The sequence below is a fragment of the Stigmatopora argus genome, chromosome 3 (assembly GCF_051989625.1).
Source record: "Stigmatopora argus isolate UIUO_Sarg chromosome 3, RoL_Sarg_1.0, whole genome shotgun sequence".
Taxonomy (NCBI): Eukaryota; Metazoa; Chordata; class Actinopteri; order Syngnathiformes; family Syngnathidae; genus Stigmatopora; species Stigmatopora argus.
Window position 1 is genome coordinate 9,437,378 of NC_135389.1, and position 60,948 is coordinate 9,498,325.

The following is a 60,948-nucleotide window of genomic DNA, read 5'->3' on the forward strand; positions in this document are numbered from 1 at the left end:
CGTAATTCTTATAACATTACTCGAAATAACATCAAAACAAAAGACGCTTGAATGTTTAGGGGGTTAAAAAATTCCATGAAAGAGCAATTTGCAGCAATAGAAGTGTGAGGTCACCAGAGGTCGGAGGTCAGGATGCGCAAGGATGTAGCCGTTGTTGGTGATGAGGAAGGCATAGCCGTGAGCGCCCAGCTGAGGAAAACAAAGGCAGGATCGCCAACGACATCATGACGATGACGTAGATGGCGAGGATGACTGACCATGTATCGGGGTGCGAGCTTCATGACCTCCGAAAGAGGAATGTCGGTGCCCACCACGCCCAGCAGGATCCCGTGCGACAACTGCACACATGTTTACATGTAAAGAATCAGAAAAAGTCCCAGCAATATGGATTTTTTTTTTAATGATAGCAGTATGTAAACCAGAGCTGCAGGGAATTTTACCATTAATGTTTATTTTATGTTTTCATTTATTTTAGTGTAATTTGAGAGGCCAATTGTTACTTTAAGCCCTAACACACAATGAAATGTGAATTTAGAAACCTAACATGTCTTGAATCCTTGACTGAAGGTACTCGGACGATTCGTCCATTCGGCAAACTGTCCGTCGGCGAAACGTCCCTCGGCGAAACGTCTTTCGGCGAATCGTCCGGTCACATTGACTGAATGAACTTAATTTTTATCTATTAAGGTTTTGGGGCTAGGTTAAGGTTGAGGTTAAAAAACATGGTTATTGGTTTAAATTAGGGCTTAAGATGGGGTCCTATTTCAAAAGCCTCATTTTAAACTGTAACCGTATCTTTATTCTTCTTAAAATCCTTAACCACAGGTGTCAAATTCAAGGCCCGGGGGCGAGATCTGGCAAGTAAATCATGTGCATCTACTGTGTTTCTTGTAAAAGCTTGATCATTTATCTATGAAAACCATCTGTTTTAAAATGTAAAGACTAAAAGAGAAGAATGAGAGCTTATTAAATAGTTCAATTTGAATTAAATTAATGACAAATGATTTTCCCCTATTTTTCATTTAAAAAAAACCCAAAGATAAAAAGACAATATATATTAAGTATTTTGGGCCCAGCAGCCCTATTTGGCAGACATAATGGCCCTTTGAAGGAAACCATAAGTACAATGCAGCCAATGACAAAGGAAAATTCCCTAAATCCTAGTTGCCTTAAACGTGAAGATCACAATCATTTGTTTGAACGTGTGTAATCATAGAAAAAAGAAAATACTTTGGAGTTTGTTTTTTGACTGACCGTCTCCTTCTTTTTGCTGAAAACGGGCATCGCGACTGACGTCATCAGCAGCAGACTTTGCGCTTTGGTGTTAAACAGCTGATGCAAAACAACAAAAAAGCACAACAACATGTCAACATTCGGGAGAACAGCAACATTTTGCTGTTGGGTGTTGTGTCAATTTGATGAATGAAATTTTGAAAGTCGTGGTTTAATAAAGCTTGTGAAACGCCCTCATATGGAAGAGCAAACAAGACAAAACCATTGGGAGATTGGGACTTGCTAATTTACTTAAAAAACATTTAATGTTTTACCTCCTTGGTGTTGGGAAGCTGACGGAGGGAAGGGCCACAGAATGACGACGATGATAAAAATGAAGATGAAATAAGACATGATGGAGCTGAAGAGGAACAGGACAAGGACCGCGGGTGCGAGCGCCCTTCGAGGGGCTCACCACAGTATCCATGTAGGCTTCGGTCCAGATGATGTCGTGATCGTGGTTGATGACCATCGGACGACTTAACACGTGCAGATACTCCATCACGTTCTCCTGCACGTCGGCCAGAGTGGACACGTGTGTGTAGTAGCCTGGAATCACACACACCATTAATAATTCATGAAGCACATAAGTAAATACAGAGTGATGTACCACCTTTATTGTTGCATGCAATCCATTTTGTGTTTTGGGCAAAGGTCATCTCTCTTCCAATCAAATATGTGAAGACGCGCACCTAAAGACAATACATAGTCCTAATCTTCAAAATGCTAAAAATAAATGTCAAAGGATTCTGTATGTCAAATTTCGGATCAGCGTTGCGCTCACCCTGCGGTCAGGCCAGTTGAACTCCTCAAAGACGGACTCAAAATCCTCCATAGCGCCGTCTGTGATCAACATGATGGCCTGGTTGCACATACTGCCCTGACCTTTGACACGCGCCTGTCAAGAGTCAAGAACATGCACATTTATCGTCTTCGTGCGTGAGATAAAAAACAACCCACCTATCCACACTCTTCCCACCTCATTAAGGATCTTGAAAGATTCTTTCATTGCGTGTTTGATCTTTGCTTCCCCTTTCACATGAAGCTCATCCACCAGCATCTTGAAATGCTGACACGCGCACACACACACACATTGTGACAAAAAAATCTATGAGCTCATGCGTGACAACAATGACATCACATTACATATTTTTTCAGGATCATGTGTTCAAGGTTTTCTGGGTTTGTTGTGCATATTTGTAACTGCATTCTTGTAACTACGTTTGTCTTTGTCTTGGTGTGTGTGTTTGAATTCTACCTTCATTTATTTGTTTGTCTTTTACATGTATGCGTGTTTATGTGTGTCAGAGTACTTGTGTTTAAATGTTTTTATTGCATGTTACCTCCCTGTTGTCCAGGTCAGCTTGGACAAGAGTTCCTTTGAAGCACGGCTCCACATAGCGCACATAATCTGTGTACTACACGATTGTAAAAGTTATGGGTGAATGAATTGGGTATGATAAAAACCCCCGTCTGTGTATCTCACAGCAATGACGTTGACGAAGTCATTTTCGCCCAGTGTGTCGAGAATGGTGTTGATGGTGTGTTTGGCGATGGTCATCTTCAAGCCCTTCATGCTGCCGCTGATGTCCACCATGATGATGATGTCCTTGGGTGACGTGGCTGCTTGGATGTACCTGATGCAGATGAACGGCATACAACAAGCCTGCTATTTCTTAAAAAAAAAATCAATGGCATAGTTTCTTGACAATATAAGGAAGCAAAGCACTAATTCTTTCCAAATTAAAACTTCTCAACTAACTTTGAGGAGTCTCCTTGACTAGCACTAGATGACTACAGTCGATCACGTAAAGTAACAACCTAACCCATCCGAATATTGTATTGTTGGGAGGAGAGGAATAAAAAGTCACCAATTTCGGTTCCGGCAGTCAAATGCCGCCACGCCGTTGCTGTCTGGAGTCCATTTGATACCTGAAATCCAGACCAGATTCTTAAAGTGGAGCACATATTATATCATCAAACACACGCGAGTAAGTGTTGTTTTAAATAAAATAATACACTTTGATTACAGTTTTCCCAGTAAAAAAAACATAAAATATATTTTTATATTATTTATGTTTTTTTTACTGGGAAAATGCACTAAGGTTTCACTGAGCGGACGTGTGAGTGTATAAGAGTTTGTATGTACATGAGTTGTCCCCTTAGGAAGGGACGTCAGTCAGGGTCTTAACAAGTTCTCCAACAAAACACAATAAAAGTATGGGAAATTTGGAGCTTTTCTTTATCTTAATAATTAATAGGGCATTAAGTATGACTAAATAATAATTTGCAGTTTGTATTTAGGGAATTTGAGCAACAATTTAAATGGTAATTATCAATGACCTTCCGGGCGACCAAAAGACCGGCGACCAAACGACTGAGTACCATGTAGAGGTACCACTGTATACTATACACACAAACGCAAGCATGCACACACACTAAAATATTCATCCACCCCTGGTATAGGGGATTGCATATAGAGGCCACTACCAAATGGGTGTCTCCTTACCAGGGTAGATTCTAAAAAAGCCAGTTGAACTGCCAAAGAATTGCCAGGTGAGTGTCGGGTCTTTCTGGAAGTTTGCCATGAAGACGTCATTGAGGGCTTCCGAGTTGTAGATGGCATTCAAGATGTTCGGGTCTGGAGGAAAGAGATGGTGAGCGTTGAAAATGCAAGGCAAAAATTATGGCAGAACCTTCTATTCAGCAAGCATAAGCTCTGACCTTTGTTGTAGACGTTAGTGGGCACCTGGATGGTGCTCTGTTGGATATTGACAGGCATCTTGTTGAAGTGCTCGTTCTCCTCCAGGGCAAACTCCCCACCCAGCTCCACAGAGTTACCGTCCTCATCCACTGTGTTAATCAGCATCGAGTTGTAGTAGTCAAACTGCCACATAAAAACGCACCCACACATGCATTTATGTGCGCTCGGACACATATAAGTGATGTTGAATCAATAAGAGTTAAAAACAAAAACATTTAAAAAGAGGAAACAGAAATAAAATCACAAATAAATGGATGAAAAGTCATACAATTGGTTATTTGAATCATGATAGGAAGTTTATAGCCCTGATTTAAAGAAGCTAACTTTGTGAGCAAGCCACAGATCTTAAGGTACCATATTTTCACGACTATAAGGCGCACATAAAAGTCTTAAATTTTCTCCAAAATAGACAGGGCGCCTTATAATCCAGTGCCCTTTATATATGGACCAATACTAAAAATGTTATCACGATAAGATAAAATAAATCAGTCGATAGGGTACACCATCCTCTACAGCTCTCACAACTACGGCAAACAGCCCCCGACTCTACTATTTGTCCTGTAGAAAAAGTACTGCGCAGTGACTGCTGGGATATATAGTTCTTTTGTCAATACACACAGGATGACGGCGAACACACTAATTTGGCATTTCGGCTGTATTTACAAAAGAAATCCTGCCGCTAGATGTTGGCGTCAACAGAGCATTCAAAGCTAGACTGCGAACTATATAATATATATATATATATATATATATATATATATATATATATTATATAGTTCGCAGTCTAGCTTATATATATATATATATATATATATATATATATATATATATATATATATATATATATATATATATATATATATATATATATATATATATATATATATATATATACACACATATACATATACGTACATCAGTGGCGGTCGGTGCATTTTCTCGTAGCGCCTACAATGTATCAATCCAACAATGGGGTAAAATCCACTTCCTAGCAGCAGTTCATGATTAAATACAAATACTGGAGCTTTTCAGACATTAAAACCAGGCTAGGGGGGCGATTTTCCCGGGAAAAGACAGCGATGAACGTCAATGGCGTACGGGCAAACATTGCCCGAAAATGGGGTAAAATCCAGCCGAAAACAGCATTTATTGATTAAATACAAATACTGGAGCTTTTTAGACATCAGAACCGGGCCCGGAGTATCATTTCCCCGGTAAAAAGACAGCAATGAACGTCGATACGTCCATACGTGAAATGACAAAAAATGCACTAAAATTAGGTAAAATCCACTTCCTAGCAGCATTTATTGATTGAATACAAATACTGGAGCTTTTGAGACATTACAACCAGGCCAGGGGGGTGATTTCCTCGGGAAAAGACAGCGATGGACGTCAATGGTGAAACGGCAAAAATTAAACTGGGGTAAAATCCACATCCTTGCAGCATTTAGTGATTAAATACAAACACTGGAGCTTAAATACAAACACTGGAGCTTTTCAGATATCAGAACCGGGCCCACAATTGAAATATTATTTAGGAATATAGCCATATTATACTCACCAAAAATTATTTTTAACTGTACATAATATCCATCCTCTTATCTTTATTCCTTCTTTTCTATCACCATCGAAGCTAATGATGAAAGTCGAGCCTGTCCTGTCACATTTCCGGCATTGTGGGTGGAGTTTGCGATCTCTTGGCCCACCTACTAGCCATTCATAGTTGGTGAAAGCAATGACGTATCCCAGCCAGCAAAATGCTAACGCCTATGAAAAATCATTGTGGGGTTGCCAACTCGAAATCTGAATCAAAAAATGATTCCAGATGATTTAAGGGTTCCAGATGCTTCATTGTGGTCAGCCAAATAGCATGCGTTTTGGTCCAAGGGTATTTAGTGTTTTATAGACCAGCAGTAACATTTTGCCTATCGTTTGACTGACAAGAAGTCAGTGTAATGATTTCATGGAGTGTAATATGGTCCAGAGTAACAAAATAGAAAATTAAACTCCAGAAATTACAGTATAAGGAATATTACTTTTTAAAAATGACTATTGTCTGTGGCATGTATTTGATAATTAGCAATTTTTTTTTGTTTAAAAAAAAGATTCTTCATTGTAATTCAAAGGTCAGGATCTAAAGAAATGCTAGAAATTGCTTAGGTTACCCACGCATATATGGATATAAAAGAAAGTTTCTGTTCTCATTATAAATGATATATCAGAGGGAGTGTTGGAACACATGCACCCACCTCTAAGGAAGTATTGAAATCATGGTAGAGGTCGGCGTCTTCTTCTGATTCAGCCAACCTCTGATGAGAAAAAAATCATCACAAAATAAAATCCCTTTGGTGTGCTTTTGTTTTGTCTCAAACTTAGCAGGATTGATTTGACCGGATGGAAAAAAAGTCATAAGTGGCCAAGTTCAGTGATTCATTGATAGTCATGTAATATCGTGAATGATTACTCTATAAATTATTTAAAAAATAATAATAATAATAAAAATACCTTAACAGACTTCATTTTGCTTCCCAGCATGCGTTCAATCTTCTCAGAATAATCCTTGACAAGATCGTCTCCAGCAAGGTCATACATCTGGATGATGGGCTCCACATCCTTCAGTTTCTGAAGCCATACACACCAAGACACACACTGCACTATTAGCTGAGGTGCTTAGAAGCATGGCACTAAACAAAGCACAGTAATGCAGTTTAGTTAGGTTATTTGTGTCACAAGTGATTTGTGTCACTTATTTTGAGCTTGTGGATTTTCCCCAATTAGATTTGATCTGAAGTCGGCCAAGTCAGACGTCACAGTGACCTCCAGTCACTTTCTCCAAATCAGAAAATGCCAATGTTGCGTAGAAAAACAAGCTGTACCTTCTGAAGAAGAAGAGATCCTGAATATTTGGTGGACAGATCTCGAAGTTGCGACGAAATGATCGATGCCCACTGCTGAACACTATGACACAACGACACAAGAAAAAAATATACTCAACAAGTGACAACATTACAAAACTGTTGCATATTTTTGCAGCAGTAGACATGCAAATGCGAAAATCAGTTTGGATATTTATTGAAACATTTTAGAAAATACTGTGGTGTGTTTCGAACTTCAATATAATAGTATGTATATAGATTGGCCATACGTCCTGCAGTATGCAGGAATAATGTATAATTTAAAATACCTTGTCCTGAATCCTGAGCAGCCTCAAACAGGACACTTATCTGTCCTCCCGTCTTAAATTGGAACTGAACATGACATAGTCCAGCATGTTTGTGAGGTTTTCCTGCATTAAGAGCAGCTAGACGCAGGCAAGTTAAAAGCACTTCGGAGAGTGCTTCTTCCCCTTAATTTCCAGAATTCCCTGCAAAATGATCTGCAGATTGCATTCTAAAGCCATTCCACAGCATTGTGGGAAATGCACTTTACTGCAACATTCTCAATGCCTTTGTTGGGCATTATCTAACTGTACAACCAATCGAGGACAGATCATTGATGTAAAAAAATGCATTCTGGCTAGCGACATTATACAATAATGGCAAGTAGTATTGTATCGCAACACTTTAAAACACTCTGCAGCCAAGTTGCGAGTGAGCTGAGAGGCCAGATATTCTAGTTGGAGCGCGCTAACACAGATTAACCAGATTATCGGGTTGAGTGGACAAGATGGCAGAGGGACAAGAATATGTGGAACAGTTGGCGCCTCCCAAATCCTGGCCACTGACCTAACCGGCCAGCAAGGGGTGGAGCCTCACTTCCTCCTGCCAATGATTTGCAGCCACAATAGGAATCAGGCCTTAAAATTCAAATTGAAGCAGTTTGTCTATGTAACAATTATAGCCCTCGTGATACATCCATTACTATGATAACGACTCTTAAAAAGTATGCTTTTTCTGGTATGTTAATTGACAAAGAATGACATGCAATCGAGATTCCAGGTAAAATTTCTCGTCAGTCACTTTGATTATCAATGATGGAATTAAAGGGCAAATAATGCTTTTATTTATTGATAGTTGAAATGCCAAAATCTAGTTTACAATAATTGTAGTTTAATCATCCGCAGTGTGCATGTGTGTGTGTAACTGTCTCTGTGTGTCTGTTCATTCTCTATGGACTCTAAAATGGCTTAGGCAATTTATCTGAAAATTTACACAGTTATGCTTTCAGCGTCTGTGGAGGTCACGGAATTGGTTTTGTATCAAAAAATTTCCGACAACTACCGAAAAACAATTCAAAAAAAAAAATGGGTTTCCCAAAAAATGGTCCGATTCACACCAAATCACACACATTCGCAATCTGTCGTCAGGGGTGTCAATCCAGAGTTTCAACATCATGAGTGTCTTAACGGCAAAGAAAACCGATAAAATATAAAAACCAATACGGTACGATTGCGACTACTGGATTTCAACAAAAATCGGCAGGGTTTTGAATCTGGTCGTTCAGAAGGTCCATGCCACGTTTCAGTTTTTTTTTGACAGAGCCACAATTCGACAATCAATAACACTTCAAACCAGTATTTCCCGAAAACGCTGATTTCAGAAAAAATAAGTTCAGCGTGCAGTGAAGAGGAAGGACGACTTGGGGCAAAACTTAGCAGCGTTTTTTTTTTTTACCCCACGCTCAAACTATTCATTGGCATACCATGGATACAAAGAAAAAACAAGCAACAACAACCACGGTTGGATCTCGACTTCTTCGAAAACCCACTTCCCTGATTCACCCTAACAGATTGCCTCCAGCCTTACAACACAGGGTGCGCAGAAGTACTGTTAGTATGCAGTGAAAAGGAAGTGCGCTTCCCATTAAAACATAACGACCTGCGCAAAGTGAAACCGCACGTGGCCACGCCATGCGCACATAGGGAAATTTGAACTGTATTGATTGGCGTCTTACGCACCTACTTTGACCCCACACACACATGAACGAGCACTGCTCCAAAGCCTTACTCAAGGCCCAGCAATGCTGGGCTCTTCTGCTTGTTTAATATAATTTTAAAGATTGATCTTGGGCGGCCCGGTGGTAGAGTGGTTTAGCGCGTCAGCCTCACATTAGAAGACGTGGGTTCAAATCCAGCTCGGTCCACCTGTGTGGAGCAGTTGCATGTTCTCCACGGGCCTGCGTGGGGTTTCTCCCGGTACTCCAGCTTCCTCCAACATTCCAAAACATGCATGTTAGGCTGATTGGACACTCTAAATTGCCCCTAGGTATGAGTGTGAGCGTGAATGGTTGTTTGTCCCCTTGTGCCCTGCGACTGGCTGGCCACCAATTCAGGGTAACCCCCGCCTTTGGCCTGAAGTCAGCTGGGATAGGCTCCAGCACCCCCCGCAACCCTTGTGAGGATAAAGCGGTTCAGAAATTGAGATGGGATGAGAAGATTGATAGGGCTAATTTTTCAGTATCCTATTTTCTCACAAGATCGGATACGATCCAGCGTGTTTCAAGTACCGTTGAGCTTTTTGACTGCAGTACATTAAATCCCTTTGCAAACTTGTCTTTTGAGTGGGACAATTTCTCTCTGGTAACATCGCGTAAACAGTATTTCTTGAGGAGGTACTAGCAAGGTTCACTTTAATACTAATAATATTATTTGTCATATAATGGTTACATTATTTTGGATTTTTTTTTACTGGATGAAAAAATCTGGCACCGGAACAGCAAATTGGCAAAACATTTCTTGAAAAAAAATCAGATCTGAAGTAAAAATAAAATAAAAAAATAGGTGTCCCAAGTGTCTGTAGGTTACGAGCTAGCTAGTCGAGGGCATGTGCACCGAGCATCCATGAGCCTGTTTGTGTACTAGGGCTCACTGGCCGTTGCTTTTCAATTAGATTATTATTAATCAATAAAAAAAGTATTTGTTAATAACAAAAATCTTGATGTTGGTTATAATTCACAAGATGGACTTTTGACTGCTAATCAATTTACATTTTGTGCCCCTGAATGTTCTACTTGAATTACCTAAGATTTAATGTTAGTGATTATTGTACTTTTTATAATTACATCACACCCAAATGAAGCATACTTCATTCAGGATTTTAATTAATGTGGTCACATGGAGATTTAGATCAGAAAGTTATAATCTGTTTTATTAATTTACAAAAGGTTTAAAATTTATTTCTTCAGCAGAAGGAAAACTATTACCCAGATTCAAACTATTTTATGCTTGTTTATCCACAATAGTGTTAGACTTTGATCCATCCAAGTAAAATTAAAATTTAGATCAGAACCTGAATCAGGTTGAATTAATAATTTATTGCATAGCTGTAACTCATGGCTTAATTCAGACAGTAGAACAACATAGATCATTAGAATAAAACTTAACGAGTTTGTACTTATATATTTAATCCGTAGTTGGAATTTCATTCTTTACAGTTGAAAAACAAAGATCTTTGTAAAAACCCATTTACACCTGCTTTTTCATTTTCAAAGCATGAAGCTCTTCTTCAGAGCCAACGTGACAATATTGGGACCATAGCAAAGGTGAGGCTGTTTCTTTAAGTTCACACTGGCAAGATGAGAAGAAATTGCTGCAGATCAAAATCAGTTTGAACTGGTTTCATTCATTCATTTTCCATGGCTGTCTTCCAGGGTTGTAGGTGTTTTGGAACCAATCCCAGCTCGCTACGGTCAGTAGGTGGGGTTCACCTGAATTGGTTGCAGGCCAAATTGCAAGGCACCATGAGACCGACAACGTAAAATTTGACAATTCCAATGAATTCTACTTCACACCCAGTTTGAAACAATTTGACTTATTCACTGTCAAAACAAGGACCACTAGAAATAAACCGGTTTAAAACTGCGGAGTGGACTTACGTCTCTGGTGGTATTTTCATCTGAGCATGAACACTGGCCCACAAGAAAAACAATCCCAAAACTCTGCGCATTTTAGACCCTCTTTCCATCCTGACTATCGGGATTTGTCAGGATGACTTAGGACTGATGAGGCCTCCTCACGTGGGATCCAGGATGAACACCAGCTTGTTGCTCTTCATCAAGTTTCTGCTTCTTCTAGTTCCTCATGAAAGGACCTCACAATAAAGAGCTTGAGTACCCCTTCTTGCAAGTCTCCCCTTGCTGTTCCTTTCTCTTCGGAGTTCCTTCAGGTTTGGCCAGATTCCTCCTCATAGCATCAGCATACAGTTGTGTGAGCTTCCGGCATCCCACTGTGAATTTTGCTGCCGCTCACCCAATTTGCGACATAATCCACTTGGATTAAAAAGACCTCTTCAGCAGCGGGAAACCAGCAATGGGGCAGGCGGGACCAGAAGGGTTTGCAGGACGTCATTGGACAGACGCTCCGTTTCATCTAAGAGGATTATGCGCACACTAGTATACATATGTGCATGCGCGCACACATGCAAACACCGCCCCAGACATACACACATTTTTTGTATGCATAAGGGTTTGGTTTTATGAAGAGACAGACACATCCACACACAACGACCAATTAGAAGAAAAGTACAAAATAGTGTTTTGTTTGGATACGGGCACACACAAACACCTGCATTTTGTAAATGGAGAGGATTTTCAGGGATTTTTTTTATCGAACAATGACAGTACTAAAAGCACTTGACATTACGTTCACACACCAGTAGGCAGTGCTGCTACTATGCAAGACTTAGGGTTGAGGGTCTTGTCTGAGTCTTCAAGATACCCCCTAAGGCAGTGGTTCCCAAACTATCTTACCTGACGCCCCCCTTCTTGCTTCCAGTAGACCCGCACGCCCCCCTCCCACTTCCTCTTTTGCTCATGTGAACGTATTTTATTTTTTTGCATTCATTTCTTAGCATTGTTCAGGAAAACAGATCTCTCTTAATCGAAAACGGGTTGGACCGTTGGAGTGACTGCTATAATCATATTTTGCATGTATTTAATGGCAGATATTTCTTTGATTTTATTATTCTTATAATCTATTTAAACATTTTTTTAGCAGATGACTTCACGCCCCCCTTGAATTCTCTTTACGCCTCCCTAGGGGGGCACGCCCCCCAGTTTGGGAACCACTGCCCTAAGGCAAGGAAGGGGGCTCCTTGTCATCTCATCAAGGAACCTACCAAGGTTGTTCGCATCTAAAGAGTCGGGCTCACTCTAGAATTCATGTGCCTTTACAAATCACTTTATTCTTTAGGCATGAAAGGATTTCTTTTACCTCCTGAATTGAGGCTATGCATGTTCTCCCTGAGCCTGTGTGGGTTTTCTCTGGGTACTCCGGTTTCCTCCCACATCCCAAAAACATGCATGGTAGCCTGGTTGAATACTAAATTGTCCCGAAGTATGGTTGTCTCACTGTGCCCTGCGATTGGCTGGCAACCAATTCATGGTGTGCCCCACCTTCTTCCCAGGGTTGGCTGGAATTTGCTCCAGCAACCCTTGAGAGGATGAGTGGTATGGATAATGAATGTATAATCTTCCCCTTTAAATCTTATGTTAATCTATAACCATAAAACAATAATCACCTGAAGTCAATCATGATCATAAAAAGAATGAGATAAAATGAAGAAATTACCCAATGTTAGTCCCAACCAAGTCCTTGTTAGCAGGGGCCAACGCATTCGCATAAAAAAAAAGGAAACCCCATGAGGAAAAAACAAAAAATCACTATCTTTAAAAGATGTGGTTATTCCCAATACACTAGTTAAAAAAACACACTAATCTGCGGAAAACTAGGATTGGTGATAATTGTACCTGTTGTAGCAACTGTGCCCCACCAGACAACTTTTTTTTAAATATACAAACACATTGTTTAACAACGTCCTCAATTTCAGGTGTCAGTAGAAACAATGGAAATTATAGTACCCAAAATCATCTCACCTGCATGGATGAACGCATTCAAAATTGATATGTCTAGTATAAAATGAAGCTGTTGTTAATGACATTACACGGACCACAACGCCATCTAGTGGATAAAAGTAAAATCACAGCTGTCAATTTAATGTCACATTGACCCACTTGCTGTGCCGTAATAATCATACTAAGCTGCTGACAAAATTTTCCAATGGAAAGAAATTCTGCTCACGATTATGACAGTATGTAGTGCCATATTTTTTCACACCACATGAGAGAAAGTGAAAAGTAAAGCATGTACAAATGCTGATTGTCGCCCTAAAGTAGGTTACACTTAATATCTAACAACACAAACACAGCCCTAGCCCCTCCCACTATTTATTGTGGTCATTGGAATTAGTATTTTAGCTAAATATTTATAGTTTCAAGATTTAACATTCATTCATTTCTTTTCTGAACCGCTTTATCCTCACTGGGGTCGCGGGGGGTGCTGGTGCCCATCCCAGCTGACTTCGGGCCAGAGGCGGGGGGACACCCTGTATCGGTGGACAGCCGATAGCTGGGCACAAGGCGACGGACAACCATTCACGCTCACACTCATACCTAGGGGGAATTTAGAGTGTCCAATCAGCCTACCATGCATGTCTTTAGAATGTGGGAAGAAACAAGTGTACCCAGAGGAAACCCACGCAGACCCAGGGAGAGCATGCAAACTCCACACAGGTGGACCGACCTGGATTTGAACACAGGTCCCCAGAGCTGTGAGGCCAACTTGCTACCCACTCTAACCGCCGGGCTGCCCAAGATCTAACATTTAAAACTAAAATTTAGGCTTTAGATTTACATTAATGATTTAAATTAAATATGTAGTTCTGAATTTAAACATTTAAGTCCAAAACATATTATTTAGAAATACATATAAATGGGGGGCGAGCCGGTGGTGCGAGTGGTTAGCGTGTCGGCCTCACAGCTCTGGGGTCCTGAGTTCAAATCTAGGTCACATGTACTTGCGTGGAGCTTGCATGTTCTCCCCAGGACTGAGTGGGTTTCCTATGAGTACTCCGGTTTCCTCCCACATTACAAAAACATGCATGGTAGGCTGATTGGACACTAAATTGCCCCCTAGTAGGAGTGTGAGTGTGCATGGTTGTCCGTCTCCTAGTGCCCTGCGATCGGCTGGCCACCCGATTCAGGGTGTCCCCCGCCTCTGGCCCGGAGTCAGCTGGGTTAGGCTCCTGCACCCCCCGTGACCCTAATGAAGATAAAGCGGTTCAGAAAATGAGATGAGACATATAAATGGAAAATACTGTGGCAAAGGGGGGGACTCAAATTTTCACACCATATTTTAAACACGGTGTGGCGCTATATGTGACAAAACGTTGCCCTCCTTTTCTTTATATGCATCTGCACAAACGATCCAATGAAAGTTGCAACCAAAAAATAAGAAAGTCAAGCAAACAAAGTCATCTAAAATGCGAACATCAACACTAAAAATGTTTGCTCTGACTTTGGCTCTCGATGCCAAACTTTCTCACTTACTACCTACAAGATTTATGGCAATAGTACTCACTCTTGAATGATGTCCATGAAACTGGAGATTGCGGACAGAAGGTAGTAGTTAAACATGACAAGCAAATGTTTTTGTTGTGTTTTGTTTGTTCCCTTTATGCATAAATGTATTAGGTTAGATGATATCTAAACTGCTAAACAGAGCATTTTGACTGCAATAACATCCATGTGCGCTGGAAATCGACTTGACCAATGAGGGCGCATTCTCCATAAAACCAGCTCACACGTGATCAACTGGGTGCGGAATATAAAAACGACCTCCTCTTTTTCAAGACTCAAGTTTGAAAAAAGACTTTTGAACACAAAATTCCAATTTTATACTCAAAATAATGACAGTACATCTAAAAACAAATGATTATAACCATGAGTGTATTCTAGAGAAAAAGCATGTTATTTTGCGTCATTTAAATCATGCAAAAACGGTCTAAATATGTAACCTAAAGTGCAAACACATATGTAAATGAATGGCTTTTGGTTTTTGAAATGTAAATTAATCACTCGCCTGTGATAAAATAACACATTTGCCATAACTGCATCAAGTCACTTCTGCACCTAGGATGACCTAATCTAGACTAATTTCTCATCTTGTACTTGCACTGTAACCCCACAGGCTGCTAACCATTTTAGTCACTTTTTGTACCTGACTAATTTGATGTTGACTACTTACTATGTTGACAAAGGCGTTCAATTCAATTCAATGAGTCTTCACCTTCACTCATAATAAATGTGACTTCTGAACAACACAAAGTAAATTTGAAAATAGATTTCACCTTCAATTGTCTTTTTTCTTATATTTCAATCCCCAGGTTTGATAAATTACCCTGCCATTCTCATTGCTGTTAGTATGAAATAAAATGAACGTCTCTGCCAGCTAAAGTTCATGTTTATATGTAGAATTCTGTAATGAAGTTGAATGTCATTAAAAAAGACATATTTTGCTGCAGATTCCTTTATTTATTAGTGAGATTCCCCGGAATGTTGCCAATAACAATGAAGAAGGAGAAGAAAAATTAAAGGCAGGAAGTAAAGGATCCTACCGAAGTTTTATATGGTATCATTTATGATATGGGGAATCCATTTCTTCAAAAAGCATTGTGAGATTATAGCAGTAATCACCACATATGCACTTCTTTGATGCAAACGTAGGTGAGCAATTCCGTGCAATCAGCATCTGCCCAAGTGCCAGCTAGAAGAAATACATAGTTAAATGTAACGGTAATTTATCCGCGGCTAATTTGACTAAAAAATGGTTACTTACTACTGTCAACCATCTCAATACAGTTCCCATTGCCATCTGGCTGACCACTACCGAATGCTTCGAAATCTTCAAGCGTTCCATCAGACCAAATGAAGTTATCATCGTCCTTAAGTTTTTTCAAAGAAGACAAATTGGATATTAGTGAATATTTTTATACTCCTGTTGGGTGCTGTGTCATAAAACATGTTCATTTCCCATTTTTGGAGATTGCCTTTTTGATTTTTTCTGTGCTCTTAGTGTGTATGGAAATTGACGCTTTGGGGGAACCCAGCCTGAGTGGGAGGGGGAAGAAATTGCGTTGATTATCAACAACATGGCCGGTAATGAATGAATTAACAAAATGTTCCTTTTTTTTAAATGTGCAATATCTTCTCTGTGCACCAAATATTTCATATATCGTTTTATGTAGTTTAATATAACGAAAAATGAATTGGAAATTTGTTATAAAAAATATTTATTGAAAGCATACTTGGTTGTGTTATGGACCTACGCCACTGTTATTTGGTTCTAGAGGTAGTTGGAAACCCAAATTATTTCCAAGGTTGTTTTAATGGCGAAAAGTTGAAGAATGAACAAATTGAAAGATTGTATCTTAAAGATAAATGAAATATCTACTTCTTACATAGAAATGTTTTACCATGCAATATGTGATGTATGTGCATGTGCACAGTTGTGTTTTTTTCTCTTACAGTAATTGCATCATGGAGTCCAATCCAAGAAGTATCAAGCTCAACAACAGAAGTACCAAGTTGAATCAATTCACGAACGAAAACATTTTCCACTTCACTGTGGATGGACACCAGATTCCCACCAAGAATGTTGCAGACATCCTGTTGGTGAATAAAAAAATAAATACAAATCAAATTTGATAAGGTTCCCTGGTGTATTGCAAGACTTCCAAACCTCTGCATCAGCAAAACACCTCTTCTCTATTTGGTAGATGTAACAGTTGCAGTCCAGGCGAGTCCAGCCTTTAGGACAGTTATTGTCTGCAACACAATCGTTTTCATAGGGACAAAAGCACACATACTGATATCAAATCTGATGCTTTTAAAAGGTTATTAAAATTGCTCTACACACCTTTTTTATCAGTCGGACGCCGAGCAAACTGTGAAGTAGAAAGGAAAATATTCTTTCTTTCAAATAGTAATCTCATTGATCTCATTGGTGCTTGTAAGACATAGAAGTTCATTTATTGTATAAGTAAGCAGTAAATATCTAACTATCATCCCATCTGGATCGACATATTGATTCATTAAGCCTGATCACGTCGAAATTGATCAAAGTGCAATTCATCTTTAAGCTAGGCTTTTTTTGTTAAATATAATGATGGCCCATGAAATGTCTGACATCTCGGGGGTGCTGGAGCCTATTCCAGGTGACTCCGGGCAAGAGGCGGGGGACACCCTGAATCGGTGGCCAGCCAATCGCAGGGCACAAGGAGACAAACAACCAATCACGCTCACACTCATACCTAGGGGCAATTTAGAGTGTCCATGCATGTTTTTGGAATGTGGGAGGAAATCAGAGCATCCGGAGGAAACCCACGCAGGGCCGGGGAGAACATGCAACCTCCACACAGATGGACATGACCTAGATTTGAACCCAGGACCCCAGAGCCATGAGGCCAACGCACTAACCACTCGCACCACCGGGCCATCATGTCTGACATTTCAAATCGAAATTGTAACAAACATGCAATAGCTTAATTTTTTTTTGTCTTCGTAGTATTGTATCATATCAAATCTAACGAAAGCCTTTGAATCAGATTGAAATGTAGCGAGTCGTAGCAAATTCACTAATACCGGTAAATATCTATTCCATGCCCAAGCAATATATACTGTGCTGTCGTGAAATTGGGAATTTCCCCTTTTTCATGTGTTGGGATTTGAACTTACAGTTTGGGTTAGGAGTCCACTGACCACGCAAAGCAGCAACAACGAAGGAAGAGAAAATGCCATCTGTAGAATTACAGAAAAAATAAATTTCATTTTAGGAGTACATTTAAACAGAATTTGAAAAGAAGGCTGTAGATTTACCTTCGCATCCGTAGTCTTACCGTATTTGCCCATGTGTCGATGACAGCCAATCCTTATATACAATGTAAAGCTGTGGAATGTTGCTGATCAACAATGCCATTAAAAAATTTAATGCAATGCCAATAAATAGTTTGGGCCTTGGCTAAAAGACGCCGCTATGTTTTTCCCCAATTCGTCCTTCTGCTTCACTGCCCGCTTGCCTTATTTTTTTCTGAAAACAGCGTTTTCGGGAAATACTGGTTTGAAGTGTTATTGATTGTCGAATTGTGGCTCTGTCAAAAAAAAAATCTAAATTGTGAAACTTGGCATGGACCTTCTGAACGGCCAGATTCAAAACCCTCCCAATTGTTGTTGAAATCCAGCAGACAGTTTAGTTGCAATCGGAGCGTATTGTTTTTTTATTTTATCGATTTTCTTTGCTGTTAAGAGACCCATGATATTGAAACTCCGGATTAACCCCCTTGACAGCAGATTGCGAACGTGTGTCGAATTCAGTTCAGCCGTTTAAGAGTCCATAGGGATCGAACAGATACACACACACTTATACTTTGATTAGGTTGTCAAGCAATCTTTTCTTTGACAGTTACGTGCGTTGACATAAATGCCTCGGTTTGCGATATGTGATTCGTTGGCATTGGTAACCATTCACAAATTGTTTGATTATTTTCCCATTGCACTTGTTCACAAAGAAATGAACCTTGTCCCATCTTTGCTGGTAAAAAGACTGAGAAATTATGAGAAGCCCCTTTAAGCCTCCTTACCTATAATATCCATGACACATGGCACCCATTTTATTTGCAATTAGCTTGTTCACTAGTAAGATGATGCAAATTCTACTCAGGAAAGTCAGAATCCAGCAGGGATTGAACCCACAATCTTTAAATTGTGAGATGTTAAAATTGCCCTATATAAATAACAATAGTAATAGTAGCCTATTGGCTAATGTTTGTTGCACCCACCCTGATAATTTGAAAGCATTACATATCTAACACCATTACACAAATTAGTCAACGTCAATAGTCAACAGGTCAACTTCAATGACAAAATATAGCTTCATATTTTTATTTATTAATCCAGGTATTTTTCTTTATATGTATTTATTTTTTGAATTATATATTTTTTTCATTTTGGCACTCCTGTCTTTCTTTGTTCCCACTTAATTTTAATTGGCATTGTGTAACACAGGCTGCCACTGTCCTTTCTAAAATATGTGCGTCCAAAAACTTGACACCCAACAATTAAAGATGGTTCCGATTCTGGAAACGCCTGTTAATAAACAAAATAAATTTACATTCCAACATAATTATATGATTTGAAAGTTTGGGTGTGCTACTGAGCCTAGAGTTATGTGTTTGAATGCAGGGCGGAGTGAGCAGTGATGGATCCACGTGGAAGGAAGTTGGCGCACAAGGGTATGGGGACAAAACGAGAAAAAAATGCAAAGTAACAACTAAGGCAAAACCAAACTTAAGGGGGGGAAAGGGCAGCACAGGACACGATGAGTCATACCCGTACACTAGACATACACAGAAAATAAACAGACATTCGGACAAGGGGCAGGCGCTGATGAATGGTTCAAATAGACAGAGGTTGACAAGAGAATCAGGAAAAGGTGGGTGACACGAGAGGCAGGGATTGGCTGAGACAGAGGGTAGATCACAACAGGTGAAACTCATGGGACAAAAAAAAAATCAAAAGCCTTTATTGTCATCATACACAGCTGCGTATAACTAAATGGGTGGTGCTACTCCACAAAGTGCGTTGTCCCAGTAATAAAAACATAAATAAGTAATATAAAATATAAAAAGTCACATCCTGGAAAGGTAAATTCTAAAATATTGCAGTCTAAGATATTGCACATTGTTATTGCACACCCCGAAGTTATTGCACAGAAGGGATTGTGTGTCGTGCTAACGCAAGTTCAGAGTCCTGATGGCTGAGGGAAAAAACTGTCTCTAAGTCTATTTGTCCGTGCTTTGTGAGACCTTTAGCGTCTGCCAGAGGGCAGCGGATGGAACAGGTTGTGACCAGGGTGGTATGGGTCACAACAATGTTCCCGGCTCTGCTGAGGTAGCGAGGGCTGGTAATGTCATCCAGTGAGGGCAGAGAGCAGCCGATGATCTTCTGGGCGGTGTTGATCACTCGCAGCATAGCTTTTCTGTCTGCTGCCGTGCTTCCAGCGTACCACACTGTAATGCAGTATGCCAGGATGCTCTCCACAGTGGCTCTATAGAAGGTTACCAGTGTCCAAGTTGATCCTCCTGAGTAACCTCAGGAAATGGAGTCGTTTCTGGGCCTTCTTCACCACCGCCGTGGTGTTGGTAGACCAGGAGAGCTTGTCCATGACGTGGACCCCCAGGAATTTGAAGGACTGGACCCAGTCTACGCATACTCCATTTAAGAGGAGGGGGCCAGATCTGTGCTGCGATTGCGAAAGTCCAGGATTATTTCTTTAGTTGTCGTGGTGTTTAGTGTGAGATTGTTCACCAAACACCATGAAGACAGTTTGTTGACTTCATCTCTGTAGGCAGACTCATCCCACCCTGAGATGATTCGGACCACAGTGGTGTCATCGGCAAATTTGATGATGGAGTTAGAGTGGTGGGTTGGTGTACAGTCGTATGTGTACAGGGAGTATAGAAGAGGACTCAGTACCCAGCCTTGAGGGGAGCCAGTGCTCAGTGTAATAGAGGAAGAGAGGTGCGGACCAAGTCTAACAGTTTGTGGACGGTTGGTTAAGAAGTTTTAATCCAGCAGCAAATGGAAGCGGATAGTCCAAGGTGGGAGAGTCACACAGAGGGAAAAAGCCAATAATAATAATAAAAAACCCAAATAACACGCCAAAAGAACCCAAACCTAATCTATTGGGAGAAGAAAGACTTATTAAATAATTCCAAATTGTCTGTTAGCTTGTTTTCATTGCTTTCCCCCTTGTTGCACTGCTTCCAGATGTGTGCTTTCATATTGAAGCATTCAACCAATCACATTTCAGCCATTATTTGTTGCCAGTGTCAGAAATCGGCCTCAAGGCCTTCACAATCAGTTCTGCAGGCTCTGCTGCTGCATTAAACAAGTGTCAATAAGACTGTTGCTTTAACCAATCAGAATTCGATTTGGTGACACCAAGGCCTTCTCGCGGGCGTAGGGATATGTCATTGCCTTCTCGCAGTCGTAGGGAAACGTCATCGCTTTCACCAACTCTGATTGGCTAGTGATAGAGTAGGCGGACCAAAGCCAAAGTGAGCCAGCCAGAGATCGCAAACTCCACCCACAATGGCCGACGAGGGAAAACAAATGGATTTGGTTAGAGATTTGCTCACAAAGCCATTTTCCAGACGCACTTTTCCAGAAAAAAATGGACATCATTAAGAAAGGGCGGTCAACTCCGAAGCTAGCAAGCCTGTTATAGGGTATGCCCGCCACTTTCAGTTCACTAACTACGAGCGCTACTCCTGGCTCACGGGCTCCGAGGAACACTGCAAATTGTATTGCTGGGAGTGCTTGTTATTTGCCACCGATCGACATGGTGTTTGGAGCAACAGTGGATTTGCTAATTTGACTTGTTTAACTAAAGCAGCAACGGGGAGGGGAGCCAGTGCTCAGTGTAATGGAGGAAGAGAGGTGCGGACCAAGTCTAACAGTTTGTGGACGGTTGGTTAAGAAGTTTTAATCCAGCAGCAAATGGAAGAGAATAGTCCAAGGTGGGAGAGTCACACAGAGTGAAAAAGCCAATAATAATAATAAAAAACCCAAATAACACGCCAAAAGAACCCAAACCTAATCTACTAGGAGAAGAAAGAGCTTAGACATTACATCAAAATACAGGATAGCTTTGTCTCTTCATAATTGATGAAATCTGTTTGAATGAGAAGCCAAAAGTCTTAAGCAATCAAGAAAAATAATAGTTTAAAATAATAATTTAATGAAAACAATACTCTGTTTCTCATCTTCATTGGAAATATGTTTATCTAACGCACCCACAAAATTCTCGCTTTTCCCGTCTTTCCTGTCTTGCTCTTGTACTTTTTTCTCAAGACAAGGTGAGGCAAATTCTTTTGTGTAGTGCAAAAAGAAAAACAACAAGGTAATTAAGAGTGCTTTAAATATTACTTACATCAGTGGTGTGCCGTCAGGGCCTTCAAGGCCTTCTCTGCTGGTCTAAGAAATATCTGAATCATATATTATATTTGTTCCATCAAGACTTATTAAATAATTCCAAATTGTCTGTTAGCTTGCTTTCATTGCTTTCCCCCTTGTTGCACTGCTTCCAGATGTGTGCTTTCATATTGAAGCATTCAACCAATCACATTTCAGCCATTATTTGTTGCCAGGGTCAAAAATCTGCCTCAAGGCCTTCACAATCAGTTCTGCAGGCTCTGCTGCATTAAACAAGCGTCAATAAGACTGTTGCTTTAACCAATCAGAATTCAATTTGGTGACACCAAGGCCTTCTCGCAGGCGTAGGAATACGTCTTTGCCTTCTCGCAGTCGTAGGGAAACGTCATCGCTTTTTACCAACTATGATTGGCTCGTGATAGAGTAGGCGGACCAAAGCCAAAGTGAGCCAGCCAGGGATCACAAACTCCACCTACAATGGCCGACGAGGGAAAACAAATGGATTTGGTTGCAGATTTGCTCACAAAGCCATTTTCCAGACGCACATTAGTGGATTTGACAGTGACCACCGTGTCCACTGCTTCTGTTGAAATGACATTTTCTGCCCGAAACAGAATCAAAACTTATGCCAGAAATACAACAGGACAGACTCGACTGTCAGCATTAGCTTTGATGGCGATAGAAAAGAACTTCTTGACGCACGTGTAATCTGTACCACAGAGTAATTGAAATCTTCTTGAGAAAAGAAAGGAGGATGCATTTTGTGTATAAATAAAAATAATTTTTGATGAGTAAAATATGACTATTTTCCTAAATAGTATTTCAATTTTTTAGGTCATTATTGATTCTTTTTTATATGTGTCACAGCTGTAGCTGCATTAAAGGTTTTATAGCCATAAAATACTTATTGAGGGTTGGATTGATTCACACAGCACTACTGAAGGCCCAAGTGTGAAATGCTAGCTAAAGAGTAGCTTTACGGTGTAAAGGTCATTGGCCCACATAAATTACTCTCAACTTTCACCACTTCACGGCTTTAACATTCGCGGCTACAGTACTTTGCGTTTTTCATGTTTAGTATCCAAATCCAAATTGTTCATAAAAGTGTCAAAATTCACACTGAAACTTGCAAGTGAAAGACAGCAGGTGAAAAATTGTGGAAGTCAGTACCCGGCAACTGATGAGGACCTCGTCAAAACAATGCCATCAGGGAGTGAGGAAGAAGAGGCAGCGGACAACGACAAGGATGAGGACTTGGACTAAAGGTCCCAAAAAACAGTTTTTTTGCTTTTGTTTTTTTTTTGCCTCCCAACTTGTCACGTTTGAACGAGAGGCAACGAGAGGCTAGCTCATCAGGGCTGGTTGGATTGGTGTTAGGGTCATCAGTTGTGAGGTGGCTGATCAGCCCCTTTGGATGAGATTCAGGGAAGCCAAGCAAAGGTAACAAATCGTGACAATTGAGTGACGATCTTCAAAGACTGAAACTAACTCTCTGTCACGTTTTGTTGGGGTTTTGTGTGGATGTGTGTGTTTTTCCCTGTGTGTGCTGTCCAGGTGATTGTGTGCGTTTCGCCCCCTTTTCTGATGTGGCCAGGTGTGTGTGACTGGTAATCGGCCCCTGTTTATGTATTTAAACCCCTGTGTCTGACATGCCTGTGTAGGGGTATTACCAAGTGTCTTTTGTTGCCCCATTCATGTAAGTCATGTTTTGCCTCTTTGTCAGTGTTCGTCCTCCCCGTTCAGTTTTGATTTTGATAACTTTGTCCCGGTCATTGTACTGACCATTTTGCATTCAAATCCTGAGTTGTTCATCAGCACCTCCTGCTTCTCGCATCCTGGGTTCTACTTTGCTGCGCACCCGAGGTGGTCATGACATTCTCATCATTTTGCCAGTGGTCGTACGTGTGTCCCCGTTGTCTTTCTAGATGCATGGGTGGATAAGAATTTGTGAGTGTGTATGTCAGCTGTCATTCTGAGTTTAACAGAGAACAATAGTACTTACATTGAGAAGTTTGGCCAGCATGGCCTGCTATGGAGTGGAAAGGAGGCATTAAGGGGTAGGGGGTGAAGGCCTAAAGGGCGGTAGGGTATACAAGTGGGCTGCTTTTTGTGTTAGAGACCCTGCAGCTGTTGTGTGGCACGCTCCAGACGTGAAGAGAAGCAGCGGCCAGCTCACGTCACTGACAAACACACCACTAAGGACCACTCTGTCAACGGTGTGCATCTGGGGAAGCAGGGTTAGCCAGCTGTTTCCAACTCTGATGTTCTCGACTGCAGCATCCTGTTTGACAGTTGTCAATCATTGCTCCATCCATCGATCCAACGAGTCAATGCTTCATCCAACCATTTACACATGAATTGAAGACAAAAGACACTCAGTATAACTCAAAGAAGTGTGATAGCATCGGCATGGAGACGTCAGAAGCACGTGTGGCTTGGCTGTAAAACTTCCAAGGACTTGTTGTTAAATGTGGAGGTCTGCAATGGTCACCTGACTTTTGAGAAGAGAAGCAAGGAGTAGACCCAAAGAAGGAAGGGAAGGCGCAAACAAAATTTACAGTGGTACCTCTGCTTACAAATGCTTCTACATACAAAAATATTCAGGTTATGAAAAGCTTTGATGGGAATCCCTTTGTTGAAAATACACCAGGCAGGCAGACAAAATGTGAAATTAATGGGCAATCACAATGAAAAGCAAGGGAAAAAAACACAAGAGCCCAAACAAGGACCTGGCAAAACACACACACACACACACACACACACACACACACACACACACACACACACACACACACACACACACACACACACACACACACACACACACACACACACACACACACATACACACACACACACACACACACACACAAACATAACAAAATCCCTACCAGACCTGTTTCTGAGTCTAATGTATGCAGTTTATTAGTAGTTGTTTTTTGTGCAATTGTGTGGGTCTGCCTATGCAACTGACTGTGTGTGCATATGCTTGTGTGCTTGAGTGTATCTCTGAGTATACGTGTCTACGTTTTTTGTAGGTGTGTGTGTGTGTGTGTGTGTGTGTGTGTGTGTGTGAGTACACGTGCATATACTTGTGTGTTCTATATGTGTACACATGTGCATGTCAGCTGTCATTTCATCATGTTTCCCTTCACACTTCTTCCATTGCTCATCAAGCAGCATCAGGAAGGCCTCACTTCCCAGCACGCCTTTCTGTCCCCCTCCAACGACCTCCCCAGAGTTCTCATTTAGTCTCTTTGAAATCCTGGGATCGAGTGTCCAGTGAGTGCAAGCTAGGCACCGCTATGTTGCTGAGTCGGTGGATTTATCACAGAGCATGTTCACACTTCCTCACCGTACCAATTAATATGCCTGACTGCTCCTTTTTTCTGGTGTTTTCCTGCTATTTCTATTGGCGCTTTAGATACCTAGCCATAGCCCATATCATTCCTCTTTTTTTCCCACATATCTAATTGCACATGGCATTTGTCAAATGTACACTATTGTACTGCACCATTAAAAAGTTCTTCACACATATTCATGCACTTTGCAGTCTTTCTGTACATTATTCAAAAAATGTGTGGGTGCTATGAGAGATATGAACTAGGAATACCTTACGTTTCATTTCTCTGCCCGACAACATGACAAAAGATCACTAGAATGGGTCTCACATTCCAACTTCAAATTGCCAACGTTTCAGCTGAGTGGACCAATCGCACTTCGTCACAGTGTGTGACGGGGTGGCTGATAGGTGACTAAAAATACTTGTCGAGGACCTTATGGAAGCTCAGCTGAAACCAGCAAAACAAACACGGGTGGGAGGTCTGGAAATTTCATACCCTGGTTGAACCACTTATACCACTCAGCATACCCCTCCACAAAACCCCTGACTGGGAGCATGGAATGGGAAGATGCTGGCAGAAGTGTGCAATAAGATTCTCCATCAAATAAAATCCAATTTGATGTGAAAGTTTGATAATTGACCAAGTTAAGTGGTCATTAGTTGAGTCACTGTTTTCTTCTTTTTTTAACCGGAATTACTCAAAGTAAATTAGCACCCTTTCACTTAGATCTATAGTGAATAGCAAGTGACTTCTTCTTCTCTTGAGCAAATATAAATTCAACCTATAGATCTTTTCACAATTAACCTGCAATGATTTTAAGAAGTGGACAAGTACCCCTCCAGTGTAGAGGAAGTCAGCATTTTTTTGATGATGAAGATAAAGCAGGATAAGGAGTGGCCATCTTGGAATTAGTTGTTCTGCAGCTTCTTCTTCTCTTTCAACACATGTGCACTGGCTCTTCCATGTGTTTGGGGATCCCTCTTCCCCTGAGGACCCCCCACACATCCTGGCTGACTGCCTGGATGGGGTAGAAGGGGCTATTATGGTCGATAGGCGCCTTTTAACTCACCAGCATCACACTCTGTGCGGGAGTGGAAAATATGATTAGCAGGGGCACTTTAACAAAATCCATAGAGAAAAGCTCTCTATGGAAGAGTGTGACAGAGACGCATAAATATTTGCTGGCGCGAGCGAGCAAAAAAGTGCAACTGCAACTGGGCAGCGTATAGCTGACAACAGGTGTTGCAGTTTACGTGCTGAAAGCCAAAGCTCCCAGTCTCCTCTTCCATGTCGACAAATGCACAAAAGAGGGGACTTGAGAGCACGCTTTCGCCCATGTGGATCTTGCGTCAGCACAGGAAACATTTAACATTAGGGCTGTAATGAACCCATTGAACCTGATGTGTCAAACCAGTCCTCAAAGGGCCGCAGTGGGTGTAGGTTTTCATTCCAACTCAACAAGAGGATACCTTTTGCGTAAGTGTAATCAGTTAATTAAAGTCAGGTGCTACTTATTTTAGAAGACACCTGATTGGTTAAAATGTTGGCACTGGATCAGTTGGAACAAAGACCAGGACCCACTGCGGCCCTTGGCGAAATCGGTTTGACACCTCTGCTTTGAACCATTGTATGTTCAGTTCGGTATTCGTTTGTTCTTTTGGTTACCATTTAATTCTCGGCCAAATAGAGAACCATAAGTGACTCTCCTAGACCTTCTTTTGATATGTCAATATTTCCTGTAAATTTAATTAAAACTTGATTCTGTCTTCTGTTCTTTGTGTTTATTGTCTTTTTATGATTTCTTTCAAATTTTTCACTGGATAATTTTCTTTCTACAGATGTGACATACACACAAAAAGTCAGAAGTTTGCATCTAACTTCTCGTGCTTCAGTTGGACTGAAGGAATGGTGTTTTCAACAGACAGCCAACTGCGAGTGCATTAACTGGCACATGAATATGACCCCCCCCCCCCCCCCCCCCCCACACACACACACACACACACTGTGTGGTTTCTCATTGGTCTACTGTGTCGTCACAGAGACAACAGCTGTCTCTAGGATGAAGAAGCTACTTTGAGGGTGCCAGCCAGTCTGCAGGCCTGCAACTAGAGCGTCCCACAGGAGACCCTAACACACACATACATATACACGCACACACGAGCATAAACATGCATGCACACAAGCACATTCACGAAGGCTAAAAAAAATGTGCATATGGAGAAAGAGAGAAAACTACACACAAAAATGTACATACAAGCACATGCGCACAGTAACACATGCTAAACCATCTCCTCATGCTCTTATGAATGTGCATATTGAGGGCTGCATGATGATTGACAGGTGGGACAGGTGGGTCGTTTGTGTCTATGCGTATATGTGCGTCCCACCTGTTTACATGTGCATGCACACACACACACATAACAGTATGTGCAGTTTGCTATCCCCCTATGACCTGTGACCCTGTGACCAACTTCTCATCCCCATGGGCACGGTTAAATAAAAAAACGGTACTGCCCATGCACTCCACAAGACCCCCACGTACTCTCATCACACACAGCGACTGCGACTCAGCCAAAAACAACAATACAAGTACCTAAGTGAAACATCTAACCTTTCACCTTTGAGCCCACCTTTAAGAGGTAGTAGTATTTATTTTTTACTAAATGTTCTTGTAAATATGTTTTTGACTGTTGCCCAAGTACTGATGTGATACATTGGGTTCATCTCATATTCATCTCAAGATATATCAGCGGTTCCTTAATTTAAGTCCTCTTTGATCGCTAGATTTAAATGGACACATTTATTCCACTTAAAAGTGGAGATATTAAACGATTATAAAATTATTGAAAGACCTGATGTAGAAAAATGGGAAATAAACGCAAAATTTTGGTGATGAATAAAGTAGGAATGGACAGACTGTTTTGTTGACGCCTCATCTTTTTACTATTTCCGGAATATTTAATCAGTCTGTGCATGTCCAAATAATTTGTTGTTTCTGAAAGTGTCGCCTGAGTCTTCATTAAAATAGTCACGCAGGGGCGTCAAACCGGTCCTCAAAGGGCCGCAGTGGGTACAGGTTTTCATTCCAACTCAACAAGAGGATACCTTTTGCAAGTGTAATCAGTTAATTAAAGTCAGGTGCTACTTATTTTAGAAGACACCTGATTGGTTAAAATGTCGGCACTGGTTCGGTTGGAACAAAGACCAGGACCCACTGCGGCCCTCGGCGGAATCGGTTTGACACATGTGATAGTGCACCCCATCCTATCATAATTTTAGAAGTTTTGTGCGTAACAAAAATGTACCCACTGTGTTAAAGAGCGAGTAGGGGGTAATATTGCAAAAAAAAAATGCCTTGAGATAACACTTCCTGGCCATAATATGGTAACACGAATACACAAATTTCAATTGCAATGTGTATTTCTTTATGTCATGTCTCTGCATGCTTTTCTGTGGGTTGGTCAGACACTCGTCAGTGTGAGGGCCATCTGTGTCTCCGTGTGTGAGTGAACATTTGCTGTATCGGTGGCAGGTGCAAATTAGGGTGATCACTGTTGCAACAGTGACCATCAGAAAAAACAACACATGCGATGTGTGCAGACCACTCACACACACCCCTACACATGCACACACAGAACTCCACACACAATTCTGGACTGACAGTTTCAATGTTATCTACCTGTAATTTTGAACAAATACGTTCCTTTGCTAAACTATAATGTGAGCCGCACAAAAGCAAATAATATAATTCTTGTGTGTGTGTGTTGTGACATTTATCAGTTATTTTATTGTATTCATTTCCTCTTTTTTTGCTTATTTTGTATGATTGTATGCATGTGTGTGTTTGCGTATATGTACGTACTGGGTGTGGATATGTAAATTTTCATGGTGCTTAAACAGGTTTGCATATGAATAAGTGTAGTGCAAACGTGTGTGTTTCTGTCTCTTGTTTGTACACATGAGCTTGTGTTGTTATTGTCTGCAGGTTTTCATTTGTGCTCATTTGGTGTCAACGTTGGGCTTTTCCCTAGAAAAAAAGGTACAAAACATAATCGAAGATTGTTCTCTAGGATAGTACATTTAGTTGTGTAATGGTAAAGATTAATGTGTGCGTGAATTCTGTGAGGCTGTGTGCATTAAAGTGTGGCTTGGTGTACGAATTTGTATGACCACAAATACCTGTATCCATTTACTGTAAATTAATTTGTGTATATATGAGTCATGGTTTTTGCCTGGGTGTATGTTGCTGTGTGTTTGAAAGTGTGTTAGTGTGTGCGCGTGTAGTTATTTGTTGCAAAATGTGTAACCTGAGCTGTTGTTACCCCCATTGGTGGGCATGTCTTTGCGGTGTGCGGGTGCCAGCTAAAATCTGTGAAATTGTGAGTGTCACGAAAACCCAACGACAGGGTTTGCGTAGTCGTGCGTAGCGCCGCGTGTTAGCTGTTGGCACGCATGCTGCTATGTAAGCCGATACGTGTGCATGCTTGCTTGGAGGGGGCAGGCCAATGCGAGCAGGTGCCGAGGCAAGCGAAACGATAGAGTTGGCGCTCCCAGCCAATGAACAGCCTTTTTAGCAGAGTTGGGCATCGGGTGTGCGCCCTGCACTGTGCAAACAAGATGTTGTCAACACAAGTAAGTTTGAGAGAAGGTCAGTTCACAACACTGCTTTCCAAACATTTTCAGTTATGCAGTGATTGAAGAAATGCAATAATTAGGAATGGGCAAATGAATGAATGAACACATACACGCATGAATGAATACATAAAGGAATGTATTTATTGCGGAAGTGCTGCATTAATCATATACTCAATCAAAATACCTAGCACATGAACGAATTATGAGATAAATTAGATAGTAAAATAAAGATGCTTGAATAAATAAATGAATACATTTGTTCATATTTTCATGTCGCATCAATGTGAGGTCAGTGTAAATGAATCAATACTAGAATAGACAAAAGTATTCTGGTATTTATGTGAAGGTGTGTATGCCTAGATTTTGACAACATTAGTTAATCCATTAATAGTTATAAAAATCAATTAACCCAAATATTTGCTTGTATGATACATAGGTTATAGTAATTTCTCAACTCAAAAAGTGATCACTTCCTCAAAATACAAATAAAAATTAATCTTCAAAACGAGAGAAAGCGACAGCGTAAACGTGAACTTGCAATACTACATCTTGGCGACATCACTCAACGGTGGACATGGTGTCCTTCACACCCTTCTCTGAACTTTGACGCCGGTCCTACAGATTGACCTCTCCTCCTCGTCATCCAAATGGCATAGGCATGTTTTGATGAGGTTCTTGAAGGATTGATGAAGGGATGTGGTCTCTCATTGACAAGGTCTTTGAGGATAAGGGGTACTGGAGCAGCGGATGGGGGTGTGGGGGTATCAATTCCCTTGAAGGGAAGCAAACCAAAGTCAAGTGTAAACCTTTTTTTTCATTTTCCTTGTCTTGTCTAACTGCTTAGACCAGGGGTGTCAGACTCGGGTTGGTTCGCGGGCCGCGTTAACGTCAACTCGATTTCATGTGGGCCGGACCATTTTAGATATAATATTTAGATTTTTTTTATATAAATGGATTAAAAGAACTGGATTAAAAGCCCTGAATATTCAGTTTTTTTATAGATATAAAACAATGTTTATTTTAGCTTTTTTAAATATATTTTTAGATTTTACAAAATGATTTTTGAACTAAAAACACAGAAAAAATGGATTAAAAAATTACAATTATTGATTTAAAAGGGGGAAAATCAGGAAGTTTAATATACATCTATACTCTTCATTTTAATTTGATCCTAAAACAGAAAGTCGGCACTCATGATTTACTTTCCCGGGCCACACAAAATGATGCGGCGGGCCAGATTTGGCCCCCGGGCCGCCACTTTGACACATGTGGCTTAGACAAAGAGAATGACAATCTGAGTGTCTTTGCGAGCTGAATGGTTTCAACCTGACACTTTGGATTTTATAGAATAATGAGAGAAGAAAAAGCACAATTAACCCGGTAAACAACTTTAACACTGACTAGATCCATCTATTGATCGATCAATGTGATCGATCTGGTTTATCTGTCTGCCTCTAAAATTTGAATTATTTATACATTAGGTGACTACATATATTAATACACGTGTATTCACGAATGAATGCTTCACTTAACGAAATAAATGCTGTACATGAATAAAATTACACAAATCCTTAACTAATACATGTTTATCTGTTGGGGCGAAAATGTTATCTAACATGCAACTTTTCCTCCAAAAGTCTCGTCACTTGGTTGTCGTAGACAGGAGAAAAGTGGGGTCCACAGCTGGCCTTTGGCTTTGAAACACGAGATGGCCACAGGCTCTGCTAGGCAGAGTGATGTGGGCAAGTAAGTGGTGGAAGAAAACAACGAGAACTGACTTTGACTCCACAATTGTGGCCACTGAGGGACATATTTCTTCCTGATTATGATGCCAACACAAAATTTATTCCACTCTGGAATTCCTATCCACAGTTTTTATTAGGCTCCAGGGTACACAACTGGTCAGCGCACCTGTCTCCCAGTTCAGAGGTGGGGAGTTCAAATCCAGGCTCTGGACCTCCCGGTTAAAGTTTGCATGTGTGGAATTTCTTTAGGTACTGCAACTTCCTCCCAAGTTACAAAACATGCAGGGATTGAATAATTGTTAATTGCCAATATGTGTGAATATGACTCTATCTTACGATCGCGCCGAGACGTCGTGGCGCGATCGGAGGGATTTGGACCCAGTAGCGGGGAAGCAGGAGGGGACGAGGCGAATTGTGCTCATGGTAATAACTTTAATGACTCAAAAAGCCTTACAAAATAACAAGGACTTGTACATCCCAAAACAAAACCGCAACATGGAGAACAGTACCTTTGCAGCGATGTATGCAGTATCACGCAGTACAATCCGACAATGAATACCAATTCAGTCGTGTTTAAATACACACATCCGGAAGTAATCATGAATCACTCGCAGGGACAAACGAGCTGCTCCTGCAAAATGGTATGTGCAAAATGAGTGGCTAGCGAACAGTTCGGGATGTACATTGCCTTCAGCCCAAAGTTCTATTAAAGAAGTGCTCATGGAGATGGCATAGTATGAATGGGCTTTTAAGTTTATGTTAGAATTTTTTTTAGCATTTGAGGAGTGTATTCTTCTGCAATTATTATTCTGGCTATGATAAGAAGCTTGTTGAGGCTTTTCAAGATAGCTTTGATTTTGCATCAGCAAGTCCAAAATAAATCATCCCTCCCTCCCTCAATTTCAAGAGGCACCAGAGGTTAGCCCCTCTCAATCCCCCTCTCCCCTTCATTATCCTGTGCAGATGTTGGTTGGTGGGCAGCGAGTGCACGTCTCAAATGTCAGCCATCTAAATGATATCAAAACTCGGCCGGGAAGCGCTAAGCCCGTCTGAGCTCTCGTGTTCCCGGGCGACGTGAGGCGTTCACGGACATCGCGTGGACGGGAGGAAAAGGAAAGCGATCCCGGACGGGACTTAAGTGGAGGATGTGATGCTAAGAACTTTAAGGAGACATAATCCCGGCCATCTGGACCCGCCCATTGTTTAATATTGATGTTGTTATCTCTTATGGGACGGTGGGGGCATGTCAGATCATGGGAAGGGGCTTCTACATTTGTTTTGCTTTCATTTGCAGCTGGATCCTTTTCAGACGGATGGGGTTGACCAGTCTGTCTGGGACAGCGAGGCCTTCCTCGTGGGCCGAGGCACGCTCTCTGGTATCGACGGATAATAATGAGTGGCATTTAATGTTGGTTAAATGAAATAGAGTGTCAAGACCAAAGCAACAAGAGTAAAAAAAAAATCCCATATGTAAGGCGTCTCAAGAACAATTGGCATCATGATCTGTGAACCATTCTGTCCAATTACTAGCTCCATTTCCATTTCAATTTTTACATGTTGCAAAAAACCCCTTCCATCGCTGGTTCTGCAATAACATGTCGAGAATGTTTGGCATATCTTTTGTTTAACTTAGCTGACTCAGACATCTTAAGTTTTCAACTGGGAGGATCGCCTGACATTTACAAAGGGGGTGATTACCTTGAATATTTTTTCGGAACTATAGACAATCATCAGCTAGAAACTGCATTTTCTTTACTTATCTTATATGATATTTGATATTGAACAATGCTAAATACTTTTCACTGCACCATACTGTATATCCCATGCACGGTATGTACATTACGTAATATGTATTAGGATATCCTGCTTCTACAGTGTGCATTTGCATTTAACAGGTACAGTGTGCACATTTTAGTTCCTGGTATTTAAGATAGGGTTATGCAATGTTCCCGACAGACGTAAAAATATGCTCAGTCAGGGTGTGAAGTCCCTTCTCCTGCGTCAGTGTAAGCCTATGGCATAACTATCCATGGGTAACCATGATGAGGTCATGCATTCTGATTGATGTTACAATGGAAATACCAAGGTCTGTGAATACAATGCAAATATTCCCATTGTTTATGAAAGAATGGTTGTAGTATTATATTTCCATAAAAAAATAAGCATATCAATCACTCATTCATTTTCTGGAGCGCTTATCCTCACAAAGGGTCATGGGGGGTGCTGGACCCTATTCCAGCTAAATACGGGCACTAGGCAGGGGACACCCTGTATCAGTGGCCAGCCAATCGCAGGGCACAAGGAGACAAACAACCATTCACAGTCACACTTGTATCTAGAGCCAATTTAGAGTGTTCAACCAGCCAACTCTGCATGTTTTTGAGATGTGGCAGGAGACCGGAAAACCGGAGAAAAGCCACGCAAGCCCAGGAAGAACACTCCACACAGCGAAGACTGACCTTTGATCGAACCCTCGACCCCAGAACTATGAGGCCGACGCGCTAACCTCTTGACCTCTGGGCAGCTTATTAAGCGTATCAGACAACCATGCATAAATCAAAGGTAGAATAGGGAAATAGATCTCCCCCCAAAAAATTAATGTCTTGTTTATTGAATTCAAGATTGATTGAATGAATAAAGTTATGGACTATTTCTGAATGAAGGAATCAATTGCATGTATTCGCCATAATTGTATGTGCTTTCAAATGATTTCTTAATTATTTATTTTCTTTTTTGTTTGATGAGAAGTTTTTATTGCTTTTTAATTCCCTAAATATTAGGTTTGGAATGAATTAATTAACAATTATTAATTATCAACGGGAGTGAAATAATTAATTGTTGTGCTAAGTTACTTGATTCCTCTTGCTTTGTATTGATTTTTTAATGTGTAGCATTAAGATTCAACTGAGGCTTATCACTGTGACTCATCAAGATAATTAATTGATTACTAATCACTGCATTTTCCCTGAATGAGAGAACGACTTTAATGTCTTACCAAATTACTGTGCAAGATTTTGGATGACTGAATCACGTGTTATTTTTGAATGAATGTCTCACTTATGACGAGTGCCGGTAAGTATCATTTACAGTATGCGTGAATGAATGTATTCCATCATTCATCTCATCCGATCATATTCGTGTGTTTTTTTTAACTACAGAGGAGGAGGGCGATTGAAATGTTACCAAGATGCATTGGTGGAAACGCCAACTTCTAAATTTTCAACAGACTTTGTTTTTGAGTTACAAATGTAGCCAATATTTTTTAAGTATATGACATTAATGATATGAACAATACATGTAATTTGTTGTTACAACTAGCAAAGGGGAAAAAAGGGGAGTCTTGTAAAAGGCCGAGTATAGAGATAATCTAGTAAGTTCCCACTACAACAACACCCGATGCCCCGTCATTCCGAGCCATTGCCCAGTGGCGTGATAGATGACTTTATGCCACTATTTTGGGACGGGTGGCGCTACGTGACCTTTCCGGTGGAATTTCTCATCTGACCATTTAATGCATCTGAGAGCTGGTTAGGACGCTTTGGAACATTCTGGATTCTTTCTCCTGGCTGGGAGCTCTCTTTTCGCTGCTCTTTGATGGGTGAATAGTTTATTGGCCTAAGAAATTTATACTTGTATACTGTCTTACATGAAATAAAAATAAACCTTTTGGTTTTTGGTCCAGTTAGAATGAATGATATATAAAATTTTGTTAACAAGAGAAAGAGTTTCAAAAGAAAAACTAGCCATTCAATTTTGCTATGCTTTCACATGCCACACTAGGATCCTTGACCCAGTTCTCCTGACGGTAGTGTCTTTAAAAATTATTTCACCCTGTGTGTATTTGCAAACAATCATTTTCATAAGTTTTGTATCGAGTAATGGCAGAATTGCCTTTCCCCCATGTTGCCTAGGTGCTCCTTTCTAAGTGGTGCCTTATATGCTCAAAACCTGCTCTAAAACCGGTCCCAATTTGTGATCAAGTAGGCAGTTGCCTTTTACAAGCGACTCTGGTCGCAATGTTTGTATTAAGGAAAACCAAAAGTGGAGCCTGTGCAAAACAGCGTTGTGATTAGCCTCTAGTTGTTCACATTTTCTGCTCAGGTGTCCCTTTTTTTCCATTCTCAACATTTGTTCATACAGCTGAACTTGAGCACACAATTTCTCAATTCTTCCAGCAGTGGACAGCTGCAGCGTCAATTACACACATGCAAAGCTTCACTTCAGGGGGATTATGCGCCAAGCTATAGCCTTGGCTTGTGTGTGGGGAGTGTGTGCTTGCGTTTGTAAGAGAAGAGAGCAATGTCTGTCTGTCATGATGATTAGCTGTATATTTGGAAGAATGCAAGATAATACTAGCATGGCAGACAGAATGAGAGAGAGAGGGAGAATATGTGTATGAATTACAGAATGCTATTATTGGGGTGAGAGAGTTAAGTGTCAGAGAATGTGTAAATTTGCAAGAAAGAGTGTGTGCGTGAAGCCATATTGGAATAAGTGACACGTTTTCTAAAATTTGCGGTTACCGGCCAGTACAAGTAGACAGCAGCTGTATAATGATGACGACTCACCGGATTGGGTTTTGGTTCTAATTCTGAGTGCACATCAATTTCTTTTGTCATCGTCATTCAAAACCACTCATCACTTATCATTGTTTTTCTTTTTCAGTCGACTATCTTGTACTTCCTGACTGCTCTATGGGTTGTTTAAATGAAACGATTCTTGCAGTCATAGTGTTTTTTTTAAATATATGGCACGAGTCATTATTAACTAACACTCTTATTATTTCTTAATAAATGTATACATAGCTAATAGCCTAAACTATATGTAGAAAACACGAAGTTATTTGAACAGGACGGTAACCGTAACCAGAACATATCACATTTAAACACTCAAAATGGAAATGTATCATGTTAAAACCATATACTTATTTTCTTGTAAATTAAAACTTATCACAATTATTTTGAGTCTTAACATTAATCATATCATTACAACACGCAACCTTTTTCGTTCACTCATTGTTCACATTGCTTTTCCTCGAGAGAGTGACAGGGGTGCTGGAGCATATCCTGTCTTGACTATGAAGAAAATGTGGGTACACCCATAGACTGTAAAGAATAACTTACTACACATAGTGCAAGTGATGTCATTTACAATGTACACCTGCTCCCATTTGAACCGCACTTTCTGATACAATGGATAAAAATTCCAAAAGATCCTGGAAATGCTTGGGTCTTTCCTGACCCACCATTTTTTAGAGGTACCTTAGGACCTAACGATTGTGGATCAATCAGTTGTTGTGAAGTATCATGTCACCATACAGTACAAGTTCAATGTTTCAACCAAAGTTTAAACAAGTTTATTTAGATGATGAAATCCACCATTTTAGAATAAAGATGAATGTAAATTACCTCAAAACCAGACAAACACTTCCACGATGAGAGGTTGGGCCACCCTCCAGCATTGTTCTGTCCTTTTGAATTGGTCATCCCTTCCGGAATGTTCTCATCTAGAAAAATGTGTTGACACTTTCATGATCACAAAGGTCCAAAGTGATGTCAACACTGTCCAACTGAACAAAATGTCAGTCTGTGAGGACCACCAGGATAAGAACATAATTAGGAGACAGTGGGGCTGTTCAGCTGTCGCCCAGAAGGGGTTTTATAAGTGTTTTTTTGTATTTATTATTTGGCAATGTAGGATTCAGTGTCTTGCTCAAGGAGACATCAACAGTGTCGGCATTCATTTATTCCATGACAATAGGGTCTTTGGTCAAACCCCCTGAGTACTTGTTATGTAATGATCTTGATGCAAGGTAAATCAATGCACTGCTTTGAGGTTTGCTAATGTTCTCAAGGACCTCACTGAGGTGACAACCTGCCCCCTAATTAAACTCCCAGACCTGGTTGGACCAGTCCACCCTGTTTGTTGTTGCTACCCAATGAGACACCCAAGAAGATACACAATGAGGCATGTGGAGAGACAACTAAATAGACACGCAGTAAAACTGTCAGATTGTAGAACTATATAACCGTTTTATAAGGGTTTAATGACCATCAAAATGAATGAGGTAAAAATGACAATAATGGAAGTCTTCTTGTGTGAGTGATTGTCTAAGACTTGATAAAAGTGAAATTCATTGCGCGATTGCCAATCTGGGACAATGTCTAATTCCAAAACTTTTGTTTAAACAAAATTGAACACCCATTTATAGTTATTCTTGCTAGTGCAGACATACAGATATTTTTTTTAGGTTTGGCCTTGTATTGTCTCCCTGCATAGAAACCATTGTTAAGTAAATTACGATCCACTGCAGAGGCAGTATTGAACAAAATGGAACCCCCTCAGCCCCCCAAAAGATTATTGAAATTTAAAGAATGCTTCTGTTTGTCATTCTACAAATGCAGTATCAATCATCCCAGCATGCGGAAGATTTAGGGCTTCAAATAAACTTTGCCTGTCTTGATTGCGACATATTTTTACCATGTGAATGCAAAGAATGATGATTGATAAATTGATTTTTAATTTACTAAATGAACATAATACAGAATATAGTCAACAAAAGTGATTCAAAAGGCATGCCAGCATTTTCTATGTGAACATGAAATATTGTGTGCAACTTGTGGGGAAGACCAAGAAGATTGTGTTGACTCAGACCGAAGAGACTCATCACCTGCAGGTTCAAAGGTTACAGACCACACAAGGGCCCACAACCACTACATGATCACATGAAAACACAGACATACACACACACACCCTCAACCCTACACACACCAGAGAACCCCGTGTAACCCGAGTCTCATTAATGTGCAAAGGTTTAACTCTCATGTCCTCATCACCATCACCACGTTAACTGCTTGATAACAAACACACAGAGCAGACTACACATTCATCTTGGTGTAACACATGCACCCTTCCATCTCCACGCACCACACAGTACTCACACGACACCGACACGCATACACAGTACTCACATAGACATGAACAAAAATGCATACACACAAAAACATGCATGTATAGACCCATTCACACGCACGACGCCATTGCGCTTTCCTTGCATATTACAAAAGAGTGAAGCCCCAATTGTATCTATTCTATATAAGTATCTTAAAAGTGGCCGGGTGTGGGTTAGGGTGGCATTCCAAAGCCCAAAGGCATTCTGAGTCATGAGACACGCATGACATGACTAACTCATTAAAGTTCTTAACCTGTGTCAGGTGTCAACATTCCCAAAAAAGTAAACACATGAATGTTACGTTGATCATCATCACGCAATAAGCAAATTGTTCAACATGTGTGTGTGTGTGTGTATGTGTGTGAGTGTTTATGTGTGTGAGAGAAATACAGCGTAGATATATGTGGGCAGGGGTCCGTCTATACTTGTATGTGAGTGGGGACTTACCCATTAAGTGTGCTAATGAGAGCACTTGTGAGTTGAAGACCTTCAGGAAGATTCTTCACCCAACAGCTGAGCCCCTAAAACTATCCTAAGACCCCCAAATGGGACCACCCAACACCACTACACACTGCGCACATATATAATACATGTCACATTTACTTGTACATTTGTTAACATTTTTAAAGAGTGAAATTTCTTAATGGGACAACGTTTTCAGGATGAATCTGTTTCTAAAGTCACTTTGTCAGGTTGCAATGTTATCAGTTTATATTCTGTTTTCATATAGTGATGCTGTCCCTTTTGTCAGATTGTAACGCTAACGTGTTGTCTTTTTTGATATTCTTTTGCTGTTATTTGGTTGTCATTTGTGATGCTGTCCATTTTTTAAATGCTGAAAGGACCAATTAATTACTGTCAAATGTAGTTGTGCTTTTTAGTCTTTTCTCACATAATTATATCAGCATTTTTTGCCATTTTGTAATATTAGCAACTTCACCTTCCATGTTGTTATGTTTTTTTCATATAATAAATATATATCTAATGATATCATCATCTTTTCATTTTATTCTATTCCCATGTTCTCAGATAACCATGTCAGCACTTTTGTCACATTGCATCTTGACATGTTGTAATTTTTTACTATTATGTATGTATATTAAAGATATGCAATTTCCATACGTTCTGATTTTGTCATTAATATCTCATCTCATTTTCTGAACCACTTCATCCTCATTAGGGTCGCGGGGGGTGCTGGTGCCCATCCCAGCTGACTCCGGGCCAGACGTGCTAACCAGTTGCACCGCCGCCCTTTGTCATTATAATGTCAGTACTAATTAATATTATGTATCACAATACAATTGGATTTATTTTATAATGATGTAATGTTGGATTTAATATTAAGTTGTAGGATGAACTTGTTTTAAAGTTGTGTAATTAATTTTCATTTTATATTTTGGTCAGCTTGTGCTCTCATATAGTCATTTTATAATTTTTCAAGTTCTAACATCACTTCTTAATGTTCATTTAATCATGTATAGCACTCACCATGTATACAAGTAACATTACACATGCATGCACACATGCTCTCCCACGCACAGCAAATGTAGGCTAACATGATGCTGACAATGACATCGGCTGCAGCTGATTGTGCGTTGACAGCTGCAACGTCTGTGCCGTGTAAAAAAAAAAAACACACACACACACACACACTTAAGTCCCCGTGTGTCCAGGTGATCACGGACTGGTCCAAGGGGGTAATGATGTTAGAGGTCTCGGACCACCTCCACTGAGCTAGCAGCCTTTCTGTCAATCAACAGTTATGTTGACTACTACTTATTTATTATGTTGACTACTACGTTCTTATTTATTATGTTGACTACTACGTACTTATTTATTATGTTGATTACTACTTATTTATTATGTTGACTACTACTTATTTATTATGTTTACTACTTATTTATTTATTACTATTGATTATTTACTGTTTATTGATTATTTATTATTTTGTTTGTTGTAGTTATTTGTGAACTTCCCTAATTTTTATTTTGTTGACTACTTATTGTGTTGATAATTTATTTATTTATTACATATTTTTATTTATTCCTTCAAATCTCATTATACTTTTACAATGAGAATAAAATGATTCAATTCAATAAAGAAGGGGGAGGGGGGTAATCAACTCAATTGACAGTATCACCAAATATTTTAAATGACGTGAGGAAATGAAACAAATCATTTGCAGCACCACTTGGGTATGCTTCTGGCTTTGACAATAGTTAGTATATGTCCAATGATGTATTTCTATTATTTAATTTATCCCGTTTACATCTGTAGCACCATCATTACTCAAGAGGAAGTTATGTAGCATACAGTCACAATCAGGTTGCTCATCACAATTCATGCCTTGCGCAACATGACTGCCATACGAAGGAGCCATCATAGTGTTGACGTAGCCAGGAAGAGAAAAGTGGCGATTCTAGCAAATCGGTTGGTTCACTGTTGTCCCAAGCACAAATTCATCCATTTCTGATCATTGCACAAGAAAGTGTGAATTTTCTCGTTTTAAGGAGGAAGGGGTGATTATAACAGCTGTGAAAAGGTTTTGAAAAGTCTTGATGTTCCAGTTTTTGTTCAACTTTACGTCTTTTGAGTCTGTATCCGTTTTTGCTACCGCAATCAAAATGGCGCTGTTCAATTGGCAGCCGGTGGCAGTAGCTCCGTCCACTCTTGCTTGTTTTGTGGTTTTGCTGCTTTTCTGTCTTAATGATTTGATTTGGTGATTCTTAATGATCCCATTTACTTTGATTTGCTTTGTACTTTGTGCTTTTGCTTTGTTGTTATTTGCGACTGTACTGTCTAACTTATAACTATGCCTTTTCTTGCCACTGTTACAATGAAATTTCCCGAATACGGGATGAATAAAGTTATCCAATCCAATCCAATGTTCATAAATACAGTTCCACGTAAAAAATGCATTGAGATATCATTTTGCTTATTAGCGAGAGGGGTAAGAGACACTTTTTGAAGCTTAGGAATCTGCAAGAAAGCACATTCATCAAGGTCTCCTGCGCTGAGACTTATGTGTATCTGTCCAGCAAACCACAAAGATATTACTACGCCAGCACCACTGCTCTGAAATAGACCAAGATTCAATTTCGCGACCCGCCCCCTCCATGTTAAATTCATTCACGCTTTGCCGCTCGTTCCAAAATGGCCATCAATGCTCTCGGCTGTTATGAACGCCTCTCACACATTCACAATGAATGGGTTTCCGCAAGGAAAAGGGTGAGCTGCTACTTTCAGCGTGAAAAGGCCTGTAGTTATTAGGAAACTTGCTCAGTGATTTTCCTATGGAAGCTGACGAAAATGAGCAATGTAAATATAACATACATGTTAATTGAAAACCTTTTTAGTGACTAACTACCGAAATTGGGAGTGGAAATCCAGGGTAAATATGTATATATAGTTTGTGTTTGTATTTATATTAGTAGTTGATTGTATACAATACATAGTACTAGTAGTACATAATTCTGAGGTTACATATGAAGGATATGTCCTAATATTAAAAAAACATTACAAAAAATTCACGTCTGCCCTTTGGCTATTCTATGGTTGATCCAATTCTCGCGCTGGTGAGTACAAAGTTCAGACGAGAATATACGGATGTTGAACTGGATATGTGTGTGTGTGTGTGTGTGTGTGTGTGGATGGAGGTGGGGCTTATGGTGGGTTATGTGGGGGTACCGTAATTGGATCCTAATTGCCATGAAGTCGTAAAATGGCTCCCATCGCCCCGATTGGCCACCCTCACACCCACGTCAGTCTCCAGGCTGCGCCCACATGCGACTTCGCAGGTATAAGAGGCTCAGGCGGGTGTTTGGGGTCCACATGAAGTTGACACCCCCCGTCCCCTTTCCCACATGAATCCACTTTAAATTCGCTGTGTACTTTTTCTGCTGGACTTTCGGTTGCTGGTGGGGAATCATGGAGCTCTCGGACATCTCGTTCAACATGGCAAATTCGGGCGTGGCCAATTCGGGGTGTCCGGGCGACGAATTCTACGATGACCCGTGCTTCAACACGAGCGACATGCGCTTCTTCGAGGACCTAGACCCTCGCTTGGTCCACGTGGGCCTGCTGAACAAGCCAGACGACTCATCGTCGTCATCCGGATCTTCGCCTTTGCATGGGCACCACCACAACATGCACGCGCACCACCACCCGGCGGCGGGCGCCAACGAGGACGACGAGCACGTGCGCGCGCCCAGCGGGCACCACCAGGCGGGCCGCTGCCTCCTGTGGGCGTGCAAGGCGTGCAAGCGCAAAACCACCAACGCCGACCGGCGCAAGGCCGCCACCCTGCGAGAGCGCCGCCGCCTGGGCAAAGTGAACGACGCCTTCGAGACGCTCAAGCGCTGCACGTCGGCCAACCCCAATCAGCGGCTTCCCAAAGTGGAGATCCTGCGCAACGCCATCAGCTACATCGAAGCCCTTCAGGCGCTGCTCCGTGCCGGGGCGGCCAACAGCCCCGGTGCCCCCGGAGGAAATGGCCCTCAGCACGACGCCTTCTACCCGCTCGTGGAGCACTATAGCGGGGACTCGGACGCCTCGAGCCCCCGGTCCAATTGTTCCGACGGCATGGTGAGTCCAATTTGCCTTTGAAAACAAGGACCGGAAATGTCACATAATGTGTGAATGTTCAATAATCCGATCTTTCGAGTTGTAGGCCCCTTATGCACTTTGCGGTTGGAGTAAAATCCATATTGTTATTGCATATGTATATGAAAGAAAAGACCAATATTCGTCATTAAAATGTAAGTACATCTTCGCGGCGGGTAGCTATTTTTAATGAGAAGGTGGATAAGGAAGAAATGGAAAGAAACAACAAAAATACAATATCAACCGAAAAAAACGTTTAATGCACTTCATTCTATTGTTTGAGATATTTTACTTAATTTATTTTTCATTTCTAATTTTTGTACAAAAATAGAATATGATGACGATTATAATAGCAGTATGCTGTTAACTGGTTTCAAAACGTTGGCCTGGAAATTATTAAATGACAAATGTAATACATATCCACAAGTGAGGCCCAAATGATTTTTTTTACACAGGAGAAATTAGCAGAATGGATGTAAATATGGCAAGATAATGATGACTCAAAAACAAAAAAGAATTCTAAGATGCATTTAGAAAAAAAGAGTTATTTAATTATGCTGATTCAATACTAACGTTTTATTTCCAATTTCTCAGTTTTCACGAGAACAAAACTTTTACATTTTTAATTGAATTTAATTACTGTATAGCATTCAGGGAAAACAGACTCTTCCCAGATTTGACTATTTATGATTATACTATTAAAAATTTGATTTTAAAATCCCATCTGAAAAGTTTCTAATATTTTTGTTTGAAGTGAATTTTTGTCATGATCCAAATTCTAACAACTTTTAAAGAAAATGAGACATCAAGGGAACGGAAATAAAAGTCATTTTTACGAAAATTAACGTGGCAATATTGTAATACGAATTGAACATGTTAATTGTTTAATCAAAGGTAATCAAATCATATCATCTCATTTGGAATTTTGTTTTACTTTTCTGATTTAAGTTAGGAAAGATACTCATCGACATTAATCTGTACTGATAATGATTCTTTTATCCAAATGTCCAAGTTAATTTACATTAGAAATTTAAGTTATTTCTCTAATGTTTTAATTATTAATTATATTGAAAATACTGCTTTGTGTTGTTGTCCAGACGGACTTTAACGGGCCGGGCTGTCCGTCATCGACTCGAACAACTTTTAACACGGCCGGCTTTTTGAGCATCACCAACAGCAATGAAGGTAAGATGGAGGGATGTCACTATTCAAAAATAAGAACTGTTATATATGTGTAATAAGTGCAAAAGAATGATTGGCTTTATTATAAAGACAACACAAGGCAATATGCATGATTGTGAATCGTATGGTTGCTTAATATATTCAATGACAACTTCAAATCTTTAGTAAATACAAATTTTAAAACAGCTAAATTATTTTTACAAACAAACACAATTTGATAAAATATATCATCAACCCGAACAGTTTTAAGAACACAAGGTGTGTGTGTGTTACTCCAAACTTCTATTCTGAATACAGTTCTTAGAACAATGTTTTTCACTTGCTTTTATTGTATGATAAATTGACCCCCCCAAAAAGTATTCTCTTACGTGACCCTTTCCATCGCTGCCCTTGATCGTCGCGGCCATTTTGCAGAGGGGTTTCAGGATTTTTTTTTAAAGGGGTGGCCCACCAAAAACAGGCAACTTGAAGTACTTGCATTTCACTGGCTAAAAGATAGCCAACTTTAATAAAATGTTTCCCCCCACCCCAGTTGAAAATACTGGCTTTGATTGATGCTTTTCTATATTACTCAAAAGATTGTTTAAAATAGCACTAAAGTGTTGTATTTTATAACATTCAAAGCCATTTTGCTGCAATTTGATTTGGATATGCCCTAATTTGATTTTTCAAGTTGCTCTTTGTTGGCCAAACATAAAGATTCTTATTAGGGTGGTTGGATCCAATTTGAAAATACAGTATTGGTGTGTTGTTTTGTGGTCATTGGCAATGTGTGACTAAGACATATAGCTAATTATAATTGTTCTGTAAAGACAGCATGCTTAGCAATTTATTATACAAAAGTACAATTCCTTCACTTTACAATCCCACTTCAGCAGAATTCCACAGGTTCACACATATCAGTCAAGCTTTGGCTAGAACTTCCTGGTTCCAGAATGGTCAGATATTCCAATAAACCAATCAATCGATAACCAGGCAAGAAGGTCAACTTTGGCTGGATATCAAGCCAAGCAAACTGGCTAGACGAGGGACATACACAAAAAGTTGATTAAGTGCCATCTTTTGTCGCCAAGCAAATCAGGCAAAGTGTTTTAAACAGTGAACAGCGGCAGTAAGTGTAGGTTGCGGGGGGGAAAAATGACAGACAGGAAATGGAAATGGAAAAATATTGTACTAAACAACAGTCAATGCACATGTATAGATTTAAATCCTGCATCTTCTGTAACTGTGTGTAGCACCCAATTCTTTCCATGCCAGTGCATGAGGACGATTATGACGAGCACCCATCAACCCAGAGTTATGAAAAGCACAGCTGAAGAGCGTGCATGCCTTCTACTGACTGAGTCGAAACTTACAGGCTACAATAGCTGGGCAGTTAAAAAAATATATAATCAGCTCTGAGAAATACAATATTTGGGCTCTGAAAATTGCTAAATAATAAATACATAAGTAATAAATAAATAAGTAGTCAAAATAAAAAAATGTCGTCGTCTACAAAATAAATAATAAGTAGTCAACATTGAATAACTGGGAATGGTAGGCTGGTTGGACACTAAATTGCTCCTAGGTATGGGTGTGAGCGTGAATGATTGTTTGTCTCCCGGTGCCTTGTGATTGGCTGTTCACCAATTGAGGGTGTCCCCATCCAAGTGGCTGTTGTTGGCTTGGATTGGCTCCACAATTATAACCCCCAATCAGACAATTGTTTCTTCTTGCCTCATCAACACTTCCTGAATATTCTTTCAGGCCAAACCCAAAATGATTTTTAGGAGAGGTCAAATAAATTATAAGATTTTTATTTATGTATTTATTAATTACATAGCAGTATACTGGTGTGTACACATGGTCTTCCAAGAAGTCAGTGGTTTCATTCAAACAATTACTGCATATGAAATGTAAACATGTTGACATTTCAAGCAATTTATCTAAAATCATTAGTTAAATATAGTATTTATTTTGCTTTATTTAAGAGAATTAGGTCATTTTAAGAATCATTGGTGACAAATAAGTACTAAAGATTAAGATTATTTTCATGCAATATCTATGTACATTTTTGAGTATTCACGTAACCCTTAAATATAAATTGTCACCTCTTTTGGATACTAAATACTTTTTTCTTTTAAATAAATATGATTTGTTACATGTCCTCACATTTAAGGCACTGTCAGCATCCACAAATTCATAAATTTGCCTGAAAAAAATGAAACAACATGGGCTTAAAAAAAACAGCACAAGTGGTCTAAATCTCAACAGCCATCAAATTAATCAATAATAAAATAAAGCCATCATTAAAATCCATTTAAAAATAAAAGCCAAATAACAATTCATCTTTGTCACTTTAAGATAAGCTTTTTCACTGTTCCTTTCAGTTAAAAAAAAGACAAAAACAAAGTTGTCAGCGGCCCATTTGTCAAGAAGTCTGACCAATAAGATAATTTCATCATCTACCATCCTGTGTTTCAGGTGCCAAATCTGAGCGAGCTTCGGTGGTGTCCAGTTTGGATTGTTTGTCCAGCATCGTGGAGCGAATCTCTACTGACAGCAACACCAACATTACCAACAGCACCAGCAACTTGGTGACGCCCAGTGATGGGCCCTGCTTGCCGAAAGTTGATACTCAGACTGAGGACACCGCCGCCCTTGCCCCCGCTGGCGATGGTAACACCCTTAGCGGTGAACGCGACCCCAACCTCATATACCAAGTCCTATAGGTCCACTCCAAAACTACAACAACAAAAAATGGAATTCTCACCACAAATTAACCTGTTTATTAAATATTCGGTGTAACTGCAGAACAGAAGTGCATTGCTGACAGAACAGGGGGAAAAACACTTCCAAACATGGTTTTACATTTTAATGTGATAAATTTTGTACTTTGGTGTGGTGAGTTTGACGTTTTAATGTGAAAATTGTTACGTTTCAATGCGACAAGTTTAACTGTCCTAAAAACTATCGTTAAAGTATTGCTTGTAAACAGTCACGTATTTTAAAATATTTAAAACACTTCTGTAATTTCAGCTAATAAATCAAATAGACAAACAGTCTGTAAATACGACACATACAGACACATTTTCTTTGTTAAAAATGTCACAATACAAGTAGATATCTTTTTTTTTTTTTAACACTACATTATAATTAATTAAAAATAACTCTGCACAGAGACAAACTACAAATATTTAATTTAATCTATAGTTTATGTTAATCTAAGTCTACACATGTTAAACATAAAAAAAAAACCCACATCAACAGATGTCAATAATGTCCCAAAAATCATGGAAAAAGATCAGCTTGACCATACCAAGTTTGTTCTAAGTTTTAAACTCGTGATTTTGAATAATTATTTACAGCCATATTATTTAATGCTTCCATACTTTTTTGTTTTGTATGTTTTTATCAATAATAATGGTAGCATTATATACAAGGATGAATTAGCATCACTGCAAGATGTCTACTTTTGGTGATAAGAAAACTGTGTAATATTACGTTTCTATTTATAAACTATTGATGATTGTTTTTAATAGGGAAATGTGTTGCTGCCACACCCACATCTCAAAGAGTTTAATATCATTTCAACACCTTTGAATACGTTATAGTTGATGTTTTAACTTTATAAGTTAAAACATGAATTTAATCATGCTATCATGCCATAGTGAACTTATAACACGTTTCCATTTTTGTAGTAGCGCACAGTGACATATTTAAACGGTATTTAGACACTTCTCTATTTCTTTTCTAACAGTAAAAAAAAATGATTATTGTCCTAAATAATACGCAGTGATTTTAGGAGTAGTGCCTTAAACCACTAGGATGCTTTGTTTTTATGCTTTGTCGGCTTCTACACAGCAGCAGGTTTTTATAATTGTTGTGATTATGAATAATGGTGAATATGAACACTTTTTGTTTTGTGTTTGGAGGTCAAACATGCGCTTACATTCCTCCAACTTCAGCTTCACACCCTCCAACAAAATCAAGAAAAACACCAAAAATTGATTGATTTATTGACTGCTTGGTGGCTCCGCTGCAGCAAAGGACCATTTTTGTACATTTGAGCTAATGTTGTAAATAAGACTGTTTGTTCACTGTATTTAATTAATGCTTTTGTTTGTTTGTCGTGAAAAGAACATGCTCAACTTTATATTTATACAAACTGAGTGACACTCCAATAATAATAATAATAATAATAAATATACTTTATTTATACTAAAGTATCTTGCTTGCTGTGTTATATTTTAATTTTTCATTCATTATCATGTGATTTGCTTTTATGTGTATTTTTTTATTGAGTTCATTTATCACGCGAACCTGCCAACAAACTACATTTATATATATATATATACTATATATATATATATATATATATATATATATATATATATATATATATATATATATATATATATATATATGTATATATATATGTAGTTTTTACGGTCTATAAGTCGCACCAGCCAAAGAATACACAATTAAGAGGAAAAAAAAGTTTGACTGGAGTATAAATTGCATTTTTGGGATAACATTTTTTTTGTTGATCAGAAACTGGGGGAAAAATACATTGAAGTAAAAATGATACAATTCCTCATCATTCGTCTTCCATATCGTAAGGGTTGCGGGGTTGCTGGAGCCTAACCCAGCTGTCTTCGGGCAAAAGGCAGACTACACCATAGACTGGTCGCCAGTCAGTCATAGGGAACACAAAGAGACAAACAACCATCCACATTCACAATCATAACGCCACCAGCAGGAATCAAGCCCACGCCTAACCGCACCAAAGTCAGGTGAGTGAACCTCTACAGTCTACACCAAGCGTAGGGAAACTATGGCTTAGGAGTCATACGTGGCTCTTTTGATGAGTGCATATGGCTCTTTGCTAACCTGTGAGCTAAAATATGGAAATCGCTGGCGAGAGAGCTGAGCCCTGAACGCACCAATAGGAGTGACACTTTTTGCACTTTAAAAGCGGTGAAATGACTAAAAAATGCACACATTCTTATGTATTTTTACTTTTCTGGGTGGCCTGGCGGCAGTGTATAGTGGACCTGGGTTCAAATCCAGGTTTGGACATTCCAGTGTGGGTTTTCTCTGGGTACTCTGGTTTCCTCCCACATTCCAAAGACATACATGGTAGGCTGTTTGGACAGTCTAGATTGCCCCTACGTATGAGTGTGAGCGTGAATGGTTATTTGTCTCCTTGTGCCCTGCGATTGGCTGGCCACCAATTCAGGGTGTCCCCCTGCCACTGGCCCAAAGTCAGCTGGGATAGATAGGCTCCAGCGACCCTGCATACATACATTTTAATGAACCCCTACTTTATAAATATTGGATTTTAAGTGTGAACTCCCTTTGACTGAGTTTAAAAAATAAAAAATAAAAACAACAGCTGTAATGACGACAGGTGCAAAAATATCGTCCTGAAGAGTCAAACTTTATTTACAAAAATCCCGAGAGCCAAACAGTCAAAAGAGCGATGAGGGCCAACGTGATTTTATTTCGATCGTTAGCAGCTAGTGCTTAGTGATCATGAGTGGTGATGGGTATCCTCAGCATGACGAAGTGTTGAGTCTCAGCTAAATTAACTTGGCCGGCGGGGTCTACTTCCTGCGGCGAGCGGCAGCTCCCTTCTTGCTGCTGTGGAGCACACATAACAAAATAAACCCATATTAGTTTGTTTGCATATTAGTATTTCAGTTTCACTTTAAAGATCCTCTAAAATGGGAGTAATCATCAATGAACATTTTGACACGTCAAAGAAAAGAGTTCTTGTCAACAAGCCAGTCAAATTGGGGGTGCATGTAGTAAAAATGGTCAAAAAGCCTATCGAATACATTAATATTTTGGGGGGGAACGCACCTTTGGAAAAATGGTGGTTAACACTGGGTTATTCAAGAATTTTGAGGGTTGATAACAAACATCTCATATTCACGTTTAAAAAGATGCACTTTCTTTCTTTTTACTGTTTAATTTGGGGACCCAACCAGCGGAAAAGCCGTATTTTTAGTTCATCCCTGCATCGTCAAGAATTTGAGTTACTTTGAAAAAATAGACAATGGTCCAGTGATTTTTTTAAAATTCAATTTTATTGAACATAACTAATCTAATTTTTGGGAACCAGAATATGATTATAAATCACTTTTTGTGTATTGAATGATTTTTTATGCTGCAATTATTGGCAGAATTTTGTGATTCACTCAATCCCTGAGCATCCATAGACATTTTTATGCAAAATTTGTGATGAACTTATATATTAAAAAGACATTTTAGCATTTAACAGTAAAATATTGATATTATTGTTGTTTTAGTCTTTTATTGAAAAATAGTTGATTAAAATAAAGAACAATTGTAATAAAAAAATAGCATTTTAGCCACTAAATAGGAATAATATTTTTGGAGTGGTGCTGTAGTTTAACATGCAGGGATGTTACTTACAATTTGCTGAGTTCCTCCACTCTCTTGCGCAGGGTAGTGACCTGTAAGGGGTGCACATGAAGCACATAAAACTTTCCATACTTTTCATTTTGGCCGTTTTTTCCCCTCCTTGTTTTATGTGCACGATACAGACCTCGTATTTCTGCTTCTTCAGCCTCTCTGTATGGTCAAACTTCTCAGATTCCAGCGTACACATCCAATCATACAGCTCATTGATCTTGTCCCTGGAAGAAATTTGACCATGGTGAAACAATGCAATCATATATATATATATATGGCATGTTTCATTCAAAAAAGACATTTGCAAGCATCTCATAGTGTATTCTTGTACCTGAGCTTGTCCTCATTGAGATGGTCAATGTTAAGTTGCTTGCGTCTGGCGGCTAAGATCTTCTTCTTCTTCTCTCTCTCTGTTTCTTTCTTTCCTCCTCGCTTCTGGTCAGCCTAGCGGATTGAAAAATGTCACAGAAATTTCAGTGTGTACGACCACGTCAATGAAACATGTTGAAAAATGTTAACATGTTGGTCCTTGGTTGCCATATAGCACCAGGAGAAATCCAAATGTAGTACATAAGTATTTTCTCATTACACCAGGTTTTATCAGGGTTTAGCTCTGACACACAACATTTATTCCAAAGCAAATACAAAGTGTGTGGTTCACGTTGGAAATAAAACGATGATTTGTCTGTTAATACCTTCTGGAGATGGCTGCTGTAGTTGGAGCCCATGTTTGACAAAGCAGACTTTTTCTTGGCTTCGTCCTCGGCCTTCTTCTTGGCATCCGACTCTTCCTTGATGCGACGCTCCTCCTGCATGCAAACGGCAATGACCAATCACAGTCTTGGCTTTTTAAAGGGTGGTTCCGAGGGGTTACTCACCTCACGTCTGGCCTGGCGTTCCTTGTCCTTCTCGGTACGGACGCGTTGCTGCTCAGACCTCTCGGCACGACGCTTCTCCTGTGGGAAAATGATCGCGACAAATGTTGTACAACTACGTGATATTTCTTTCGTTTAACAATTCATGATAAAAACGAATTTAATCAATACGTTTTGACGTGTTTTGTGAAAGGGAAATTAAAATACGCCCATTGGTTATTTCATGAAAGACACCATCTATTGACATAATATAAAAAAAAGAAAGATGAATAGTGATTTATTTCATTGTTATGAAAAATCATGATGGTCCGGGGGGGAGCTATCCTAGCTAACTACGGGCACCAGGCAGGGGACAACCTGAATCAGTGGCCAGCCAATCGCAGGGCACAGTTAGAAGGACAACCATTCACGCTCACATTCATACCTAGGGACAATTTAGAGCACAGGTGTCAAAGTGGCAGCCCGGGGGCCAAATATGGCCCGCCGCATCATTTTGTGCGGCCCGAGAAAGTAAATCATGAGTGCCAATGAAGATTATAGATGTAGTATATTATATTTCCTGATTTTTCCCTTTTTAAATCAATAATTGGAATTTTTAATCCGTATTTTTCTTTTTGTGTTTTTAGTTCAAAAAGCATTTTGGAAAATCCAAAAATAAATATATAAAATATTTTCAGTTTTTCCACTTTATTGAACATAGTTTAAAAATATTGAGTTTCCTTTTGAAATAAGAAAAAAATGATTAAAAGATGTTTTCCCTTACTAAGAAAAAAACTCAAATAAACATTGTTTTGGATCTATTAAAAAAACTGAATATTTAGGGCTTTTGATCTAGTTCTTTTAATCCGATTTAAAAAAAAAAAAAAATCAAAATATTATATCTAAAATAGTCCGGTCCGGCCCACATGAAATCGAGTTGACGTTAATGCGGCCCGTGAACCAACCTGAGTTTGACACCCTAGATTTAGACTCTAAATCAAGTTAGAATTTTAGAGTGTTTAACCAGCCTAAACTGCATGTTTTTTGGAATGTGGGAGGAAACCGGAGTACCCGGAAAAAACCCACACAACCCCGAGGAGAACATGCAAACTCACTGTAGTGAGGGCCGACCTGGAATCGAACCTTCAACCCCATTACGCCGCCAATATTTAGACAGTATATTTATAATTTGTTCATTTAAAATAAAAAATCAATTTTGCGAATATTTTACGGACAATCTAACTGAGGAAAGTGTAAATGGCGATACAAAGCGTGAGTGTGAACTACTATTCTTAAAGTTGTTTTTCTGTGATGATTGGTCTCCACACTCACAATCCTGTCCTTGAGGGCGATCAGCTCCTCTTCTTCCTTCTTTCTGCACTCGAAGTGGGCGTCAATCAGGCCCTGGAGCTCAACCAGGTCTTTGTTTTGACGTTTTTTCTGGATATCCTGAACACAATGACACCACCGACAAGCATGTAAACAATTTATGGACAGTACACCATGTGTATAACTATATTAATGCTGCTATCTAATATAATATATGATGTACTCTCATTATCCTCAGTACAACCACGTTCACAGTCATATTTGAGGTCAATTCACAGTCTTAAATCAAACCTTTCAGGCCATCAACTTACATCAAAGTCCACTTTTTCACCATCAGGGATTTTGGGAGCAGTTGGCCTAGAAAGAACCTTTGTTTTAGTTTTCACTATTTTGGAATAAATTAAAGATATGTTTTATTCAGCCTAGTGACTTACTTGAATTTTGGCTTCTCCTCTGCAGCAAGCAAATGAAGAAGGTTGCGGTGGTAGGAAGGAGGAGGGGACAAGTATATTTAATGCTGTTAGAAGCCAAACATTAAAGTCTCTCAAGCAATAAAGTGATTAATTGGTGATTAGGGTTTATAGGAACAAAAGAATCAAAGATATTTAAATATAATTACAGTCAAACCACATTATAATAAGTATTTGTGTTTGAATGTGTGTTTAATTTCTGTTAGCTGCCTTTTCAGTTTTTTTATTATCATGTCATGTTAGAACAAAAGACTGTTTTACTTGTCAATTAATATGTCAATTACTATTGTGTTTTTTAATAAATCAATGAATCTGATGAAGAATAGTTTAACTACCAGTGGTTTGTCTTCAACCTGCCAGGAATTTTGTTAATGCTTTCAGAACTTTTTCCAAAGTTAAAGCTGACATAGGCAAATATCTGCTTTCACGATGGACTGCAGAAAACCCAACATATAGAATATTAGTAATTGGCTTATTGTGGGAATGTCAAGGTTTATAAATGATTAGTCAATTATCAAAGTGTTGATTGTTTTGATAATCGACTAACTGTCGAGTAACGGAGTCGCTTTTGTACCTAGTAGTTTTGGCAATTAAATAAACAAGCAAAGATAAACATTTTCCAACCATTTATATAGCAAAGGTTCACTGTGTTATTATTAATTCTCCTCCTCTGCTAAGAAAATGTTTAATGTTTGTGTCGTTGGCTGGACCACAATCTTGTCCTCTTCTCTCTCCACAAGACAGGCAAGGTCACATGATCATACGAGTCCTCTCCGATTGGTTGACCGCTTCATGCCATGCAGCTGACAGGCGGGCGGTGGGGAGTTTTTAATATTCTTTCATATTCTTTCACCCTTTTTTCATTTTGAACCTGATTGCGTGGAGCTCCAAAGTTGAAACATAAGAGTTTTATTTTGAAAAGAACATACCTTCCTCTTCAGAGGCCTCTGCATGCAGCAAGCGCCGAGAACAAAAGCAGAATAGAAAATAAAAGCGTTAGCGCTGGCGCTTGGGGAAGCACAAGCAAACTATTTCAAACCTAATTTCTATAAAGCAAAAAAAGCTGTTATCCATTTTGCGTCGATGATTGACTTTTAATCATCTTTGTGACCACCAGGGCTGTTAGCGTGATTAGCACTTAAGTCATAGCTAGCTAATATGGTTTGGTTAGCACATTAGCTCGTCAAAGGCAAAAATAATTAAGCATTTAAAATGGTTTTGTTCGCTTACCGTATTTTCTTGCATAAAAGCCGTATTTGTAATTTTGTATGTATTGATGTATTTATATATCTTTTATTATATATATTTAAATCTAAATAAAGAAAATGATGACTGAATTAAGGGTACAGCTAATATGCGCAAAAGTCTTACAGCGTTGCTACACTCTTTCACCAGTAGATGTCGGCAAATTAACATTTACTATTTGTTGGTTATTTTCAGTTTTTGCAGTAAGAAAACAATAATTCTATATTATAATTCTATGGTTTTAGGTTATATAAATATTGAGTGTTAAATATGTGTTTGTATTTTGTTTCCCACTGTAGCCCAAAATCTCCAATCCTTGTTATTATTATTATTATTATTTTAAAAGCTTTATGGGTTTTTAAAGTACAAGAAATTCTTATACACAGAAAAAAAAGAAGTGCTTAACAAATGATTGCATAATTAGAAAAATAATACATCATACGTGTACTATTATTAAAAAAATAATACACAAAGCACCCATATTAACGTGCAGATTAAATAAACTCTTCCAATAGCTAACGGAAGGTTTTGAGTGCTGGCCAGCATTTATCAAGCCAAACACCAGCAAGGAAACAAAATGCCACCTGAATATAAAATTAATGACATAAATGAATGTTAAAATGAAACTAGCTGTGAGTCGTCGACTTTGCACAGAGGTGAAAGGAAGGTAAGTTAGCATTGTCATTTGCATGACTGGAGCGTACATTGTTGTGTGGGAAAGGAAAGGATGATAGAATAACCCCCCACCCCATCCCCTGTCCATGCCACTTACCTTCGAACTCTTCCTCTGCTTCTTCTTCAGGTTCGGATTCTACCTCAGGTTCAGGTTCGGATTCTACCTCGGGTTCAGGTTCGGGTTCTACCTCGGGTTCTTCCTCTGGTTCTACTTCGAGTTCTACTTCTACTTCTGTCTCTGGGGCCAGCTCTATGTCCTCTAATAACTCTTCGGCTAAAGATACACCACGTGCGGTTAATAGAGGCAAAGAAAAGGCAGTTACGTGTAGATTTCTCAAACTTTTGGAGGCCCAGGACTTCCGACAGGATAGACATTTCTTTAAAAAAATATTCTTAAAATACAATTAATTAATGAATTAATATTTCCCACATAAAGAAAAGTACAGAAGTGTGGATCTCTTCAAAAATATGTATTTTTAGCGGATAATCATCATAACCATTGTCTTTATGTGACACTAATATCAATCAAATCGAAAAAGCTAAAGTTATCAAGTGAATTATTTCTTTCTTGGTGACATTCTAAATCAGAGATACAAGTGTAATTTAGAGCCCCACATCTAGATAGTGCCAGCAAACTTTAGAGCATTTAACTACCATTGATTCAGTGTATTGCAGATCTCAAAGCAATAATCTGCCAACCCCAATGGTGTGCGGGGACCCCAGTTTGAGAACCACTAGCGATGAAACAGAAAGCTTCGGGGACGGACACGAAGTGTGTGTTGTCAGAGTCAATAAGAGTCAATAAGTGAGTGGTGCAAACGGCTTCCACATGCGATTGATGGTCAAGTGGCATTAATTTATAAAGCCACCAAAGGTTTCGCATGTTAGTTACTGGTTAATGTGAGGATCTTACCATCGTAATCTTCATGGCGGTCCGAGAAAGAAAAGGAGCAGAAGTACATTTACAAAAAAGATCCTGCGTGTACCCAGGTACACTGGCGGGATCCATGCGGGCTGTCATGCTGAGGCGCCAATGGTGGTGGCTACGATGCTATGAGCCAGCGTAGCCACCACCATTGGGCGCGCCTCTTCTGACGAATCAAGCCAGACCGCTAATAACAAACAACAACCAACGAAGACAGAGGACTGAGGACCGTGATGACCATGAGGACCAATGTGATGATGGCGATAATGATGATGATAGTGATGATGATAAAAATGGTGGTGGTGATAGCACATGATGATTGGTATGACTTACCCTCCGTCTGATCGCTGGGGACAGAAGAAGACACAGGATTAGAATGCAGGAAAAATACTTTACAAAAGTCAAAACGGATAAAATAAGACACAATATAAGCCAGCAAAGTACAAAAATATAGACAAAGAGACAAGAGCAGAACATAAAATGACACAAAAAGTGGATACAAGATAAACATGGATACAAATAGAGACGAATAACAAAATTGACTCAAAGATGAAAGAGGGGAAGGATGACAAGAGAAGACAATTGATAACACGAGGACAATAGACAGAAGACGAGAATAAATGAAAAGACAGGACAACAACATTTAAGACACAAGAAGGGACAGGAGAAAAGAGACAGTTTGAAACCAAAACAGAAAGAAGGGGTCAAACCACATAAAATGATACAAGAAGAGGTGACAAAAGAAATAAGAACACGAAAAGAGGAGACAAAGTGCCAAAAAATTTAATCAGTGGAAAACAAAAACAAAATTTCTATACTCTTTTGGCACTAAGGGACTTACTAGTCTTCGGTGTCAGACATGTTGAAAATGGACGTCAAAACCTGCAAGTCAAACCACAATATTGAGATATCACAACATTTCTCAATTTAACACATTTATTTTAGCATATTCGCTTATATCCAAGTTAATCATTGAACCTTTTTGTCCAATATCTTACTCAAATTTGGCCTTCCATTTACTTTGGTTGTAATCCTGCTATCGACCACTACATGTCCCATTTATATGAATGCCTTTTTGAGCACTTCCTTGGGCTTGTGTAGCCAAATTTACAGTGCAAAGCATATTAATGTGCCACCATTTTGTGGTTGACACTTAGAACTGCGCTGTTGAAGGACGGTCAACCTGGAACGGGCAAATGAGGAGGGGGGCAAATGGCGGGGTGGGGATGGAGGGTCGGTGGAGGACAATGATTATGTCTACGTAACAAAGCGTGTTCACTTAAGTCATGTCGCTTTTCTAAGTTCCTTAGCCAAGAACTAACTTTATTTAAAGCTCCCCTCTAAAATAACTTGAACAAGTGCCCCTGTCACACACACGCACATTTAACACCCTCTCCCCACACGCCCATATCCTTGACCCCCAGACCAAAAAGGAGTATAAAAATGTGCATGTGCTCTACCGGAGTCCGATTTCAGAAGTTTCCAGTTTGCAAAAATTGTCAACAGTTTAAAATTAGACACAAGATGCAAAACTCATGAGGATTTTAGGGGTGCTAGAGCCTATCCTAGCTGACTAACTATGGGCAGGAAGCAGGGTATGAAATGGTTGCCAGCCAATCTCTGGACATAACATGATGACTAATACTTATCTATTCTGTTGACTAGTTATTTATTTATTACTTATTTATTGATTTTTTTGTCTTACTTATCAGTTTTTATTGTTGTTATTTGTGCACTTCCCTACCTATTATGTTGACTAGTTATTTATTTATTACTTATTGATTATTTATTTGTTTGTTGGTTTGTTGTTATTATTTTTGCACTTCGGTGAAGCTTTAAATAAAATTATACTTGTATAATGAGAATAAAAGCATTCGATTTAATTCATCATTCCTTCATCTTCCATTCCGCCCATCCTCGAAAGGGTCCCGGGGTTTGCTGGAGCCTAACCCAGCAGTTGTCCGGCGAATGGCAGACTACACCCCAGACTGGTCGCCAGTCAGTCGTAGGGCACACAGAGAAAAAAACGACCATCCGCACTCCCAATCATTTGGCCACAAGCGGGAATCGAGCCCGCGCCTGCCCACACTGAAGTCAGGCGAGTGAACCTCTACACTACAAGGCAGCCCAATTCAGTATAAATAACTATTATTAGTAATCGTAATATTATTACCACTCATAAACTGCTATATGTCTTTATATTTCATAAACCCTCGAATAAATGTTCTAAAAGTTGTGGGACTGTCATTTTTGGGTTAAATATTATAAATTTAACTAGCAATTCCTGTCAAGACGCATTTCAGCTTCATTTATGCGCAGTTTCCGTAAATCTTGATGTTGTGTTGATCGTGGTGACTTTTGATCTCATGCAAGTCTTAATATCAGATGGTATAGCAATGTAGACAAAGATTACAAATTTATCATACCGTACTCTATCATGCATGTGCGTGATTATGCACATTTTGATGTTGGTTAACATGTCCTGATAAAAATCTAACTTGCAAATACATGTATATAGAATCAAGTTTAATATCCAATAATAATAACAAGTCCGGCAATACTTTATCCAATCAGGGGAACACAATACTCTTAAAAGAGAACAGAATGGAATGACATAGCATAGTATAGCATAGCAAAGATGTTATATTTGAGTGATAGAGTGAAGAGTTGATCCAATAAGAAAAGAAGCTTAGGCCCACATTATTCCGATTATCGCATTCCTTCATCTATTTCCGAGTCGCAGCTGTGCAGTGCCCACCCGACTCAGGTTTCCCAGAACTCCATGCCTGGATCCCTTTCCTTCCTTGGAGGACCTCCCGTCCCTGCACCTGGCGTCACCTTATGTGGCCGCCTGCTGGCTTCCTTCAATCATCTCCCAGCCCAATTGCTCCCTGCTTAATATGCCTTTCAGAATAAACCTCAGAAGGTAAAAGGTCCTTGCGTCCTGCTTCCAGAATGCTGACGATTCCCAATGGGAATTTGTTGACGTGAGCTCATCCGTCTGGAGAATCTTGGCCTTTCATCTGGGTGCTAAAGTGTTGATCCTGCCACCATGTGGCTGCGAGCCAAAACCATTTGCAGCTTCGCTTATAGAAGCTACCGACCCACTGGAACGCCAAACCCAGAAAAAACAACGCTGTCAAAACCATCTGCTGTTGATCCCCCTTAAAAACAAACACGTTGACTGTGCCAGGTTCTCATCGGAAGTTGTCATTGAATTACTTAATTGGCTGGTATTTTACAAACTATGCAATGCACTACACAACAATCAAGACAACACAGGATGTTCGTGTAACTACAACAGCAGAAGAAGAACAAGGCAACTCTGGAAGTTTTACTAAATCCTCCAAAAGAACAGTAATTGGACACAATTGCCACTTTTTGCATTCTAACCCGTAATACAACATAACAGAAAAGATGAGCTATTTTCAGAGCAGGCCTGTGGGCGACTCATATGGTCCTTGGGAGCGTCCATGTTGATGACCGCCTGCTCCAAATGGACCAGATGGAGACTCATATAACCTAACCATAAAATTCAAATAGAACCACCACGTAAATGGAACTTGGACACCTTTCCATCTTTCCAATGCATAAAACAACGATGTAAATTTGACAGATTGATGTCCACCATATAATCGAAGGAATGCTACGACATCAAAAACTGTTTTCAATGAAAACCTATCACTGCACCAGAAACATGACTAAATTATTAGATCAGGCGGAAGCAATATCACAATAGTTCAATGTTTTTTTTAAACCTTTTTAGAGCCAAAGCACTTTCACGGCACTTTTGATTCTGTACCTTCTGTCACGTAATTTGCTTTGCTTGACAGTATATATCTTATGGATGGATAGTTGATAAATTATTCGTAGCAATTATATCGTTTCTGGACTAAGTCATAGAAGTAGATGATTCCTCATGGCATCCTAGTTGTGAATCACTAGACAATGGGATTGTAGGACTATAGGACCAGGATTAGGATTAGGATTGGGATTTGGACCTCCTTACCTGAGATAAGAAGTAAAGAAAGAAGAAGTGTGAAGCGTGGAGGTCCCCGCTGGCCCAGAGCGGTTGTCAGGATCTGCAAACTTGCCGCGCTGATGATGTTCTTCTGTTATAGTGACACTTGATCCACAACACGGCCTCATTGGTCCAGAAGTCAGGAAAGAGGCGGGGTTTCGATACCGGTGGGGCTGGGTTGGCATATTGGGGGCGCCACCCACACCACACCTCCTTCCTCCTCCTGGTCCTCAATAAGGAGATGCCAGCACTCCGGCAAGTAGGAGGAGACGCTGGCTTAAGTTTGGAAAGGAACCAGTGCTCTCCCAAGTCTTTGGGCTATTCTGGGAGCAACGCATGAGACAAGCACATTTTAGAACGTGCGAGAACAAGAAGAGGAACGAGGAAAAAGTGGAAGGAAAACATTTGATGTTCAACAGGCCCTCCAAAAAACTTGTCGTTCCAATGTTTTTTGCTGTTCCTCATCTGAAGTTATCTTCTCAAAGTGCCCCTCTTGATGTTCTGAAGCCAACCTCATCTTCCTAGCATCCTCCTTTTAACACTTTGGAAATGTCTTTCCTAATTTTTAACAACCAGTGTAAGGCATTAATCTTCACGAAAAAAAGTAATAATACTATTACAGTTCTTAGAAGCCTGAAAGACCTGTTCTGACTAACCTGAACCCTCTCATGCACTTGGGGGTGCTGCAGTAACACAATATGAAGTGAGTAGCTCAGGGAGAACATGGAAACTCCACATGGGAAA

At 39.7% G+C, this 60,948-nt stretch overlaps 4 protein-coding genes across 12 annotated transcripts in view; 1 reads left to right on the forward strand and 3 right to left on the reverse strand.

Moving 5' to 3' along the window:
• The window catches only part of LOC144071737 (voltage-dependent calcium channel subunit alpha-2/delta-4-like), a 63,603-nt gene extending 49,015 nt beyond the window's left edge, over positions 1–14,588 (reverse strand). For 3 of the 8 annotated variants that reach the window (XM_077597107.1, XM_077597101.1, XM_077597100.1), the window contains exons 1-17: positions 10,850–11,303; positions 6,913–6,994; positions 6,542–6,658; positions 6,286–6,345; positions 3,997–4,159; positions 3,782–3,913; positions 3,144–3,204; positions 2,759–2,909; positions 2,616–2,690; positions 2,252–2,341; positions 2,057–2,170; positions 1,886–1,964; positions 1,688–1,821; positions 1,548–1,565; positions 1,255–1,332; positions 258–338; positions 115–189 (exon numbers count right to left, since the gene is read on the reverse strand). In XM_077597107.1, coding sequence (XP_077453233.1) covers positions 115–189; positions 258–338; positions 1,255–1,332; positions 1,548–1,565; positions 1,688–1,821; positions 1,886–1,964; positions 2,057–2,170; positions 2,252–2,341; positions 2,616–2,690; positions 2,759–2,909; positions 3,144–3,204; positions 3,782–3,913; positions 3,997–4,159; positions 6,286–6,345; positions 6,542–6,658; positions 6,913–6,994; positions 10,850–10,938 — 1,599 coding nt within the window. In that variant the 5' untranslated portion in view covers positions 10,939–11,303. Of the gene's footprint in view, positions 1–114; positions 190–257; positions 339–1,254; positions 1,333–1,547; positions 1,566–1,687; positions 1,822–1,885; positions 1,965–2,056; positions 2,171–2,251; positions 2,342–2,615; positions 2,691–2,758; positions 2,910–3,143; positions 3,205–3,781; positions 3,914–3,996; positions 4,160–6,285; positions 6,346–6,541; positions 6,659–6,912; positions 6,995–10,849; positions 11,305–14,390 lie in introns of those variants that run through there. The other 5 variants (XM_077597108.1, XM_077597106.1, XM_077597102.1 and 2 more) reach the window with 3 other exon arrangements.
• A 1,051-nt stretch (positions 14,589–15,639) lies between these two features.
• LOC144071951 (ladderlectin-like) lies at positions 15,640–22,049 on the reverse strand. Its single transcript, XM_077597480.1, has 6 exons — positions 21,801–22,049; positions 17,546–17,608; positions 16,728–16,755; positions 16,551–16,636; positions 16,337–16,477; positions 15,640–15,753 (listed from the first exon to the last, which is right to left on the reverse strand). Exons 2-6 carry the CDS (start codon positions 17,606–17,608, stop codon positions 15,640–15,642), a joined length of 432 nt encoding a protein of 143 aa, XP_077453606.1. The 5' UTR covers positions 21,801–22,049.
• Positions 22,050–42,402: 20,353 nt separating this feature from the next.
• myod1 (myogenic differentiation 1) lies at positions 42,403–47,204 on the forward strand. The gene is made up of 3 exons (XM_077596393.1): positions 42,403–43,062; positions 44,178–44,265; positions 46,726–47,204. Exons 1-3 carry the CDS (start codon positions 42,406–42,408, stop codon positions 46,971–46,973), a joined length of 993 nt encoding a protein of 330 aa, XP_077452519.1. The 5' UTR covers positions 42,403–42,405; the 3' UTR covers positions 46,974–47,204.
• Positions 47,205–49,665: 2,461 nt separating this feature from the next.
• On the reverse strand, positions 49,666–60,291 carry tnnt3a (troponin T type 3a (skeletal, fast)). Of its 2 annotated transcripts, XM_077596395.1 has the most exons (14): positions 60,193–60,291; positions 57,025–57,065; positions 56,517–56,530; positions 55,356–55,532; positions 54,268–54,285; positions 53,303–53,321; positions 53,180–53,225; positions 52,872–52,988; positions 51,564–51,641; positions 51,381–51,494; positions 51,017–51,129; positions 50,819–50,909; positions 50,686–50,726; positions 49,666–49,887 (listed from the first exon to the last, which is right to left on the reverse strand). In XM_077596395.1, exons 2-14 carry the CDS (start codon positions 57,042–57,044, stop codon positions 49,851–49,853), a joined length of 885 nt encoding a protein of 294 aa, XP_077452521.1. In that variant the 5' UTR covers positions 57,045–57,065; positions 60,193–60,291; the 3' UTR covers positions 49,666–49,850. The 2 variants fall into 2 exon arrangements, with proteins under 2 accessions (XP_077452521.1, XP_077452522.1); XM_077596396.1 differs by lacking the exons at positions 54,268–54,285; positions 55,356–55,532.
• Positions 60,292–60,948: the final 657 nt, after the last annotated feature.

Coding starts and splice junctions, on each gene's coding strand:
- LOC144071951 (XM_077597480.1), bottom strand. CDS start 17,608: ATGGCATTTTCTCTTCCTTCGTTGTTGCTGCTTTGCGTGGTCAGTGGA. Junction 16,478..16,550: donor GGTGTTTTGCTGATGCAGAG/GTTTGGAAGTCT, acceptor ATTCACCAACAG/GATGTCTGCAACATTCTTGG. Junction 15,754..16,336: donor GACTCCATGATGCAATTACT/GTAAGAGAAAAA, acceptor AAAAAACTTAAG/GACGATGATAACTTCATTTG.
- myod1 (XM_077596393.1), top strand. CDS start 42,406: ATGGAGCTCTCGGACATCTCGTTCAACATGGCAAATTCGGGCGTGGCC. Junction 43,063..44,177: donor CCAATTGTTCCGACGGCATG/GTGAGTCCAATT, acceptor GTTGTTGTCCAG/ACGGACTTTAACGGGCCGGG. Junction 44,266..46,725: donor CATCACCAACAGCAATGAAG/GTAAGATGGAGG, acceptor CCTGTGTTTCAG/GTGCCAAATCTGAGCGAGCT.
- tnnt3a (XM_077596395.1), bottom strand. CDS start 57,044: ATGTCTGACACCGAAGACTA. Junction 52,989..53,179: donor GTGAAAAAGTGGACTTTGAT/GTAAGTTGATGG, acceptor CATTGTGTTCAG/GATATCCAGAAAAAACGTCA. Junction 50,727..50,818: donor TGAAGAAGCAGAAATACGAG/GTCTGTATCGTG, acceptor CACCCCTTACAG/GTCACTACCCTGCGCAAGAG.